The 55,782-nt window shown below is 40.6% G+C and overlaps 2 protein-coding genes across 4 annotated transcripts; one reads left to right on the top strand and one right to left on the bottom strand.

Moving 5' to 3' along the window:
• Positions 1–1,028: 1,028 nt before the first annotated feature.
• On the bottom strand, positions 1,029–10,197 carry LOC134335455 (uncharacterized). 3 transcript variants are annotated; one of them, XM_063017993.1, is made up of 8 exons: positions 10,050–10,197; positions 9,515–9,725; positions 8,914–9,026; positions 8,487–8,644; positions 7,975–8,107; positions 7,745–7,900; positions 1,460–1,617; positions 1,029–1,129 (listed from the first exon to the last, which is right to left on the bottom strand). In XM_063017993.1, the coding sequence occupies exons 1-7, from the start codon at positions 10,074–10,076 to the stop codon at positions 1,522–1,524; spliced, it is 894 nt and encodes a 297-aa protein (XP_062874063.1). In that variant the 5' UTR covers positions 10,077–10,197; the 3' UTR covers positions 1,029–1,129; positions 1,460–1,521. The 3 variants fall into 3 exon arrangements, with proteins under 3 accessions (XP_062874063.1, XP_062874073.1, XP_062874057.1); XM_063018003.1 differs by lacking the exon at positions 1,029–1,129 and having other exon boundaries at positions 1,555–1,617; positions 8,487–8,544; XM_063017987.1 differs by lacking the exons at positions 1,029–1,129; positions 1,460–1,617 and having other exon boundaries at positions 7,424–7,900.
• An 8,423-nt stretch (positions 10,198–18,620) lies between these two features.
• LOC134302186 (interferon-induced very large GTPase 1-like) lies at positions 18,621–51,414 on the top strand. Its single transcript, XM_062987223.1, has 14 exons — positions 18,621–18,666; positions 19,254–19,934; positions 21,397–21,651; positions 21,762–21,879; positions 22,697–22,932; positions 23,043–23,160; positions 24,343–24,566; positions 25,347–25,806; positions 25,889–26,717; positions 26,899–27,032; positions 35,419–35,508; positions 35,578–35,670; positions 37,256–37,379; positions 46,646–51,414. The coding sequence occupies exons 1-14, from the start codon at positions 18,621–18,623 to the stop codon at positions 51,332–51,334; spliced, it is 8,097 nt and encodes a 2,698-aa protein (XP_062843293.1). The 3' UTR covers positions 51,335–51,414.
• Positions 51,415–55,782: the final 4,368 nt, after the last annotated feature.

Raw genomic sequence — 55,782 nt, 5'->3', positions numbered from 1 at the left:
TCGTCATGCTATTCATTGGTTTATGCTCATATACAAAACCCTGCTTGGTTTGTCTCCTCCCTATTTGTGTCATTTATTGCAAACCTCATCTTCAGTTTATTACACTCATGCTGCTCATCGTATTTCACTGAAGGTTCCTAAAACGAACACCATTTTTGGTCAGTCATCATTTCAAGTGGCTGCAGCCATAGACTGGAACAAACTGCAAGAAACTCTAAGGCTGGATAAATTTATTTCTAAGACAACTTTTAAAAAACAAATTACAGATATCTTAAAAGATACATGCAGCTGTATGACAAATTGATTTTCTTTTATACTATTGCTGGATGATTCGACTATGTGTTATTGTATTGTGATCATCGTTGTTTGTTTTCAGTGTCTTATGTAAATTTGTTTGTATGATTGTTCCTCAAGAGGCTTTGCCTTTTGCCAGGCCGCCATTGTAAATAAGAAGCAGTTCTTAATGACTTGCCTGGTTAAATAAAGGTTAAATAAAAATAAATTTCAGATTCATGACTACTTTACCATCATCAAGGTTATATATAAAATTTACTGGTGGTTTTGGGTAGTAAATAAAATGTCTATATTTGTTTTGTGGCCCATGGTTCCTATCATCACCACTGTAAAGAAAGTCAGTAAGTTTCTCTGCAATCAAATATTTCATATCAAACCACTCTGAATGACTGTTTACATGTAAATAACTTAATGCTTCAGAAAATGTAATTAATGAATTAATGTTAAACATTTTGAATTATTCATTGAAATTGGTGGAATTCCCCTTTAGCATGCGCACATGAATAAATCACTTGCATTAAGATCAATCGTTTGCATGCATCCTGACATTATAAAAAAACAAGAACTAGCTTTCCAAATGAGAACTACAATGGTCAGCAAAACATGTCCAACGTCCAAAGGGTTTTGTGGGGAACAACTAAAAATGCCCAAAGCGGTGAACCTCTTTAAATATTTACATGAGATGAGTGCTGGTTTTCTAGCCTGGCTCTTCTCCGCTCTTGTCTTTCTCGCCTTCCTCCCTCACGGTCCATGGACAGGTGTAGCCATCTCTTTATCCACATCTCAATTTCTTGAACTGTGGCTTTTGATGTTCCACTGTTGCGTCTTACAGCACCTAAAAATAACAATCCAACTGTTACATTATCTCAAATATAGTTTAGATAACAACTTTTCACATTTGGAACATTCATGTAGAAACCACTGTAACTGGTATAGCCCAAATAAAACGTACAGTTGTACTATACAATTATCTAATTAACTTATACGAATGTTGGTAAAGCAGAGTAGACATCTGGGATTAACACTGCATAGAATGATAGCAAAGAAGAGGGACAGATACAGGTGCCAGTACAGCCACTGTATCATCATGGGAGGGCTGCATCTCAGCCACCTTTAAACCTCCCCCACCAGAAATAACCCAGAAAATCAGAAGAAAGTAACATACCTATGATTACTTCTTTTAGAAGCAAGTTTTGAAACCCTGCCTTTCCATGTATGCCCCTCCAGTTAAGCTGTTTTGCCAATGAGTTGGTCACTGTGCATCTCATGACTCTCCAAACTGTCTTTCACATCAAAACCACCCTGGAGTCCTAAAGTAGTGATCTGTGAATACAAAGAAAGTAGTTCTCATTAAACCAAATAAAGGAATCAACTTCAAAAACATAGGGATCTTCCTGGTTCTATTACAAACCACATGTATTCACCCCTATGTCTGGAAAACCGGGGTATAACAGGTGTAATGCCCCGTTTCATTCATGAAATAGGCTACATACGTAATATCACTACATGCACACCAACCTCCTGAAGTAAGAAAAAGAACTTCTGAAATAAGAGCAAAATATCATATTTGGATTATAATTTTGTTAGCAGTTCCTCTAGTTTATGTGTAAAAGGCATACACTTTTATGACTGACCAGATGATTACTGGCTTTCTGTTCATTAAACCAGGGAAATGAGAGGACGCTAGAGTCATCGACTCATTGTCCATGGATTTCCAAGAATAAAAACTAAAGCAAAACCCTTTTTTTGCACTCTCAAATAATGCACTTGAAATTGCATCATCAAAGAGAACACCAAGCTAGAAAGAAAGGAACAAGCACCTCTCCTCTTTGCCCTTACATTTTCTCATCTTCTGTGCTCAATTTAAAATATGAAAGATTCTAATGCTTTAGACCAGATTGCATTTTCATAGATTTTCACCTGTCAACCAGGTGAAGAACAATCAGGACAACAAAACACTCAGCATGAAGGGCTTTACCTGAAGCATGGCCAAGAGGTTGCAGCTATTTTTTCATTAGCAGATTAAGCAGAGCAATATATCCACTGGCGTTGCTTACTATATCTTCATACATGACCTGTTAAAAAAAGTGTTTAATGGCCTTTGGTTTATTAGTTTAAATTGTTGCTAATTCATTGACTGAATTGTCAGCTTAAGTTAGCTCATGTCCTCTGTAACTCTATAATCTCCTTATCTGACATAAACAGTTTAAACCCACCACGACATGAATATACCAGGTTTAATTAACACACGCTAAAGAAACCGCAGTTTTGCTTTCGGTCTGTAGCTAAAGTATGTTAGCTAGCCATTGAAGTGATTTAGCTAGCGAGGCTACCCGTTTCACTCTTCCCGCGTGCGGGAGCTAACATTAGCTAGGCTATCAGCTAGCTAACTGTTAGCTCTTGTGCTGGGAAATGTCATGACACTGTTACATTAACAGGGAAATAAGAATTAATTTAATAGTAATTTCTCAAATTGATGTAACATGTACGTGCATTTTTAATTTATCACATCCCTTATTTTGCAAATAATTTTTTCAAACTGCTACTTTACCAACCAAGCTGGTTCTGCCTGCTGTCAGCTGGTTGACTTTGCTAAGCTAAAGTCCTCTAATGTTAAGCGTCGCTTTCCTCACCACAGCTTAAAGAATAAAATCTCCGCTTACTGCGATCGTGTTCTGGAGCTTCTGCCCAGTGTTGCCAACTCCTCAGTAAGGAAAGTAGCTATTGGCTGTCCTAAAAGTCGCTAAATGACGTCATCACCTAATTTGCATAAGGTTCATTTGCATGTAATTGACGCTGTGGAAGAGAGGAATAACATCGTGGGAGAGACAAAAAGTGGGTAAAAACACCCTAAATATGTTTAGAACTACAAATGAACTTTCTTCTGTTGATTCGTGGTTTGTTCTTGTTTTTTAAGACAACACTGAGCTACTCTGGGCAGGGTTGCCTGTTTGCGACAGTAATTTTTAGTCAAAATGCAGGAAAAAAAACGCCCAAAACACAGGATAAGCAGATGATGTTTGGCATTTTACAAATAATAAACCAGTTAAACCATCATGACCTACAAATTAATATCTATATGTACAGGTCAGTAATTATACATTATAAAGGGCAAATTATTTTGCTTGCATGTCTTTAAAACAATTTCCAACAAAATTCGCTATTTCTGGCAATCTAATCTGGCAACCCTGACTGTGAGACTGACCGCCCGTGAGTGCTTTGGGAGGGCGGAGGGGCTCACGGCAGCACCCGCTGCTCATTGAGGACAATAACTGCACACTGTAAAAAATGAATCAGTGGTACAGTAGATTTTATACAAATGTTTTGTGTTACATTTATTTAATGGAATTGAGTTCTTGAGTTTATGGCTATTATTTGAGTTAACTTTACTTATTATAAAATGCTATAAAAACTACATATTTTATTCGTGTGAATATAAAAATAATACATTATATAAATGGGCTTGTTAAGTCGTGACGTATCGACCTTATGAAACGTCACATCCGGGTCCAAGTTGGCTGAGTCGCTCGTATTTTCAATATGCCGCAGTGCTGTGTCCCGTGTTGCTTCAACAGGTCCGAGTCGAAAAAGATTACTCAACTGTCTTTTTACCGTTTTCCTTGCGATGAGGAAGAGAAAAGAAAATGGCTGCAGATGATAAGGTAAGTTCCATTTCTTATGAATAAATAAATAATAAAGCTTTCGTCCGTGGTCTCTAAATACCTAGCACTAGCTAGCTTACCTCGCTAACGTTAGCCCCCACGGCAAAATCCAAACTGCCCCTTTGCGAATACCCTCGACATATTTATATTTTATAGTGTTCTTCTTGCTATATAACACATTTTCGTGTTTCTGTTGTTTACGTTACTGCCCAGTTAAAGCAAATATAGCGTTAGACAGCTTAGGCGCGAATGTTAGCTAGTGTAGCTAGCTAACGTTAGCACCCACCCAGCCTCTGTGCCTCTCATGCAAAGGGCTAGTGACTATGTTAGTGTTTTAACCGTAATTACACGTGTTTCAAGCTTTTTTTAATTTCATATAGTAATGTGAGATTGTGGATTTCTGATTTTCATAAGCTATACTCATTAAAAGTAAAACCAAAGAGTTAGAAATGTCAGCTTTCATGTAATGAATACAAAATATGACCACTTGTCTCTTGGAATGAATTGATTACATGAACTTTTCATGATATTCTGATTACCTGAAGTGCACTAGTGTACTGCACATCTTGTCTTATTTTTATTAACCTATATATATATATATATATATATATATATATATATATATAGATATAGATAGATAGATATAGAGGTTAATTTTATTATTATTTTTTTGACAGGCGTGAACACTTCACCCCAAACTGCAACTCCAGGGTGTGCAGTTGGCATTTCCCCTTTGGCAAAGCTGCAGGACCATCGCGATTTGCATGGAACGAGCAAAAAATTTTCCAACTTCCCGATCACCCCAGCATTCCCCCTAAGCGGAAGAAGCAAGTGGTCCCTACCAGTACTGAGAATGAAGAAAGTACAGATATAGTACCCACAGCTAACATTGCAACTTTACAGGCCCCTAGTACTTCAACAAGTCTTGTGATGCTTGAGGTCGAGAATGATATGCTGAGAGATGAGAATGAGAAATTGAAAAAACAATTGGAGAAACAGAAGCAAACATTTTCTTTCAGTCAGATTTCCTCACATCCTGACAAGGTCCAATATTACACTGGATTGCCCGATGCTGCCACTGTCCTTTTTTTGGAAGCACTCCTTTCTAGATTTGAGCTACAATATCATTCTGATTGGACTGTCCAAATTATGCCCCTAATTGATCAATTACTCCTTACCTTAATGAAGCTTAAATTGAATTGTGGCCATGTAGACCTTGCAACAAGGTTTAATTGTAGCACAGCCACAGTAACTAACATCTTTACCACTATCCTTAGTGCACTGTATGACATTTTGTATGTTGGTCTACTTGAGAACAACATCCCCTCCACAGCCAAAAATCAGACATCACTGCCAGACTGCTTCCGACCTTTTCCAAACTGTAGGATAGTGCTTGACTGCACAGAGGTTGCTGTTTCGAACACAGAGAGGCTGGACACACAAAGTAATTTGTACAGCCATTATAAAGGAAGGACCACGCTAAAGGCTTTAATTGGTGTGTCTCCCAATGGAGTGATTACCTATGCCAGTGACCTGTACGGTGGGAGTGCCTCAGACAAAGCAATAACAGCGGACTGTGGACTTCTCCAACATCTACAACCAGGTGATATGGTTATGGCAGACAAGGGCTTCACAATTCGGGATATTTTGCCAGAGGGAGTCTTTCTTAACATCCCATCTTTCCTTGTCAATGGACAGTTTACGCAGGAGGAAGTCAACAATAACAGACTTATCTCCAGTGCAAGGATACATGTGGAGCGGTCCATTCAGAGGCTGAAGTTGTTTAGCATTTTGGACCATATCCCATATCAGTTTAGAAAAAACATCAACAAGATACTGAAAGTACAGGGGTTGGACAAAATAACTGAAACACCTGTCATTTTAGTGTGGTAGGTTTCATGGCTAAATTGGACCAGTCTGGTGGCCAATCTTCATTAATTGCACATTGCACCAGTAAGAGCAGAGTGTGAAGGTTTAATTAGCAGGGTAAGAGCACAGTTTTGCTCAAAATATTGCAATGCACACAACATTATGGGTGACATACCAGAGTTCATAAGAGGACAAATTGTTGGTGCACGTCTTGCTGGCGCATCTGTGACCAAGACAGCAAGTCTTTGTGATGTATCAAGAGCCACAGTATCCAGGGTAATGTCAGCATACCACCAAGAAGGACAAACCACATCCAACAGGATTAACTGTGGACGCAAGAGGAAGCTGTCTGAAAGGGATGTTCGGGTGCTAACCCAGATTGTATCCAAAAAACATAAAACCACGGCTGCCCAAATCACGGCAGAATTAAATGTGCACCTCAACTCTCCCGTTTCCACCAGAACTGTCCGTCGGGAGCTCCACAGGGTCAATATACACGGCCGGGCTGCTATAGCCAAACCTTTGGTCACTCGTGCCAATGCCAAACGTCGGTTTCAATGGTGCAAGGAGCGCAAATCTTGGGCTGTGGACAATGTGAAACATGTATTGTTCTCTGATGAGTCCACCTTTACTGTTTTCCCCACATCCGGGAGAGTTACGGTGTGGAGAAGCCCCAAAGAAGCGTACCACCCAGACTGTTGCATGCCCAGAGTGAAGCATGGGGGTGGATCAGTGATGGTTTGGGCTGCCATATCATGGCATTCCCTTGGCCCAATACTTGTGCTAGATGGGCGCGTCACTGCCAAGGACTACAGAACCATTCTGGAGGACCATGTGCATCCAATGGTTCAAACATTGTATCCTGAAGGCGGTGCCGTGTATCAGGATGACAATGCACCAATACACACAGCAAGACTGGTGAAAGATTGGTTTGATGAACATGAAAGTGAAGTTGAACATCTCCCATGGCCTGCACAGTCACCAGATCTAAATATTATTGATGCACTTTGGGGTGTTTTGGAGAAGCGAGTCAGGAAACGTTTTCCTCCACCAGCATCACGTAGTGACCTGGCCACTATCTTGCAAGAAGAATGGCTTAAAATCCCTCTGACCACTGTGCAGGACTTGTATATGTCATTTCCAAGACGAATTGACGCTGTATTGGCCGCAAAAGGAGGCCCTACACCATACTAATAAATTATTGTGGTCTAAAACCAGGTGTTTCAGTTTCATTGTCCAACCCCTGTATGTGTGTGTCTTACAAATTTGCAAACACCCATTCTCCGTGAAATTCAATAAATTAAGTAATTGTGTCTTTCTGGTCTTGTTAATGTTAGTTTTGAATAATTCAGGCCAGTTTGTTTTGCAACTTTTATTAAAAAAAGTAAAACCAGATAAAAATGTTTCTCCTCTCTATTTATTAAGTATTATTTATTTGAAGTGCTGAAGTCTATTAAGTATTATATATATATATATATATATATATATATATATATATATATATATATATATATATATATATATATATATATATATAACATGAATTATATAATATATAATTTATTATTAATTATAAATTAATTTAATCAATTCATCCAATAAATTACAAATGCAAATTAATTCTGTGACAGAATGTGTGGTAGGAAACAGTTTTTATAAAATGTTTCCAGGGTATCAATGTTAACAACCCATGTTGGGTCTATGAGCACTGTCAGAATCACAAAGTCAAGAGGAGTCCATACAAGCAGATGACAACAGTTAGCTCTAGTCAGGTGTAGGTTGCCCTGGATCTGAGGCCAATAGTGGTGAGTTGGTTTTAGTGTTAGGGCACCAGTCACCTCCTCCAACTCAAGAAAAAAGTCCTTACTCTCTGCTGCCTGCAGAATAGTCTTGGTTCTGGCTGACCATGGACATTTCACCTCAATAATGCAATCACCAGATACTGTCCCGTCTGGAGATCCACCAAGCAGGCCGCTATCAGACAGGAACATTCCCCTCTCCTGGATATCGACACCAGTGCGCTCTGTGTACTGCTGCTTTGCCCTTGGCTCATGAAGGATTCCCCAATCACACGCCTTTAATAAAGACACAAAAAATGTCACTTAATATTAGATACACTGATAAGTTTAATCACTTATCCACTTCTTACTTTAGAACCGTCTTGGACATTGTAATGGCCAAGCAGGGTTTTGAATAAGGAAGGGGGGTAAGACTTCCGCTTGACTGCTGCCAAGACCACACCAAAGTTGCTTGCCGTGATCCGTTTCTTGCGAAATGCCGACCTGTTATTAAAAAAAAAATAAAAAAGGCAAGTTGCAATTACTAGTTTTGTATTATTTCAGCTTGTATTTTATTTTGTACAGTGATGCTAAGAGCTCAATGCATTATGACTTGAGTAAACATGCAAATACTGTAGACAAAAAATGCAAGCAAATCAAGAAAACATCTACCCGACAGCCCATACAAAGCATTTAGAAAATCTGCAGCAAATTCAGACAACACATCACAACATATGAATTTGCAGCATGTTTTCTAAATGAAGTGCATAGGTGGTCAAATTGATATATTCTTAATTTGTGTTTTGTCTATCTGCATACATTGTATGTTGCAGTGCATTGAGTTCCCAGGGCCACTGCAGTTTTTATTAATGCACTTTCTTACCATAAAGGGTTCTTTGCTTGCCCAACTGTTGCTGCCTCGATCTGCTGCTTCTCATCATCTGTGACAGCAAGCGATGACAGCACATAAAAAGCCTTGTCCTCAGCTTGGGCATAACCTGGGCTGGTCACTAACCCATCAAATGTCTTGATGGGTAGTGTCTAGATTTAAAGTTAAGCACATTGTGTCAGACATTTATATAACAAATGTTAATTTCCTTGCAAGTCAAAAAGGTTTAAGTTCAAATCTATCATGGTTTAAACTGTGTAGCCATTTTTACTACACAGTACAACTACATCTCTAGTTGAAATGATTTCTTTTTGACATTGTACTGTGCATAATGACTGAATTGTTAATGACTTAACATAGCATATGTGATGTTTTTGGAAACATGGTGGGCAAATCAAAGTGCAAGAGACAGAAGTCGTACCTGAGGCGGTTCAGGACTCAAAATCCAGCCCATTCCAGTGAAACGCCCAAGTTTTGACAAAGATGCCAGTGCCCATTTTTTGTCCTCCTGTGTGACAGGTCTTTTGATTCCAGCTGAAATAAAACAAGTAATACTATCAACAGTCTTTTAAACTCACAGCGTACACTACACTCTTCATGCAGTATATCAGATTAACAATATTTTAAGGATTCAGAATAGATCACTGTCTGGCCAACTAAAATTTCAATATGAAGATAAAGCTTAAATTCATTATTCTTCAGTAGTACCACAGAACAATGTGACTATGCTAGCATTGTTTAATAAATACTATTCATTCTCATAGCGGCTTTAACCCAGTGGTCTTGGATGACCCCTGCACATTTTAGTAGTTTCTTGCTCTACCACACCAGCTTCGTCTCCGAAAGGGGTTTGTTAATCAGCTGATTAGTTGGATCAGGCATGTTGGGAGCAGGGTAAAGACTAAAATGTGAAGGGCAAGGGGTCCTCTAGGACCGAGTTAGGGAAAACACTGCTTTAATCCACCTAGCGTTAATCAAATAAACCAGGCAACATCAACATCACTTGCAAATTAATTACTAACCTCGTGTTGTGGATGGTGTCATCTCAGACACCCGCTTGGCTGCAATTTCGTCCGTTTTCGATGTCTTCGCCCTCTTCCACGAGCATTCCACATCAGTGCGGGACACGTTTTTCTCAACCCAAATCAACAAGGCTGCCATATGATGGCACTTGTCTCTGCCAATTGGGCACTCGCAGGTACTGTACCTCACTGACTGACCCTCAACATGCACCTATATTGAACAAAATTTAATCCTCGCTGTCCCTAACACATCTTCAAGACCTTATCAGTGCTGTATTTAAAGTAGTAGCCTAAAGATATTTCTGTAGCGCTAGCACTACCTAGCTACGAAGTGGCAGATCATTAGCTATTTGCAGGCTAGCTAACATAACTTCACTAATCCCACAAAAGCCTTTATATTTAGGTTTTCATTATTTACGTCCAAAGTTATAGCAGTCCTGTGCATTTATTATACAAATACCTCAGTCAGAACATGACATATCATCTTTAAATGCTAATTAGCGAACCTAGCTAAACTTCCTACCTTCTAACTCACCTCAACCTCGTAAATCATCTTTTTCATGGATGCCTGGACTCTACCCTTGAATATACCACCTGGAAGAACACTTACACTTATCACTCTATTTGAGTTAAAAGAGTTTAGACCTTTTTTAACCCTCAATGGTGCCTCACTAAAGAAAGAAGTGATGGTAAAAAGGTTCACAGGTTCAGCCATAGTTGTTTGCGTTTGGGATTAAAATTGAGTTTGGCCCCGGAAATGGTCCTAACGTCACGAGTGACGTCACACTTAACAAGCGGATACGTTGCTTTTAATTTACAAGCACTTCCGGTCTGTGCGCGTTTTTTTTTTTCCAACGGTTGTGAAGAGCCTCCACAACGGAATCCAGATTGTGAGCAAATGAACTAAGGTAAGTAATTCTGTTCTATTATTCTGTATAGTTACCATAGTTTATTACTGTAAACTTAGTATTAGTTTTAAGTTGAACCTGAAACTGTGTGTAGTTACATTTGCTTCAAATAACAACATTACATGTTAGAGATGCTGAAGTATTCTTGTAGTTTTATTAATTACAACATCTGACTTTTCTCATCTGAAAATAGGTTGAACTGTTCTTTAGGCTTGTCATTTTGTTAACCGAGCTAGTTAGGTGGTTCATTTTGGCCTTTTTTTGTAACTTAGCAAATATCTCTGTTGGCTGAGGTAAGTTAGCTAGCTAGTAAAAACTTTTCTCATTTGAATGCTTAGAGGAAACAACTTTAACCCAGCCTTAAGAGCGAAGTTAAAACATGATAACATACAGATGGTATGCTGTATGAAGTTTTATCTGAAATCTGGAAAAAAGTTTAGCATTCATCTGTAAACATGCTAAGCTTTTTAGAGAAAACATAGTTAACTTCATTTAAACCTCATGTCAGGGTAGTTAACTTGGTTAACCACAACATACCGAGTAATTTTTTTGCAAACCTCAATTATCTTAATATTCAAAGTAATTTGTGAGACATATTTAAACTAATCCAATTTGGTACATTTTATCCTAATAAAGTTTAAACTATAAAAATGTAATTAAAATGAAATGTTTTAATGTGACAATTAGTTTGATGTCTGCATGTAAATTGCATTTTCCAAAAATGTAATGTTTATTAACTGCATGTTTTGACAAGACAAATTAAAGTATTAACAAATTACTTTTGACACTTTTCATACTATAATAATTGTTGTTGCAGGACCCTGAAGGTTTAGAAGTGGACCAGCTCTCATTGTTAGTAGTTATGTTCAGGAACATGGGAGCTTCTGCAGGTGACACACCAAAGGACATCATGATTATTATTGAGAAAGTTCATGTCATCACAGGACTAAAAGATAGTTCTATGGCTCATGCTGCCTTCCTTGGCTTGACCCATGTGCTAAACCTCAGTTATCCCAGCCGGCAGACATTACAAAGGCATGGCTGTGGAAGAAAAGGGTCAAGTATTGGACCGGCCTACCAGAGAGAATGTGTGGAGAATTTTGTAAGAAATACATGACTATGACAACTCTGTACTTTTGCACATCTTAAGACAAGTTTTCAGGAAGAATGGTACAAAATACACTGGAACACATCATTCACCGTGCCAAAACATCTTTGTGTTGAGACAGAATGGCAACATTACAAAGTGGTAAATGCTTTACCATCCCAACTTTTTTGGAAGGTGTTGCAGCCCTGAAATGCAGGAATGGATGTTTACTAACATGAAATTAAGCTGACCAGGCAAAAACTGAAAAATGTTGGGTTCATTCTGTCTGCATTTGCATTTTCCGGTCTGTCCCAAATTTTTCTTATTTAGAGTTGTATATTAAATGATCAAAACTGTTTTACTATTTTCTGTTTAAAAATTTAAATAATTAATGTTTAATGTTAATAATAAATAATGTTTAAGCAGTTAAAACTAAGAATTAAAATTTCAGCTGGGACAACTTTATTTTTAAGTCACTGCAAGAGTATTCAAATAAAGTATTAACCTCTGAAGTGGTTCCTTTTTCATGTTTTCCATTTACAGTTATTCATGTCATTAATATTATTATTCTGTTGGCTTAATTTTATTGAGTAAATATCACTAATTATGTTTTCTATAGTCAACTTAATTTTATTAGTACTAATTGTAGTTTGCGCTTTGAATCTACTTAATTCTTTTTTGTAGATTGAAATTAAATATTTAATATATTGTGTTACCTCTACTCAAATTAAATGGATTTTTTAAAGTGTTATAATTGATTACATTTGAATAAAAATATAGCCTAGTAGTTTTTACTTAATAGTATTGCGTGTAATCTGTTGCCTCAATTTTATTGAGTAGATATAGGGTAATATTTTTTACAGTGCAGAACAATGTGTTTTCACGTTCGAGTCTCCAAGTCTCCAATAACACCAGAAAAAGTCGCTAGATTTGTCGCTAGTCGCTTTATTAGTAGTATCTTATTATTCTTAGTTACAGTAGTAGTATTAATTTTCGTTTTTGTTTTATTTATTTGCAAATTAATGCATTTTTGAATGCTTTAGAAAGTGGCACATTACCATTTTTAATATAAGAGCCAGTATTACTGGCTCACTTAGTTTGCCAGTGGTGCCATGTCTTTGCCAGATGTGGCCCAGATCTGTTTTGGGACATGTGGGCCATATAAGCATTTCTTATATGTGGGCCACTTTTGGCTCATATGCTGTTTGCCGATGCCGGCAGTGAGTCGGCAGTGCCGTAACGTTGCCAGAAGTGGCCCACATCCGTATGCTATCTGGGTAAACATTCACGATATAAAACTAAAACACCGCGGTCACCAAATCTGCACTTTAATAAAGCTTGGTCTCGTTATCTGCACTTGAAGTTTTACTGCGCGTATAAACCGTATTTTACGGTAACCGAAGCGTTAATAAAGCTGTTTGTTTACAGTTTAATAAACTTAATCTACCGTGTTCTGATGCACAAAATCCACCACATTCAAGAAGAGCATTAATTCTGTAATGAAATACATTTTAGATGTTTTTACTGTGAGTAAAGTGTCTATTCGGTTGAATACAGACCGCTCTTTGAAGATTAATAAAATTAACAAATCAAATTGTTATCAAGTTCCACCCATACTGTCATAAAAAAAACTTAGTCTAGTACTCATGGTGTGATTTTGGGACAATTTTACTGTAGTAAATTAAAATAATGGGATGGCAAATTTATGTAAAGTGTCTGTTCTGTTGTGAACAGACCACTTTTTGAAGATCAATAAAATTAACAAATCAAATTGTTATTAGGTGCCACTCATACTGTCATGAAGAACACTTACTCTAGTACTCATAGTGTGATTTTGGGACAATTTTACAGTAGGAATTTGAAATAATGGGATGACAAACTTATGTAAAATGTCAATTCGATTGTGTTTACACTACATTTAAAGTAAAAAAATTAACAAATCAAATTGTTATCAAAAGTCACCAATACCATCATGAAGAAAACTTAGTCTAGTACTCATAGTGTGATTTTGGGACAATTTTACTGTACAAATTTCGAGTAATGTGATACCAAACTTGAGTAAAGTGTCTATTTGATTGTGTACAGACCACTTTGAAGATCAATGAAATTAGCAAATTAAATTGTTATCAAGTGCCACCCCTACAATTATAAAGAACATTTACTCTAGAATATATCCTGTGATTTTAAGACAATTTTACTGTTGAAATTTAGAGTAATGAAATGCCAAACTTGTGTGAAGTGTCTATTCGGTTGTGTTAAGACCACTTTTGAAAATCAATAAAATAAGCAAACCAAATTGTTCTTAAATGTCACCACTACAGTCATGAAGAACATTACTTCAGTACTTGTGTTGTGATTTTGGGACAATTCTGCTGTAGAAATTTGGAGTAATGTGATAACAAACTTGTGTAAAATGTTTATTTGGTTGTATTTAGAGCACTTTTTGAAGATCAATAATATAAGCAAATCAATTTGTTATCAAATGCCACCCATACAGTTGTGAGAAACACTTACTGTAGTACACATTTTGTGGATTTGATCATTTAAAATTTGAAATAATGGGATGGCAAATTTGTTTGTGATAAGATGTAACATAAACACCTAATTGACATTTTACATAAGTTTGCCATTTGTTTATTTTAAATGACTAAGGTAAAAGTGTCCCAAAATCACAACATGAGTACTAGACTAAGTGTACTTTATGAATCTAGGGGTGAAATTTAATAACAATTGGTAACAATTGATCTTCAAAAAGTCTTCTAAACACAACCAAATATACACTCCACACAAGTTCATAAATCACATTACTCCAAATTTCTACAGTAAAATGGTTTCACATGATGAGTACTAGGGGTGTGCTATATCGTATCGTTTACGATAATACCGGTATAATTTTTAAAACGATAAAAAAATCCCATATCGTGATAACAACGGTATTCTTACGCTGTTTACGTAATGACGTCATGCAGATACGCATATGGCGTACGTTCGTTACATGGGTCATTTGGGCAACAAGGCGGAAAGCGGTTCTGCGGTGGAGGAGCTCGTTCTAAAAACGCCAAGGCCACCATAAATTAATCTTAATTAAATTAATTAATGACCCGGCCCCCCTATTACCGCTTTGCTGGCAACTTTTTTTGCGGAAGCATTCCTGCACGCAGGTGTTCACACAGCGCACCTCAAACAAGTAGTTCTCCACCAAAACAGTGCAGTAATACAAACAAACAAGTAGTTCTCCACCAAAACAGTGCAGTAATACAAACAAACAAGTAGTTCTCCACCAAAACAGTGCAGTAATACAAACAAACAAGTAGTTCTCCACCAAAACAGTGCAGTAATACAAACAAACAAGTAGTTCTCCACCAAAACAGTGCAGTAATACAAACAAACAAGTAGTTCTCCACCAAAACAGTGCAGTAATACAAACAAACAAGTAGTTCTCCACCAAAACAGTGCAGTAATACAAACAAACAAGTAGTTCTCCACCAAAACAGTGCAGTAATACAAACAAACAAGTAGTTCTCCACCAAAACAGTGCAGTAATACAAACAAACAAGTAGTTCTCCACCAAAACAGTGCAGTAATACAAACAAACAAGTAGTTCTCCACCAAAACAGTGCAGTAATACAAACAAACAAGTAGTTCTCCACCAAAACAGTGCAGTAATACAAACAAACAAGTAGTTCTCCACCAAAACAGTGCAGTAATACAAACAAACAAGTAGTTCTCCACCAAAACAGTGCAGTAATAAACTCAACATAAGTTTCAACCACCAACACAATTACAGAAGAAGTACAGTAATACTACTAATACTACTACTACTAACTACTTACTACTTACTACTTAGTGCTGTAGTTGTGGCGCACTATATGCATTGGGCTCTGCACGTTCCAGTGTTGCCAGATTGGGCGCTTATCCGCAAAATTGTGCGGATTTTGTTGGAAAACAATTTAATATCAGTTAAATATCGCTTATATTTAAAAGAAAATATTCCGTTTTATGAAGCTCCAGCATTGTAGAAGGCTATTGAAAGTAAAGTCAATTTTCATTGCTGATTTGGCTTAATAGTGTTGGTCAGTCTGTATCATATTTTTAAAATAAAAATAAAATTAGTTTTCCATGCATTCACACTGGCATGTTCAGGGGTTCAATTGAGTGTCATTATTACACACAAGTTGGCAGCCATATGATAAAGTATTGTAAAGGAATATCTTTCTTCTTCATTGTGTTATAGTTAATGTATTTTGGTTTTTCACTTGTCAGGGAAAATAAAGAGAAAAAAAAAGCTTACTATTATTATGCGGGTCTTCGTGATGTAATTCTACATGGCACTTACTGCCTGTATAGGTAAATGAGTGCGTGACCACATAAAAAAGGTATCAGTTTCTGTGCCCCTATTAAAATTGTCTGACTCCGCCATTACATTATGTTACATTATTTTATTGGACAGACAAAATACAGAAAAGTGTGCGTAATTCTTACATACTTCTTACATATTTGTAATGAAACTGATGGAAAGTGTTTGAAACCTAAATTAATTCTAAATAAAACCTAAACATTATTTTTTTTGCAATAGTGTTTTTCAACAAATAAAATATTTTTTAGTGTTTTGTTATATCGCCAAAAAATATCGTTATCGCAAAAATACCCTAAAATATTGTGATATTATTTTAGGGCCATATCGCCCACCCCTAATGAGTACTAGAGTAAGTGTTCTTTATGGATGTATCGGTGGCATTTGATAACAATTTGATTTGCTAATATTATTGGACTGGAAGTGGTCTGTACATAAGATTGTACATAAGTTCAACATCAGTACTAGAGTAAGTGTTCTTTGTTATTCTAAGCATGGCATTTAATAATAATTTGATTTGATCCATTTGATTTGATCCATTATTTAAAAATCTTTAAATAATGGCTTTTGCACAACTGAATAGTTACTTTGGATAAGTTTGCCATCCCATTACTCCAAATTCATATTGTAAAATTGTCTCAAAATCACATAATAAGTACTAAAGTAAGTGTTCTTAATGGTGATAGTGGGGCCATTTGATAACAATTTGATTTGCTTATATTATTGGACAAAATGTGGTCTTGACAAAACCAAATAGACACTTTACACAAGTTTGCCATCACATTACTTCAAATTCCTACAGTAGAATTGTCTAAAAATTATAATTCTAGTACTAGAGTAAGTGTTCTTTATGGTCATAGTGGTGGCATCTGATAACAACTTGATTAGATTATTGTATTGCTCTTTAAATAGTGCTCCTAACACAACCAAATAAACTCTTTTCATAAGTTTGCCATCCTATTACTCCAAATTCCTACAGTAAAATTGTCTCAAAATTATTATAGTAGTACTAGAGTAAGTGTTCTTCATGGTCATAGTGGTGGCATTTGATAACAATTTGAATTGGTTATTCTATTGATCTTCAAATTGCAGTCTTTACACAACTGAATACACACTTTACATGTTTTTTTTTTTTTGTTTGTTTGTTTTTTTGTTTGTTTTTTTTAATAACAGAGAAGGTCTGAATTTCTAACTTTTTAGATTGCTCTATCTAGGTTGTAACACACTTTTGTTTCTGGTACACTTTATGTGCATCAGAACTTGGTAGTAACAGTAGTACGTTATATTAAGCTGTAAAAAGATGATTTACCCTCTCCAAGCCTTTGCAGCTGTATTACCGTAAAACACAGTTTAGATGTGCAGTAAAACATTTAGTGTAAATGGCAAGACCGTGATAACAAAAACCATCAGGTACTGACAATATTCAGTCGATCTGATCATAACTTTGATTATTGTAGTTTTTTTTATTTAACCATCGTGATGTTTATTATGAATAAAATCAGGTTAAATAAAGAAGCAAAAATGTCACAGTAAAGTTATTTTACTGCAAAAAAGCTCAGTCGCTCTGTCTACACTAAAGTTTTTAGTGCGCTTATAAACTCTGTTTTACTGTACTGAGGTTGCTGGAAGGAAATGAGTTTAACAGCTTAATAAACGTAACCAAAAAAAAATCTCTGTTACAACTTATAAGTAGAACAGTCTATAATGTTGGAAATTCAGACTTTCTCTGTTATATCAGATGTAGCTTGTGCTTGACTGGTCCCGTTAAGAATATGATTAGAAAGCCAAGGTATAACATATTAAAATAAAAATAAAAACAGTAATTTTTTCTTCTTTTATTTTTTTAATGTTCTACTAACATTTTGGTTTGAGGTTTTACAAAGATTTCCCAGATAAGATTTATTTAGAAGAAGTAATTTTGTAATATACACTGACTTTATGTATTTCAGCCTTTGGTGAAATTATCTCACACTGAAAAATCCAACTTTTAACTGGAGTTCATTTATTCTGAGAAAAAAGTGTGTGTGAAAATTATTGGCACACTGCATTTAGTACTTTGTACAATGTACATTTGCCAACAAAACAGCACTAAGTCTTCTTCTATAACTCCTTAAAAAGCAGGAAATCTGAGTCCATTCCTCTTTACAAAAAATTCTCCAGCTTGCCCATGGTCACAGATCTTCTCTTGTGCACTCTCCTCTTTATTTCACCGCACAGGTTTTCAATGGGGATGACTGAGGTAGCCATGGCACAAGTTTAATTTTGTGTTCAGAAAATCATTGGATCTGATGGAAATTGGCTGTGGCAGACATATTTTGCAACAGATTTAAAATGTCCTGGTATTTTATGTAGTTCACAATACCATGTACTGTACAAGATTTAAAGATTTTAATAAAATTTCCACCATACTTAATAGGCGGCACAGTGGCTAAGTGGGTAGCACTGTCGCCTCACAGCAAGAAGGTCCTGGATTCAATCTCCAGGTGGGGCGGTCTGGGTCTTTTCTGTGTAGAGTTTGCATGTTCTCCCTGTGTGTGCGTGGGTTTACTCCGGGTGCACAGTCCTCCCACAGTCCAAAGACATGCAAGTGATGTGAATTGGAGACACTAAATTGTCCATGGCTGTGTTTGATATAAACTTGTGAACTGATGAATCTTGTGACTAAATTACAGGGAAAGCTTAATGAAGGATTTTTTCCTCTGAATAAATTAACTTGATTGTGTTTTTCAGTGTGATAATAATCTAATTAATTAAAGGATGGATTATTATGGTGTCAGTGATTATGATGGGAACTGTAATCTCTGTAAGTTCTGTATAAGATCATGTTTATCAGCTGGTCCTGCAGCGTGTTGATTAAAACATGGTTTGTGATTCATGCACAGATTATTTACCACTAAGAAAGAGGAGAAGTATGACACCACCTCTCATGAGTAAGTCTTTTTGTTTTATACTTTTATTGCTAATTAAGTGAATAACAAATTATGCACCTAAACATATTTTCACAGTAAAAACACCAGCTCCACTCCACATTCCCTTGACTTTTTGTGCACTTTATTGTGTTGTGGATTTAATTTTGAATGAATGTAATTATCATTTTACCACCAATCTACATATCCATTCAAAATCAAGGCTACCACACATTAGTGTTGACACTTTGTTAATTCACTGTATGTCCTATAAATGTTCACATTAAAACATATACTTTTGTAAAGATAAAACCAATTGAATAGTTAATGTGTATCATGGTCAATCATTCTGTTCCTGTAATTTATATCTCTAAATAATATATAATTCTATGTTTCTTTTCTTTAGATGTTTTATATCTTATATGAAACCTGGCACAGCAATAATTTATGTTTATAGATCATTTATGTTTTCCTTCATTTTCAGTATCTGAACTGAGGATAATTCTGTTAGGAAAGAGTCACTCAGAGACCAGCAGTGTGGGGAACTTCATTCTGGGTAGAGCTGCATTTGAGACTGAAGTTCCTCCACATTCAGTAGATCAGCACAGTGAGAATGCCAGAGGATGGGTGGAGGAAAGACACATCACCATCATCAATGCTTCTCATCTATACAATTTAGAACTCACTCAGACAACTGATGGACTAAAAGAGTGTGTTTCACTTACTGCTCCTGGTCCTCATGCTTTCTTACTCGTGGTGCAACCTCAGAGTTTTACAGAGGAAGACATGAATCAACTGAAACACTTATTGAACTGTTTCAGTGACCGAGCACTAAACTATTCTATATTGATCAGTACTGGCTGGGAGACTGAAGAGGAAAAATCTGCAAGTTTTATCAAGTTTCTGGATGAATGTGATGGGAGGTTTTACCAATTTAAACACCTAGATAAACTTGACAAGACTTTTGTTTGTCGGTTGTTTAAGGATATTGACAAATTGCTGAAAGTAAATGGAAGTCACCTCACATGTGAGATTTTTGAGGATGCAGAGGAAACTTTGCAACATTATGACAAACATAGAAAAGATGAAGAGAGGAAAAGTGCAGGTTGTCCTGAAGAAAAAAGTTACAAGAACCCGTTTAACATAGTAGGGAGTGTTAGAAAAGGTAAGTGTTAAATTGAACATAAATATATCAGCACACTTTACCATGGTTAAATGAATAAGTCACATTTGTACATGGAACTACATCATGTGAATGTTGACATTTTTACTATGGTTGCTCAGCTTCACAAACACTGATCTTTCATCTGGAGTTTTATCTGTATGGTTAGCTTAGCATTGGCTCAAGACAACTGTACAGAATCCCTTAACAAAAAAACACCCTGCAAGTCGAGAGCAACATTAAAATAACAAGGATTAAACCTTGAGAGGAACCAGACTCAGCAGAAACCTCCATCTTTCTTGGGTGACTTAAAGATTAATTTGAATGAATTAGAATTTGATTGAAAACATTAAAATAAAATGATTTCTAACAAAAAAAGTGAAAAGCATAAAGAAATTGAGTTTACACCCACAGGCTTCAGCACCCTCCAACACCCTTAATTACTACACCATAACTGAAAAGGAGAGCTAGGAGTGTGCCTGTAGTTGAAGTGGACAGTCCTGGTCCTACAATGAGTTACCATTCCAAAACCATGGGCATTAATATGATAGCGCCACCACCCTCTTTTAAAAGACAGTGACAGCTTTTACTGTTGAATGATGTATTATGAAAGGAGTCTCGTAAGCAACTATATTTATTAACAAAAATAAAACACAAACAGAATAAACAAAAAAGAAATTGGAAAACACAAAGTGTTAAAGTTAAAAAGTGAACACAGACCTTGGTCACCAGTCGTCGCAGGAACCCTAACAGTACCTCAGTACCCTCTTCTAGGGACAGCTCCCGAGGTCCCAACGATACGTGGGGTGGGAGACTGAGTGGGAGGAGAGATACCGTCACACGCAAATGCCCGCAATTAAGACGTGGAGGGTTGGATGGACTTTCATCCAAGCGGGTAGTTCCGACCTGTACATCACAGGATTTATCTGCCTTACTACCTTAAACGGGTCAATAAACCTAGGTGGCAGTTTATGGGAGGTACCTCGAATGGGGAGATCCCGGGTAGACAAGAGTACACCGTAGGTAGGGGCCGGTTGCCACCTGTGGTCCGCATTGCGCTTAATAGAGCTTGGAGAGCGGCTTGAAGAGCCTCCTTGGCCTTACGCCAGGTGGCATGGCAGCGGCGGACATGCTGCTGAATAGATGGGACCTCCACCTCATGTTCCTGTTCTGGGAATAGCAGAGGTAGGTACCCGAACTGTGCCTCGCAGGGAGACATCCCTAATGCAGAGTGGTGAAGGGTGTTGTGGGCAAATTCAGCCCATAAAAGTTTGTCCACCCAGGTGGTGGGATTACCTGCTGTAAGGCACCTGAGCATCTTCCCCACATCCTGAATAACTGGACTGCCCATTGGACTCAGGGTGATACCCGGAGGACAGACTGGCTGTGGCTCCTATTAACTGACAGAAGGCCCCCCAGCACTGGCTAATAAATTGTGGGCCTCTGTCAGATACGATATCTGCAGGGACACCATGCGCTCTCACCACATGCTGCAAAATCACCTGTGCCGTACTCATGGCAGACGGGAGTCCGGGCAGGGGAACAAAAATACAGGACTTGGTGAACCTGTCCACAATTACCAGCACAACTGTGAATCTCCTGTACCCGTCTCACATGGCCTACGTGTTCGTCGAGGGTCCGGCTAAAAATCAGAATGTCGTCTACATAGACATAGACAAGGGCCTCTTGCAGGGCCTCGTTAATGAACCACTGAAAGACAGTTGGCGCGTTCATTAACCCAAAGGGCATAACAAGATATTCGTAGTGGCCCGTGGGTGTGATGAACGGCGTCTTCCATTCGTCCCCCTTTTGGACCCTGATGAGATTAAGTCAAGTTTGGTGAAAACGGCCGCCCGCTGAAGGGCTTCAAAGGCCGTGTCCATGAGAGGCAGCAGATACTGGTCCTTGATGATGATGGCATTAAGACCGTGATAATCAATGCAAGAGCGTAGGGACCCGCCCTTCTTGGCTACAAAGAAGAACCCTGCACCCATCCTTCTTGGCTTCCTTTCCAAACCAGACAAGGAGAAGAGATGTCCCCTTGTAGGGGAAGTGCCAGGCAGAAGGTCAATGGCGCAATCAAATGGTCTATGGGGTGGTAAGTCCTGGGCTCAGGACTTACTAAAGACCTCCTGGAGGTCATGGTAAACAGACAGGACCTTAGTTAGATCCGCCGGTGCTATGACGAACACCTTAGATTCTGGTCATGGGCTAGCCTGTAACCGGCACGAATCCTGGCAGCGTGTCCCCCACCCAAAACTTTACCTTGTGGCCCAATCAATCCTAGGATTGTGTTTACTGAGCCAAGAAAAACCTAGGACTAACTGAAGATGAGGGACCTAAGTAACCAGAAAAGTTATCTTCTCCCTGTGATTGTCGAGGAGAAGAGTGAGGGGTTGTGTTTGATGGGTAATGGGACCCCCAGGGGAGCCGATAGTAGCTGGGTGGTGATGCCGAGCCTCTGAACCAGGGACTGGTCGATAAAACTTTCAATCGTTCCCGAATCAATGCAAAGTTTTAGCTCGGTGGCTCCAGTTCCCCAGCGCAACCGGGCCTGCAAAAATAAACCCCTATCAGGGATGGTCGCATGGCCTACTCTCGGCTCCCTGCCCCGAGATGGCCTAGTTGTTTTATTGGCAACCCTGATTTAACAACGGGACCCGGTGTCTGTCGGGAAGCTGTCCGAGTCCCTCCCAATTGCATGGGGTCGGCATCGGGTTGCGCCAGGTTGTCTGTCCTTGGTGGATAATTTATTCTATTATAAGATGGATGGGCTCCTTGCTCCCGAGCTCACTGTCTGAGCCGGGTATCTATGCGAGGGGAACAAAAATACAGGACTTGGTGAACCTGTCCACAATTACCAGCACAACTGTGAATCTCCTGTACCCGTCTCACATGGCCTACGTGTTCGTCGAGGGTCCGGCTAAAAATCAGAATGTCGTCTACATAGACATAGACAAGGGCCTCTTGCAGGGCCTCGTTAATGAACCACTGAAAGACAGTTGGCGCGTTCATTAACCCAAAGGGCATAACAAGATATTCGTAGTGGCCCGTGGGTGTGATGAACGGCGTCTTCCATTCGTCCCCCTTTTGGACCCTGATGAGATTAAGTCAAGTTTGGTGAAAACGGCCGCCCGCTGAAGGGCTTCAAAGGCCGTGTCCATGAGAGGCAGCAGATACTGGTCCTTGATGATGATGGCATTAAGACCGTGATAATCAATGCAAGAGCGTAGGGACCCGCCCTTCTTGGCTACAAAGAAGAACCCTGCACCCATCCTTCTTGGCTTCCTTTCCAAACCAGACAAGGAGAAGAGATGTCCCCTTGTAGGGGAAGTGCCAGGCAGAAGGTCAATGGCGCAATCAAATGGTCTATGGGGTGGTAAGTCCTGGGCTCAGGACTTACTAAAGACCTCCTGGAGGTCATGGTAAACAGACAGGACCTTAGTTAGATCCGCCGGTGCTATGACGAACACCTTAGATTCTGGTCATGGGCTAGCCTGTAACCGGCACGAATCCTGGCAGCGTGTCCCCCACCCAAAACTTTACCTTGTGGCCCAATCAATCCTAGGATTGTGTTTACTGAGCCAAGAAAAACCTAGGACTAACTGAAGATGAGGGACCTAAGTAACCAGAAAAGTTATCTTCTCCCTGTGATTGTCGAGGAGAAGAGTGAGGGGTTGTGTTTGATGGGTAATGGGACCCCCAGGGGAGCCGATAGTAGCTGGGTGGTGATGCCGAGCCTCTGAACCAGGGACTGGTCGATAAAACTTTCAATCGTTCCCGAATCAATGCAAAGTTTTAGCTCGGTGGCTCCAGTTCCCCAGCGCAACCGGGCCTGCAAAAATAAACCCCTATCAGGGATGGTCGCATGGCCTACTCTCGGCTCCCTGCCCCGAGATGGCCTAGTTGTTTTATTGGCAACCCTGATTTAACAACGGGACCCGGTGTCTGTCGGGAAGCTGTCCGAGTCCCTCCCAATTGCATGGGGTCGGCATCGGGTTGCGCCAGGTTGTCTGTCCTTGGTGGATAATTTATTCTATTATAAGATGGATGGGCTCCTTGCTCCCGAGCTCACTGTCTGAGCCGGGTATCTATGCGAGTGGCAAGCTGGTAAAATGACCTAAGCGAGGAGGGGAGATCATGAGTGGCCAACTTGTCTTTTAGTTTCTCCCCGAGACCGCGATGGAAAATAGCCATAAGAGCTTCTTCATCCTACCCACACTCGGCAGCCAAAGTTTGAAATTCAATTACATAATCTGCCACGGAACACCCTCCCTGAGTTAGTTCAAGCAGACGGGGCCCTGCCTCTCTCCCTCCCTGTGGGTTAAAAAATGTCTCCTTGAGAGCATTAACAAAGGCATACTCCAAGGAGCATTCACTGGTATTATTCTAATGCGGTGGCCCATTCCAGGGCTTTACTCGTGAGAAGGGAGATGATAAAGGCCACTTTAGAGCCCTCAGTAAAAAATCACCAGGGCTGCTGCTCAAAAACCAGAGAGCACTGCAGGAAAAAGTTTCGACAAGGTTTGGCATCCCCCGCAAAATGTTTGGGGGATGGAATGGGAAGCTCACCCACTGAGGACGCCCCGGGGCGAGCAGGAGACTGGACTGAGTTATCAATGCCGGTATTAGATGGTGATATGGCTTGAGACAAATCGGCCAGGCGCTCAGCCAATTCGTTCAGTGTAAGATCGTGTCTGCATAGAGTTGCCCCCTGGTGGCGTAGCACATTGGTTACCGGTGGGAAATCCGCTGGGTCCATCTTACTGGTCGCACCTTTCTGTTATGATGAAAGGAGTTGGACCCAAGATGCAGATTTTAGTTGCATGAGCAACTATATTTATTAACAAAAATAAAACACAAACACAGAACAAACAAAAATGGAAACGCGAAACAAATATGAGACGTTACAATCACACCGCTGGGTGGCATCGACTCAAATGAAACAGAAATCAAAGACAATAACTTGGGAATGTGAGCCTCGTACTGAGGTAGCTGACTTTGCATACACGCGAGCTTCACCACTGCACCAAACAGCAATTAAACAGGACAACAGAGTGAGCACAGATAGAGCGGAGCCATTGCCACAACGCAGGTTACCGGCGACCGCCAGATGATCAGCAACTCTGTAATAAAGCAACAATAAGAGTTAAAGAGTGAACACAGGTCAGATTGGAACCAGGGTCGTACAGACCCAAGGCAAGCGCTCTAAGCACTACCCTATGTGAGAGTTAGGAAGTAGCCTGACTTAATAGAAGATGAAGCTGCCTAAAGCTATAGCCCCCACTAAAGGTTAGCCTCCTGCTAACAGTGCAGAGAGAAAACCAGCGCTAATGCCAACAACAAGCCCTGGATTACCAGCAATGTCGAACAAATTCAACATTTTCTTTAATCATTTTGACTTCGCTGTTCCAGCACTAACTGTTCCTGACTGCCACAACATCACACCCATACCCTCCCCCCACCAGGATCCTGCTTCTTCTACTGTTCACACCTGTCCAGCTGTTAACTCCTCACCTTCTCAAATGCAAACCCACACTCACCTCCACCAGGATATCAGCAGAGACACCACAGCCTCTTCAATACCCTCTTCACACATTCTATTCACCAGCGCTTCAGACCAAGTCATCAGCAACCCTCCTCCTTTTCACCGGTACATCACTGCGTATCAGGTTAAGGGGCAGCTAAAAAGACTTCACACAAGGAAAGTGGCAGACCCGGACAAAGTGTGTTCTAAAATGCTCAAGTCCTGTGCTGCTGAACTGGGTGAACCTTTACAGTACATCTTCAACCTAAGCCTGCGACTGGGGGGGGGGGGTCCCAACACTGTGGAAGACGTCATGCCTCATTCCTATGCCAAAATCTGGGAATCTCAGTGAGCTAAATGACTTTAGGCCCGTTCCATTAACGTCACACATAATGAAGACCATGGAAAGGCTGCTCCTACATCTCATCAGACCCCAGGTTAAGCATGCTGTAGACCCACTACAGTTTGCCTATCAGGAGAAGGTGGGTGTAGAAGATGCCATCCTCTACTTTCTTCACCGGGCTTACTCCCACCTGGACAAGGGGAACTGCACTGTGAGAATTGATTTCTCCAGTGCCTTCAACACCATCCAGCCCCTACTACTAAGAGATAAACTGACCAGGATGCAAGTGGACCCATACCTGGTAACATGGATCATGGACTACCTAACTGGCCGACCACAGTATGTCAGACTAAGGGATTGTACTTCAGAGACTGGAGCACCACAGGGAACTGTGCTTTCCCCTTTCCTGTTCACACTACACACATCAGACTTTAATTACAACTCAGAGACTTGCCACATGCAAAAGTTTTCTGACGACAGTGTGATTATTGGGTGTGTACGGGATGGACAGGAGGAGGAGTATAGGGACCTGGTTGATGACTTTGTTGCTTGGTGTCGGTTGAACCATCTACAATTAAATTCATCGACAATCAAAGAGATGGTGGTGGACTTTCATAGATCTGGGCATCCCTTGCAGCCGGTCTCTATTGAGGAGTCTAATGTGGAGTTAGTGAGGACCTGCAAGTACCTTGGGCTGCAGCTGGACGATAAATTGGACTGGTCTGAGAGCACGGACAATATGTACAAAAAGACACAAAGACAGCTTTATTTCCTGAGAAGGCTGGGGTCCTTCAGCAAATGTAGGACACTCCTGCAGATGTTTTATCAATCTGTGGTGGCTAGCACTCTCTTTTATAGTGTGGTGTGCTGGGGAGGCAGCATTAAGAAGAGGGATGCAACACGGCTGGATAAACTGGTCAGGAAAAGGAAAGGTGGTCGGAATAGAGCTGAATTCACTTGTAACTGTAACAGAGAAAATGACTCTGAACAAAGTGTAGCATGAAATTGATAGAAAGACTTATTGCTGGATTAAACATCGACACATTTCTTCAGTTTTCTCTGTGTCCGGCAATCTCCATGTCTATTTATCTTCAAAGCCTGTTTATGATGTTCCCCTGTTGGAATGCCTCCAAGTTTACACCCCCACAGAGGGAACCCTAAAACCTTTCGGCATGGACGTGTTACTCCGCAGGGGACTTTTAAGACTGATCGGAGCTCTAAAATTGCCAAGGTAATCTGTGGTCTTAACCAGATCGGGGCATTAAGTTCAGCTTTTGGTGCCAGCAAGTCCGGCCAGATGCCACCATTAAACTCTGATTGTTTACACTTAAGGATGCTAAAGACATAAAGCCACTTTTACGACTCCAGAGGCCAGAGACAATGTGTGTCCCCACACACACACACACACACACACACACACACACACACACACACACTGGAATTAAGGGACTTATTTACTAAAATAAGTTTATTCTAAACGAAGGACCTTTAACTATTCCCTTTACAAATTTGTATGTGTTACAATACAAGTTGACCGTTGATTATTTTGTTTCTATTTTTATCTACCACTCTTGGCTCCCACACAAGAATATCATCATATACAGTATAAGATGAAACAGAACATGTGTACTCCAATATGTATTAAATGTTCGTATGTTAGACTTCTTTTATCGATATATGGTTTTTAGATTTAGTTCTGTTTTTGTGTTAGTGAACAGTTTGAATAAGTTACTAAAAGTTTTAGAGTAACTTTACAAGAACTCTTTATGAACAAAACTATAAAGTTTATTGTATCAAAACTTGTTTTTCCAAAATAGGGTTGTAGCACCACCTGCTGGTTGTCAGCAGTTAAAAGTACATAGTGGGAGGAGACCTATAGCCACGTGATCTTAAAGAGAAGTTTAAACTGATTGGTTTAGACTCAGATAACACCGCCCCTTGTTGCATGGTTTAAAAACCCAAGGCGGGCCTTAAGTTTCAGTAGAGTTAAGGAGAGGAGGAACAGAAAGTTTTGGAACAGATCTGAAGATGGAGTAAATTGAAGTAAGAGGTCGACCAGGCCTCAGAACCAAAGCTGCATGGTAGCATGCCTGCTAACCGTTAGCCTTCGCAAATTTGGGTTAAACAAAAGTTCGCATTTGGACAAAGTCCTTATTTGACCGCGTGTGGGAATCCAACTTTTTAAGGAGATAGCACGTGGTAACCGGAGAATACAGACCTGTTGAGAGACAAAGCGAGGAAAGGTGCGTCAGTTGGCCAGGAAGGACACCCTCTCTACGCGTGTGTGTTTGAGATTCTTCGGTGAAGAGACGGTGGTAACGGCCATCGATCTACGGACCAAAAGCCCGAAACAGAGTCAACAAGGACCACCGCTAGATGATCTAAAACCTGGGCCTCTCTCTCAAGGGAGCTGGGAGCACAGTCACCAAGAAAACCATTAGTAACACACTTCGCCGTAATGGATTAAGATCCTGCAGTGCCCGCAAAGTCCCTTTGCTCAAGAAGGCTCATGTACAGGCCTGTCTGAAGTTTGCCAATGAACACCTGAATGATTCAGAGAAAGCTTGGGAGAATGTGATATGGTCAGATGAGACCAAAACTGAGCTCTTTGGCATCAACTCCACTCGCCGTGTTTGGAGGCAAAGAAATGCCCAGTGGGGATGGTGTTCTTGGGGTCATATCCAGCATTTCTCTGCTCCCAGCTCCCTTGAGATCATTGACAAGCTCCTCCTGTGTAATTCTGGACTGACCTCACCTTTCTCAGAATTATTTTTACCCCACGAGGTGAGATCTTGCATGGAGCTTCAGAGCGAGGGCGATTGACTGTGATATTGTATTTCGTCCATTTTCGAATGATCGCACCAACAGTGGTCTCTTTCTCAACAAGCTTCTTGCTGATGGTCTTGTAGCCCATTCCAGCCTTGTGCAGGTCTACAATCTTGTCCCTGACGTCCTTTGATAGCTCTTTGGTCTTGCCCATGGTGGTTGAGAGATTTGAATGGAAGAAACTGATTCTGTGATAGGAGTCTTTTATACAGGGACAGGACTAATTTGTGTGCCTCATGGGCACATAACCGGTCTGTGGGGGTCATAATTCTTGCTGGTTGTTAGGGGATCAAATACTTATTTCCCTTAATTAAATACAAATTAATTTATAACTTTTATTTAATTTTTCTGAATTTTTTGTTGATATTCTGTCTCCGTCTGTTAAAATAAACCTTCCATAAAAATTATAGACTGTTCAAGTCCTTGTAAGGGGGTAAACTTACAAAATCAGCAGGGGATCAAATACTTATTTCCCCCACTGTATATATATACAGGGGTTGGACAAAATAACTGAAACACCTGTCATTTTAGTGTGGTAGGTTTCATGGCTAAATTGGACCAGTCTGGTGGCCAATCTTCATTAATTGCACATTGCACCAGTAAGAGCAGAGTGTGAAGGTTCAATTAGCAGGGTAAGAGCACAGTTTTGCTCAAAATATTGCAATGCACACAACATTATGGGTGACATACCAGAGTTCAAAAGAGGACAAATTGTTGGTGCACGTCTTGCTGGCGCATCTGTGACCAAGACAGCAAGTCTTTGTGATGTATCAAGAGCCACGGTATCCAGGGTAATGTCAGCATACCACCAAGAAGGACAAACCACATCCAACAGGATTAACTGTGGACGCAAGAGGAAGCTGTCTGAAAGGGATGTTCGGGTGCTAACCCGGATTGTATCCAAAAAAACATAAAACCACGGCTGCCCAAATCACGGCAGAATTAAATGTGCACCTCAACTCTCCTGTTTCCATCTCCTGTCCGTCGGGAGCTCCACAGGGTCAACATACACGGCCGGGCTGCTATAGCCAAACCTTTGGTCACTCGTGCCAATGCCAAACGTCGGTTTCAATGGTGCAAGGAGCACAAATCTTGGGCTGTGGACAATGTGAAACATGTATTGTTCTCTGATGAGTCCAACTTTACTGTTTTCCCCACATCCGGGAGAGTTACGGTGTGGAGAAGCCCCAAAGAAGCGTACCACCCAGACTGTTGCATGCCCAGAGTGAAGCATGGGGGTGGATCAGTGATGGTTTGGGCTGCCATATCATGGCATTCCCTTGGCCCAATACTTGTGCTAGATGGGCGCGTCACTGCCAAGGACTACCGAACCATTCTGGAGGACCATGTGCATCCAATGGCGGTGCCGTGTATCAGGATGACAATGCACCAATACACACAGCAAGACTGGTGAAAGATTGGTTTGATGAACATGAAAGTGAAGTTGAACATCTCCCATGGCCTGCACAGTCACCAGATCTAAATATTACTGAGCCACTTTGGGGTGTTTTGGAGAAGCGAGTCAGGAAACGTTTTCCTCCACCAGCATCACGTAGTGACCTGGCCACTATCCTGCAAGAAGAATGGCTTAAAATCCCTCTGACCACTGTGCAGGACTTGTATATGTAATTTCCAAGACGAATTGACGCTGTATTGGCCGCAAAAGGAGGCCCTACACCATACTAATAAATTATTGTGGTCTAAAACCAGGTGTTTCAGTTATTTTGTCCAACCCCTGTATATATATATATATATATATATATATATATATATATATATATATATATATATATATATATATATACAGTGGGGGAAATAATATGGGGGGTATATATATATATATATATATATATATATATATATATATATATATACAGTGTATCACAAAAGTGAGTACACCCCTCACATTGCTGCAGATATTTAAGTATATCTTTAATTGGGACAACACTGACAAAATGACACTTTGACACAATGAAAAGTAGTCTGTGTGCAGCTTATATAACAGTGTAAATTTATTCTTCCCTCAAAATAACTCAATATACAGCCATTAATGTCTAAACCACCGGCAACAAAAGTGAGTACACCCCTTAGTGAAAGTTCCTGAAGTGTCAATATTTTGTGTGGCCACCATTATTTCCCAGAACTGCCTTAACTCTCCTGGGCATGGAGTTTACCAGAGCTTCACAGGTTGCCACTGGAATGCTTTTCCACTCCTCCATGACGACATCACAGAGCTGGCGGATATTCGAGACTTTGCGCTCCTCCACCTTCCGCTTGAGGATGCCCCAAAGATGTTCTATTGGGTTTAGGTCTGGAGACATGCTTGGCCAGTCCATCACCTTTACCCTCAGCCTCTTCAATAAAGCAGTGGTCGTCTTAGAGGTGTGTTTGGGGTCATTATCATGCTGGAACACTGCCCTGCGACCCAGTTTCCGGAGGGAGGGGATCATGCTCTGCTTCAGTATTTCACAGTACATATTGGAGTTCATGTGTCCCTCAATGAAATGTAACTCCCCAACACCTGCTGCACTCATGCAGCCCCAGACCATGGCATTCCCACCACCATGCTTGACTGTAGGCATGACACACTTATCTTTGTACTCCTCACCTGATTGCCGCCACACATGCTTGAGACCATCTGAACCAAACAAATTAATCTTGGTCTCATCAGACCATAGGACATGGTTCCAGTAATCCATGTCCTTTGTTGACATGTCTTCAGCAAACTGTTTGCGGGCTTTCTTGTGTAGAGACTTCAGAAGAGGCTTCCTTCTGGGGTGACAGCCATGCAGACCAATTTGATGTAGTGTGCGGCGTATGGTCTGAGCACTGACAGGCTGACCCCCCACCTTTTCAATCTCTGCAGCAACGCTGACAGCACTCCTGCGCCTATCTTTCAAAGACAGCAGTTGGATGTGACGCTGAGCACGTGCACTCAGCTTCTTTGGACGACCAACGCGAGGTCTTTTCTGAGTGGACTCTGCTCTTTTAAAACGTTGGATGATCTTGGCCACTGTGCTGCAGCTCAGTTTCAGGGTGTTGGCCATCTTCTTGTAGCCTTGGCCATCTTCATGTAGCGCAACAATTCGTCTTTTAAGATCCTCAGAGAGTTCTTTGCCATGAGGTGCCATGTTGGAACTTTCAGTGACCAGTATGAGAGAGTGTGAGAGCTGTACTACTAAATTGAACACACCTGCTCCCTATGCACACCTGAGACCTAGTAACACTAACAAATCACATGACATTTTGGAGGGAAAATGACAAGCAGTGCTCAATTTGGACATTTAGGGGTGTAGTCTCTTAGGGGTGTACTCACTTTTGTTGCCGGTGGTTTAGACATTAATGGCTGTATATTGAGTTATTTTGAGGGAAGAATAAATTTACACTGTTATATAAGCTGCACACAGACTACTTTTCATTGTGTCAAAGTGTCATTTTGTCAGTGTTGTCCCATGAAAAGATATACTTAAATATCTGCAGAAATGTGAGGGGTGTACTCACTTTTGTGATACACTGTATATACAGTGCTCAGCATAAATGAGTACACCCCAACAGATCTGTCAGAAAACCTTTAGTTTCTTTCCAGAATCAACATTTTCTATGGGATACAATGCTACAAAATACTCCTACAAATGTGGACCATTGATTGCAAACAGTATTTGTTCATTTGTACACACAAAGTAATTTTCTTAACAAATTAATTCAAGACCATGTTGCAAAAATGAGTACACCCCAATGAAAGTCTTAGGAGTTTAGACTACAAAAGTCTAATTAACACTAATTAAACAACATGTGAGTTTAATTATTCATTAAACAGGTGTCCAGCAGACAGTTCACACTTTAAAAAGTGTTACTTAACAAAGAAAACCCCGTCCCATTTCATGCTGTCAGAGGTGACATCACATGAAAGAGAAATGTTACAAGACCTGAGAAAGAATAGCATTTCTTTACACAAAAAAGGTAAAGGCTACAAGAAGATCGGCAAAGCTTTACTGATCAGCATGAATACTGTAGCAAAAGTGATACAAAAGTTTAACAAAGATGGAACTGCAACCATCTCACAGAGACGTCCAGGCCATCCATGGAAGTTAACACCCGAATAGGAGCGTCTTCTGATGAGAAGGGTTGAAGAAAATCACCATGCAAGTTCACTGCAGTTAGCTAAAGAGGTAAAAAGCCAAACTGGCTTGACTTTTTCCCATGACACAGTACGGCATACACTGCAGAAGAATGGCATGCATGTGTATTGTCCACGAAGGAAGCCTCTCCTAAAGCCCATGCACAAAAAATCCCACGTAGAATTTGCCAGGGCCCATGCTGAAAAAGATGAAGACTACTGGGACTCTATACTCTGGAGTGATGAGACCAAAATAAATGTTTTTGGAACTGATGGCTTCCAAACTATGGCGTTGCAAAGGTAAGAAGTACAAAGAAGAATGCCTGGTGCCTACAGTGAAACATGGTGGTGGCAGTGTCCTTAAGTGGGGCTGCATGAGTACTACTGGTGTTGGGGAGCTGCATTTAATCTATAGTATCATGAATTTACAGATGTACAGCTCTATATTGAAGGACAAGATGCTACCATCATTCCGTGCCCTTGGTTGTCATGCACTTTTCCAACATGACAATGATCCAAAACACACATTTAAGGCCACTGTTGCATTTCTAAAGAAGAACAGGGTGAAAGTGATTCAGTATGTCTCCTGATTTGAACCCAGTCGAACACTTATGGGGAATTCTGACGACACAAGTTGAGCATCACTCTTCATCCAGCATCCAGGCTCTAAAAGAGGTTGTTCTTGAAGAATAAAAAAAGATAGACGTTGCAATTTGTCGCCAACTTGTTTATTCCATGCCTAGAAGACTTAATGCTGTTCTTAAAAATTATAGAGGTCATACAAAATAGTAGATGTAGTACTTTTTGATGTAGGGTGTACTCATTTTTGCATCAGCTCATTTAAGTAAAACTGAATATTTTGTAATCTAAGTTGTATTATTAACCTTACTTTTATGCTATGGGTTAAAGTAATGTTCTATGAAGCTCAGTCTTTTCAAAATTTTAAAAATTGTTCCTGTGTTCAGTGAGATATTGATTAAAATCTTACTTTTCAAAGGGGGTGTACTCATTTATGCTGAGCACTGTATATATATATGTAACACCCTCCTGATATGCCTTACCCGCATAGTCAGGGGGTGCACACCGAAATGCAGTAAAGATTATTTAATCAGTGCGGTGCCTCCACTATGTATTTGACCCTTAGCAGATTGTACTACCCTACTGCAGTAATAATCAGATCAAGCACATAGAAAATAAGTCATTAAAGGAAATAACCAGCAATACTCCACTGTTTGTAGAACCAATAACTGAAATATTTATTTATAAACCCTTCCATAGGTAAACATTTAAAAGTATGGCATAGTTAGCCCTCTTTAAAGGAAAGAAGAAGAGAAAGACAAAAAAAAACAAAAACATTAATCCCCTCTTCCCAGACACCAGAACAGTATTTACAAATTTGCTATTCCCCAAATTCCCCATTCGAGACACAATACAAAATACAAAATCTCAATACAAAACAGTACCACGTATACCTTAAATATTATACCCAATGTTCACACTATTGTTGAAAAGCATACTTCGTTGAGACCCTTTGTTTTGATCGTCTTTAGTGCACTTGAACAAAGTTGATTATATCCGAACTGTCCGTATGAATCAGTAGAATGACTGAATCAAAAGAGTCGATTCTTACTGACTCTCCCGCTCCGTATGTGACAACAATGAATCAGATGGCTCAAATGAACCGATACTCACACTTCGACGTCCCGAATTACCACTCACAAGTTTTATCCGTTGTAGATACAAACTGAAGTGAAGAGTCCTTACGGAAACAAGAAAAAAAACAAAAGAGAAACCGCCTCGTTCAGAATACGGTTATGAGATGCTGAAATTGGCGCTCGTCACGGTGTTCAGCGCAGACCAACGAACTTCGGAATCCTTCGTCTCCAAGCGCGCACGGCAACTGCTGCTTCACTGGCTCCTCAACATCTTCTATGTTGATGACCAATAAAACCAGATACCATAACTTCGTGTTTCATAAAGAAAAACCGATAACTTTCCTTTGTTTTTCTTTTCCACGGAAAACAAAAAAACAACCGTTCTCCTAGTGTGCTCCTCTCTACCCGCCTTCCAAAATCCGTCCCCCCACATCCCATTGGTCAATGTCCAAAGTCTCTCAGACTCCAAGCGGGAAACCCAACAGAACTCTGGGTAATGTAGTCAATTTCGCGTTTATCATGTGACAACATATAATAGCGAAAATAAAGAAATAGAGAATCATACATTCAAAAAAACCCAAAAAGGTATTGCTGTTTTCCCTTTAATACCTAAAATTTAGCAAACCCTTACACTCTCCCCCCACTAAAAATCTGCATGTCCCCAGGCAGTGTTCCCCCTTTATAACCCCTTCTGGATTTCCATATGGAAATATATATATATCCCTACTTCAATATCTATCGCCTGGGCATTAAATACGGAAAGTATACAAAAATCGGTCTACAGGTGGCACATAAGGTGGGTGAAGGCCACCACCACATATAATAACTTAGGCCCCCTCCCACAGGGACAGAGTTCTGGTTTACAGTTCTAGTATCAGCTTGAAAAGCTGTTACACTTTCCCTTACTGGGTTTCCCAATTCATTGTATGTCAAACGTGCAGCAGGTCTCCTAGTCCTGGATGGCCCCCCTAAATCCCCTACTCTATCACTTCCTTCCCCATTGGTATTACTCCCATCAGACCTCCCACTACTCTCCCTTGGCCGCTCCTCCACACCACGCGAGAACTCCACCTCATCAGCCACGACATGGGTCTCATCCGCATCCATAGGTAAGGTGCACGCAACATCATCTTCCGATGTTCGGCGTGATTCACGGACCCTGCTTCTGCTCTCTAAAGTCCTATCGGGAATCTGACGGGGTCTCAAAACCCTGCTACTCCCCCCGGGACTAGGCTCAGCCTCCTGGCCCCACCTTACCTCTTGCCCCAGAGGTAGGAGATGATTTCGATGAAGAGTTTTCATGGGGCCTTCCCCGCTCAAGGGTTTTACCCGGTATACTGGGAGATCAGGCAGTGCGGCATCCACCACATAAGGACGGGATCTCCATCGATCCGCTAGTTTTCCTCTACCCTCCAACCCAAAGTTGCGAATGAGGACTCAATCTCCAGGGCGGAGGCAGTGATACCTTACTCTCTGATCATATCTTCGCTTGTTATGTCGATTCATCCTGTTGGATGCATCCTGAGCCAACTGATTAGGCTCTCCCTAACTCTTTCTTCATTCGGGACACATAAGAGGAGTGAGACACTCTTGATGCCTCGTCCCCAGAGATCCCAAAACACAAATCTATAGGTAATCTAGCTTCCCTACCAAAAATCAAATAATAGGGTGAAAACCCGGTTGCCTCATTTGCAGTACAGTTGTAGGCGTGCACCAAATGTGTAACATATTGACTCCACCTAGCTTTCTGCTGCTCGTTCAAGGTGCCCAACATGTCCAGCAGAGTCCGGTTAAACCGTTCTGGCTGTGGGTCTCCTTGAGGGTGATAGGGTGAAGTTCTAGATTTCACCACTCCCAGCGAGTTCAGCATCTCTCGAATCAGCTGACTCTCAAAGTCTCTGCCCTGATCGGAATGAATTCGGTTGGGTAACCCATAGTGAACAAAATAATTGTCCCACAAGGTCTTAGCCACTGTGATAGCCCTCTGATCCCTCGTAGGATACGCTTGTGCGTACCGAGTAAAATGATCAGTGACCACCAGAATACTACTCTTGTTCTGTGAATCCGGCTCTACAGACAAAAAATCTATACACACCAGGTCCATGGGACCCGAACTGTGTAGGTGTGACAAAGGGGCGGCCTGGCGAGGTAAAGTTTTCCTCTTGATACACCTTTCACAGGTGCGGCAATAGGTCTCCACATCTGCCTTCATCTTGGGCCAGAAGAACCTATCCCGTACCAAGGAATAAGTCTTATCAAACCCAAGATGGGCATTATCATCATGCAGTGACCCAAGGACCAGACTCCGGAACCGTTCAGGCAGTACCAGCTGAAACCTAATTCGCTGGTCAGAGAGCTTCAACTCCCTATAAAGTAATCCGTCCCGAAGAGACAGTTTCTCCCACTCCCTTTTCATAACTATAATGTCCGGATGCCTTCCCTGAACACTCTGTGCCGGCTTCTTCTTATCAAGTGCCAACCAAACCTTCCCCAACCCAGGGTCATTTTTCTGAGCTGCTCGAATGTCGTCGTGGCCCAAAGTCGGGAGTGATCTGACCCCCACTCGTGTGCTGTCACAATAGGCCTTGGGTAGAGCCCAAGCATCCCCACCCAGTTGTTCTGCAACACAACTTGTCAGGGGCATTCCCTTATCACCAACAAACAGACCCTGGCACATAGCCCTCACCCCAGGGGCTGGGATTTCCTGCCAGTCATCATCTGGGGAAAGACTCTCATGGGGCCGCCTAGACAATGCATCGGCATCAGTATTATTTCGCCCCGGTCGATATTTCAGCCCAAATGTATACATAGACAAGGCGGACAACCACCTGTGCCCTGTAGCATCCAATTTTGCAGATGTGATCACGTAAGTCAGCGGATTGTTGTCCGTTCGGACTTCGAACGGCACTCCATAAAGATAATCGTGGAGCTTGTCTACCACCGCCCACTTCAGTGCCAGAAATTCCAGCTTATGAGCGGGGTATCTCTTTTCAGAGGGTGACAAACTCCGGCTGATGAAAGCCACAGGACGCAAATCACCCTCGTGCTCCTGGTACAAAACCCCCCCCAAACCTTCCAAGCTAGCATCCACATGCAGCACATATGGCCTCTGGGGATCGGCAAAAGTTAACACAGGGGTCCGAGTTAATTGTCTTTTAAGCTTTTCCAAAGCAATCCCACACTCCTCCGTCCACCTTGGCCCAAATGGCTCTTTGCTTCGGTTATGGCCGGGACTCCGGGCTCCGTTCCCCGATGTCGGGTTAGCAGAGTTCCGTAATAACTCATTCAAGGGCTGACATATCCGGGAGAAATCCTTGACAAACCTACGGTAGTACCCGCAAAAACCCAAGAACGACCGGAGCTCTGACACAGTCTTGGGCTCCGGCCATGCAGACACCGCCTCTATCTTGGACGGATCTGTGGCTATCCCGTCCTGAGAGACTATGTGACCTACATAGGTTACAGACGTCCTTCCAAACTGACACTTGTCCAATGACAGTTTTAAGCCTTCCGCCTTCAGGCGGTCTAGAACTTTGAGAAGCCTCTCCTCATGTTCCTCCAATGTTTTTCCAAACACTATGAGGTCATCTAGGTACACGAGGACTTCTAGAAAATTCATATCTCCTACCGTACGCTCCATAACCCTCTGGAATGTGGCAGGGGCTCCCGAGATCCCTTGAGGCATTCGCTCAAACTGATAAAACCCTAACGGACAGATAAAAGCTGTTTTTTCTTTGTCCGCCTCACTCATGGGGATTTGGTAGTACCCACTTCTCAAGTCCAATACCGAAAACCACTGGCTTCCGGATAGGCTGTGAAGTGCGTCCTCAATCCGCGGGACTGTATATTGATCGGGTACTGTTCTCTGATTTAAGGTTCTATAGTCCGCACACATCCTCACTTTACCTGTCTTCTTACATACGACCACTATCGGGGAGGCATAAGGGCTCTTGGAATCCGAAATTATTCCATTTTCCTTAAGCTCATACAAATGGTTACGCACATCCTCTATGTCAGCTGGAGCAAGGCGACGGGAGCGCTCCCTGAAGGGTCTCGAATCAGATAATCGTATCTCATGCTGAGTGCTTCGGGAACAACCTACATCCCACTCATGACATGAGAACACCTCGGGTCTTTGCAACATAGCCTTAGTGAGATGGTCCTTAGCCTCCCTGGGCATGGGGGACTCCCCAAAATCAAAGGAAGCCTCGGATAGCATACCAGTCGGTCGCGGGGTGGTTGTAAGCGGTGGCGGTACCCTTGTGACAGGGAAAATGTTGGCTAACGGGGTGCCTTTATTCAACACCACAGGCCTACTAGTCACATTACGCACCACCACTGACATACGTTTCTTAGATAATGTGGACATAGGGTGTACCTCTGGCCTAACGTGTACTTTTGCAGCCCTATCCATCTCATCATGCTGCTCTACCAGCAACCAGGGTTGAGTCACTTCACCCATTAACTTAGGCATGCCGACAACCCGTACGGCTTCACCCGGCGGTACAGTGATAGGATTCTTCTGAATGAACCACAGAGTCCCCCTTTGTTCAGGAACCTCCCCATCAGTGTCCGTCATAGTCAAAGTCTCATACACCTCTCGTAGCTTAGGATGTATGTGCATAGTACTCAGGAACCGTTCCCCACTCTGGGTTCGGCATGCCTCAAAAAGTTTCCTGACTATTTGTGTATTTGTCCCCACTAAAAGGGCCACTGAAGACCCCAAACCAGGGTCTGGACACACTAGGGCCAGGGTGTCAAGACCTTCCTGCACCCCTGCAATCTCTCCAGAAAAATCCAGTCTAATGGATAGGTAACCATCGTATGGGTATTTCTGAGAGCTGAGTCCCCAAATTTCCAGGTCATTCAAAGGCGCTAATGGTAAATGTTGCAAATGAGCATCGTAGAAGCTCTTATACAAAATGGTCACTTGGGATCCACTATCCAACAGTGCTCGGCAGGGAATCCCTTCAACTTTAACAGGTATTTCAGATGTGGGTCCCACCAAACCAGTAGGGATTTTCGGTGTGGCTATCTTAGTGGTCGCGCAGGTGTTGGAACGTGCTTCCACAGGGGCTCTGGGCCGTTCCTTCACAGGGCCCCGAGGAAGTTTCCCTGCTGCCGGGCAATCAGTTTCTTGGTTACCTTGCGCAGATCTTCCTCCCCTCGACAATCTCGCCTCAGGTGTCCATCCTCACCACACCTATAGCAAAAAATTTCCATTGGTGTAGTTGAGGATCTAGCCCTGTCTACCGGCACGTCATTTGACCCGGGCTGCCGCCGAGTCTCTGTCCGTCCAAGGGACTCACCAGACGTTGACTTAATGGCCGCCACCTTCAACAGCCCTGACACCTGACCTGACAACCCTTTTACCTCGTTTCTCAACTGGTCTAACTCCACATCTTTCTCCAATGCATGGGCAGAGGCGGTGGAGACACGAGCTTTCACCTTCTCCCAGGCCTGGCCCCATGCCTCCTCTTCCCGAATCTCTCTCAGCAATTCAGAAAAGGAGGGCGGCTCCCTTAGACTTCGAGTAACTCGGAGTCTGAGGGCAACCATGTCATCAATCAGAGCCCCCTTAGTGATTTGTTCCATACGCACTCCGTTCATTTCTTTTTTCGCTATCCCCCCTTTTGCTAAAGCTTGGTGGAGTAGTTTCTCCAAACGGTAAGCAAATTGTGAAAGCTGTTCCCCTTTATTTTGGTATGTGTACCGAAATTTAGCCATTAACTCAGCCCCAGACTCGGTGGAACCATACGTGGTATCGAGGGCAACCAAATAGTCAACCACTGTAGCTGAAGGCTCACTAACCTTCAAAAATCTAATGATGTCGGAGGCGGGTCCCCGCAAACTTTCCGCCACCCTTTGTTTTTTTGCGGCCTCCGAACATCGCCACTCACTAACCATCTGGTTGGCTTGTTCTGCCCAAACCTCATAGTCCTCTTCTCCAGGAGGAACTGGTCTAAGACCTGAAAACAATCTTAGCTTCCTATAGCTAGGTCCATCCGCTGCCCCTTGCTCACAACGATCCATCAATGCCCCTATAGCTTTTACCAACTCCAAGCTAAGGTCCATTTTAGGGCCTACAACCTCCCCAGCTACAGTTTTCTCACTAACTCGGGCCGGAACTTCTGGCTCCCGGGAGGGATCCCTTACTGTGCTGCTGGTACCCCCAAGCTCCCCCCCTTCTAAGCCATTCACTAAAAACACTGGCCAAGGTCCCGCTTCTCCTTCTACACCAATCATAGCAGGGACTAATGATGCTTCTAAAACATTCTTAGTCTCTACTAAGATGACTTCATGGTCGGTATTTGAACACCAACGACCCCGTATCCTAGTACGCCCCCATACTTTAACAGTATCTAGTACATCCAGGATGACATCATCTGACACACCCCTAGGAACCTTTCCCAGCACTAATGCACAGTCCGGGGGAATGTTTAGCTTTCGGCTCTCTACGACAGCCTGAGTTATGTACATGCTTGCTCTATTACCGTTAACTACCAATCTACCAGAAGAAATAATGGGAACAACCTTGTTCCCGATCCCAGCGGTCCCTCCAAATGTAACACCCTCCTGATATGCCTTACCCGTGTAGTCAGGGGGTGCACACCGAAATGCAGTAAAGATTATTTAATCAGTGCGGTGCCTCCACTATGTATTTGACCCTTAGCAGATTGTACTACCCTACTGCAGTAATAATCAGATCAAGCACATAGAAAATAAGTCATTAAAGGAAATAACCAGCAATACTCCACTGTTTGTAGAACCAATAACTGAAATATTTATTTATAAACCCTTCCATAGGTAAACATTTAAAAGTATGGCATAGTTAGCCCTCTTTAAAGGAAAGAAGAAGAGAAAGACAAACAAAAAAAAAAAAACATTAATCCCCTCTTCCCAGACACCAGAACAGTATTTACAAATTTGCTATTCCCCAAATTCCCCATTCGAGACACAATACAAAATACAAAATCTCAATACAAAACAGTACCACGTATACCTTAAATATTATACCCAATGTTCACACTATTGTTGAAAAGCATACTTCGTTGAGGCCCTTTGTTTTGGTCGTCTTTAGTGCACTTGAACAAAGTTGATTATATCCGAACTGTCCGTATGAATCAGTAGAATGACTGAATCAAAAGAGTCGATTCTTACTGACTCTCCCGCTCCGTATGTGACAACAATGAATCAGATGGCTCAAATGAACCGATACTCACACTTCGACGTCCCGAATTACCACTCACAAGTTTTATCCGTTGTAGATACAAACTGAAGTGAAGAGTCCTTACGGAAACAAGAAAAAAAACAAAAGAGAAACCGCCTCGTTCAGAATACGGTTATGAGATGCTGAAATTGGCGCTCGTCACGGTGTTCAGCGCAGACCAACGAACTTCGGAATCCTTCGTCTCCAAGCGCGCACGGCAACTGCTGCTTCACTGGCTCCTCAACATCTTCTATGTTGATGACCAATAAAACCAGATACCATAACTTCGTGTTTCATAAAGAAAAACCGATAACTTTCCTTTGTTTTTCTTTTCCACGGAAAACAAAAAAACAACCGTTCTCCTAGTGTGCTCCTCTCTACCCGCCTTCCAAAATCCGTCCCCCCACATCCCATTGGTCAATGTCCAAAGTCTCTCAGACTCCAAGCGGGAAACCCAACAGAACTCTGGGTAATGTAGTCAATTTCGCGTTTATCATGTGACAACATATAATAGCGAAAATAAAGAAATAGAGAATCATACATTCAAAAAAACCCAAAAAGGTATTGCTGTTTTCCCTTTAATACCTAAAATTTAGCAAACCCTTATATATATATATATATATATATATATATATATATATATGCACTCCCAGAAAGTGATTTGGGAAAATTGATGTTTATAATGATTTGTTAATAGGTGGTTCTTGTTAACACACAATACATTATATTAGCATACATTACATAATGTGATATCATTAACTATTAGAGACAATATACAGTACAGAGATTAAAGAGCTTTTTTTTTGCATAAACTATAATCTCCCTTCACTTTCCTGAGGATTCATAATAATAGTAATAATAATTTAGGTTAAACACTGAGACATGTGGCTGGATTCATAAGGTTTACCTGCACTGAATGAACAGATTCATAAACACACTACTGTACCTTTTACATTATAGTGCAGGTACATGAGATAGCATTAATTCATGTCTTATTTCATGAGTGATTAATAATTGATTCCTACATGTAATACATGAATTAATTCATAATTAATATGCACTAGTTCATTTTGTCTAATGTAAGTGGTGCTGAGCAAATGCTAAACAATAACAGTATTAAGTATATTAATGACATTAAATTCATTATTTTTTAAAAACAAAGCAACAAACAGCTGAAAATGCTGCTCAGTAGTGGAACTGAACAGAGCTCCACCCGGAGCTGCGCAGAGAAATGTCCCGCCGCCCCCGTCCCAGCGGTTCTCTATGGTCGTGTCGCTACTCTGTTCTCTCTACGGCTCTGGAATCGATTGCTCATCCTGCGTGTCCCGGATGTTTAGTCTGAATTTTTTAATCTGAATTTTGTGATCTGAATTTGAGCAACCTGAATATATATTATTTGAATTTTATAAACTTGAATTTTTGATTATGAATTTGTTAACATCGAAAAATGAAAGTGAAAATGAGTTATTGTAAAATATGTGGGTTGAATTCTGAGGCAAAAAAAAGTTCAGTAATCAAAATTCAAAGACTTTTAAATAGTAATCAAAATTCAAAGGCTTTTAAATTTCAAAATCTGATGAGACAGATTTACTTCCATACACGAACATTCTAAATTGCTAAATGACAACTTCTGCTAAATTGATTATAACTTTTGAATAAAAGATTCAAAATTATTGATTCAAAAAATGATAGATTCAAAATTATTGTCTTGACAAATGGCTCACAAAATTGCAAACATTTCATATGCTCTATATTTTTCTCTATATTGCACAGAAATGTGTTCAAAATGTAAGTATTTTTGTATGAAATAAAAATTGAGAGTTTTTTTAGGTTGATTTTGGAGGATTTTTCTATAGATTTGGTTATATTACACTTAAAAAACCATACTAAGTTTTATATCATTTTAAAGAACTAATTCTTCTGGTTATAATGGTGTGTATATATAGTCTATGCTATGTACTGTATTTACACAATAAGGTTTTTTCTATGACTATGTCACATAGTGTCCGAAAATGGAATGTTCCACTCAGGCATGAAAGGGTTAATGGTGCCTTCACAGATGTGCAAGTTACCCATGCCATGGGCACTAACACACCCCCATACCATCAGAGATGCTGGCTTTTAAACTTTGCGCTGATAACAATCCGGACAGTCCTTTTCCTCTTTGGCCCTTAGGACACGACGTCCATGATTTCCAAAAACAATCTGAAATATGGACTCGTCAGACCACAGGACACTTTTCCACTTTGCGTCAGTCCATCTCAGATGAGCTCGGGCCCAGAGAAGCCGGCGGTGTTTCTGGGTGTTGTTGATATATGGCTATCGCTTTGCATGGTAGAGTTTTAACTTGCACTTGTAGATGGAGCGACGATCTGTGTTCACTGACGATGGTTTTCTGAAGTGTTCCTGAGCCCATGTAGTAATATCCGTTACAGAATGATGTCGGTTTTTAATGCAGTGCCGCCTGAGGGGTCGAAGGTCACGGGCATTCAATGTTGGTTTTCGGCCTTGCCGCTTACTTGCACAGATTTCTCCAGATTATCTGAACCTTTTGATGATATTATGGACTGTACATGATACGTTGATGATTGAGAAACGTTGTTCTTAAACTGTTTCCAATTAACCTGTTCACCTGTGAAATGTTCCAAACATCAAATTCAAAATGAGAGTCCTCTAATAGGCATCAAATTCAAAATGAGTGAATATTTGCAAAAAAACAATAAAGTTTATCCGTTTGAACATTAAATATCTTGTCTTTGTAGTGTATTCAATTGAAAAGGATTTGCAAATCATCGTATTCTGTTTTTATTTATGTTTTACACAACATCCCAACTTTATTGGAATTGGGGTTGTATTTGAAATTCTTAATAGAGTTTGAAAAGTGCGAAAACTTTTTGAAGAACCCTTGAATAAACCCAAAAATTAATACTTAAACTAAAATACATTAAATAATCATAAACTGAACAGGGGGTCAATTCAGTGCAGTTTCACTCATTTATTAACATAATTTATTTATTAAACCTTGGATATTTAGAGCAGCTAATTTTGAATGGCCACTCCCTAGAAGTACCTTAATTTTGAATGGTGGAGGCTTTAGCAGACGCATTTATTCAGAGTGATTTACAATTGTGCCCAAAAACAATCCATGCAATTGGGGGTTAAGGGCCTTGCTTAGGGGCCCACAGTGGTAACTCAGGGGTGAGGGGCACGGGTGAGCTAACACTGTATTTCCATCATGATCAGTTAGGCTGAAATAAATAATCATTTGTACTTTAAAGTGTTCATTATCTTCATCACACAATATTTTGTCATTTTTATTTACAGACTCCAGCTCTAACCTTTATCCAGCAGAAACAGAATTGGTAAGCAGTTCTAAGTTTATCTTTGCATTCATGGTTACAAATATTTTTATAATAATTTCTCTTTTTTGAGGTTTTAGGGAATTTGTTTATATTTTAAAATATATACAACCCCAAATAAAAAAGACAATAGGAATAATGCAAACAAAAACAGTCCAAAAAGAGGACAGCAAGAAATGGAGTTTTTCAAGTGTCATTTTGTCCCGATTGTCCTGGCTTTCCATCTTAACGTGTACTCTAATGGGGACGGGTCAGGACAGTGGTGTTTGTGCAGTAATTCTGTATTGTAGAGCTTGATAAAGGTTTGATAAACTAATCCCTCAGACATCAGTTATTGATGAGTGGTGGTTCTTGATCCGGCGCCGTCTGAGGGATGGAAGATCACAAGCATTCAGCTTAAGCTTTCACCTTTGGTCTTTATGCATTGAAATTCATCCTGATTCCTTGAATGGTTTAATGATATTCTGCACTGTAGAGGGAGAACATGCAAATCCCTTCCCTTTCTTTGAGGAATCTTGTTGTTAGACATACACATTTTTTACACATGTTGTTGACAAACTGGAGATCCTCTGATCATCTTTGCTCCTCAAGGACTTGTGGATACTGCTTTTGTACCAAATGTTGTGATCAGAGCTCTGTGGGGGCCATATCATCATTTCCAGAACTCCTTCTTCCTCTTTACACTGAAGATTTGCTGCAATTTGCTAAATCTGCAAGGAACCTCCGCTTGAGTGTTGCCTGCAGACACATTATTGTACCAATTTCCAGTCCTTCAGTGAACAAAATGTTTTCTGTTATGGCCATATATTTCAAATTTTGACTCATCACTTCAGAGCACCAGCTTCCATTTTTCTGCACCACCGTTTTTATCTTTTTGTGCATAGTCACTTGGCCTTGTTTCCACGTCAAAGTTATGGTTGTTTGGGCACAAGTCTTCCATGAAGACCACTTTGACCAGACTTCTTTGAACAGTACAGTGGACTGGTGTAACTGGATTCTGCCAGTTCTGAGCTGATTACACTGCTGCTTAACTTCTGATTTTGAAGAGAACTAAGCATGATGTGTCTTTCATCTGCTGTACTAAGTTTATTTGACTGAGCTCTGAGTCTACGGTTCTCAGAGTTGCTTGTTTCTTTGTGCCCATTCAAAAGAGCTTGAACAGCGAATGTTTAAACCCCAGTTTACTTTGAAACCTTTGCCTTGGAGAGACCCTGTTGATGCAGTAGATCTACTTTGTGTGTTGTTGCTGTGCTCAGTCTTGCCATGGTGTATAACCTGTGATGAAACTGTCCACAACCTCACCATTGTAGCAGAATGGCTGTTCCTCACCCTAGTTTAAACCTCACACACAGCTGTTTCAGTTTCATTTAATGAGAAACCTACATATGAAACCTACAATCTACATATACAATGATTATTATCACCTGTTTGGTATAATTAATTAATCATGAATCTGTAGTACTACAAAATCCCTGAATCACACAAACATATAAGTACTAGTTGTTAATACATTTTCAAACTAAAATGAGAGCAGATTCATAAAGTGGATTCAAACTGGAACAGATTGTGTCATCTTATAAATGACGGGAAGTAAAATGTTACATTTAAGCACAAAAACAAGAACATTTACCAAAATCATTGAAATGATTCAACAAAATGTTTAAATGTATTTTACAGGAAGAAAAGATGAAGCTTGGAGTAGAAGAATCTGAATCAAAATGTCAAGTGAAGATAAAAACAATTACTAGACTTCATCTTTTGGAAAAGCAGAAAGTAAAAATGAAAACTTCAGATGTTATTCAACTAACTTCTCTTTCATTACATTGTCAAGAACCTTGTGAAGAAAAAGATCTGGTTCAAACCTTTCTACAAAGGTTGTTACTGATGGATTACAGAGCAAGATACATCACCACCAAAGAAGAAGCCACTGCTTTAGACCCTCCTTCTGCAGATACAGATGAAGAAGTTGATGCATTTTCTGAGCTTGTTTGCCAAAAAGCTTCATCTTTTGATGATGAGAGTGTATACAATCCTATCCATCCCATGGATCTTCAGATGGCGGTGTTCCACTGCTCAGACAGTTTCCTGAAGCAACTAGTAGTGACTAAACTCTCTCAGTGTCAGTACGCTCTGCCTCTAATGATGAGAAATCTATTTACTGGAAAGATTGAGTTTCCTCTGTGGACATTTCGCCAAATTATTAAAAGTTGCAAAACCACTGACACTTCTGGTACCATAATCAGTAAAACCCAGCATGTTTATGAAGCAGAAACTCCAATGGTGGTGTTCTTCAGGTTAGGGGACGTGTCCTTTTCCAAGTCTCAGCTGATAAACAGCTTGATCAATGAGAAGCATCAGACATTCTTCCACAGACACTGTCCAGGCAGCATTAAAAAACGTCTACTGATGGATGGAGTTGTGGAGATTGCTTGGTACTGTCCATCTGGAAAGGAAACTGATCATTTTACTGACTGTGTTGCCTTCTGTAATCTACATGGTGATGCAGAAACCAGTAAAGAACAACTGGATATTCTGACTGAAATGTCGTCTGTAAATGTTGTTCTTTTATCTGATCCTAACAATGAAATAAATAAGGAGATGCTACAGAAGTTTCTAAAAGACCCCAAACCACTCATCTGTCTCCTTTCTGAGGATAGTTCAGGTGTCAGTAGGATTAAGAATGGAAAATACAGAAATGGTCTAAAGGACAGAAATCTGTCAGACATATCTAAAAACCTCAAAACAACCATCACAGAGTGTCTGTCCAAGTCATCTTCTGTTTTTAAACTTGAGGATTTATACAAAAACAATGAGATCAGCACAGATGAAGATGATCCTGAATGCAGGAAAGGAAAAGAAGCTGCACTAGAGATAATAAAACAGCTGGAGGGGAAGGAAATATCCACATTAAAGGAAACACACCTGCCATGTCAAGGGAAGCTCTGGCATGAGTGGTGTCAGATAAACAAAGACTCACATCGACTTCAAGGAAACAATTTAGAAATGCAAAAGAGTGAAAAACAAACACAAATGAAACAAATCCGTGAACAGCAACAAAAAAATGGACAATCAGGATTTTTAAAAGAATTTATTTCCTCACTGAATTCTCTATCAGGAAATGAAAAATTATTCTTTATTAAATGGCTCGAGATTCTACTGGACAAACAAACCTCAGATGATCTTTCAAATCTTCATCACAAGTACAATGAAACATGGACAAGGGTTTTAGACCTTAAAAATAAACATGACACATCAGAAAGAGAAAAGTTGAAGGCTGAGCAAACAGAACTTGAAGAAATATCTGTAAAACTGAATGCAGCAACATTTGGTCTGGAACACATCTTCAGAGAGATGGGTCAGATATATGAGTCGGGGAAGAAAACATCTGGAGAAAGAAGTATGTCAAATCTCCCCAAACTTGCTGCAGAACTCATAAAATTTGGTCTTCCAATGGAGTTGATGGATGGTGATGCTGCTCATGTTCCTCTGATTTGGGTTTCAGCAGTTCTAGATGAACTCATAAAGAAACTGGGAGATCAGAGAGTCTTTGTGCTGTCAGTTCTAGGGATTCAGAGCACAGGAAAATCCACCATGCTGAATGCCATGTTTGGACTCCAGTTTGCTGTCAGTGCTGGAAGGTGCACCAGAGGAGCTTTCATGCAGCTGGTCAGAGTATCAGAGGAGATGAAGGAGCAGCTGAAGTTTGACTACATTCTTATTGTAGATACTGAAGGTCTAAGAGCACTTGAGCTTACAGGAAAATTCACTTACCATCATGATAATGAACTTGCAACATTTGTTGTAGGTCTTGGAAATCTGACTTTGATCAACATATTTGGTGAGAACCCTGCTGAGATGCAGGAGATTCTTCAGATTGTTGTTCAGGCCTTCCTGAGAATGAAGAAGGTCAAACTAAATCCCAGATGTATGTTTGTCCATCAGAATGTTGGTGACATCACTGCTGGAGAGAAGAACATGGAGGGTAGGAGACATCTACAGGAAAAACTGGATGAAATGACAAAATTAGCTGCTAAAGAAGAAGACAGTGAAGCTGAGTGCTTCAGTGATGTTATTGCTTTCAATGTACAAGATGATGTTCAGTATTTTGCACAGCTCTGGGAGGGCAGCCCACCAATGGCTCCACCAAACCCCTCATACAGTGAAAATGTTCAGAAGCTAAAAAGAGCTATTTTCACAAATGCTACCAAGTCTCATAGTATGGAACTCTCAGAGTTTAAATCACATATCAGTGATCTGTGGAAGGCTCTACTGAACGAGAACTTTGTTTTCAGTTTTAGAAACACACTGGAGATTGCAGTCTACAGGAAACTAGAAACTGAGTTTGGAAAATGGACCTGGTCCCTCAGAAGTGCCATGTTAGAATATGAAGAAAAACTGCACAACACAATTAAAAACAAAAAACTACAAAAGATTGAGGACAAAGATATTTATGATCACATGAAGAAGACCAAAGAAGAAGTGGAGAAATCAATGAAGTGTTACTTTGAAGAGGACAAGGACAAAGACATTTTAATTCAGTGGAAAGTGAGATGTGAACAGAGAATTAAACAACTTCTTGAAGATCTTGTCAAAAAAGCAAAAACAAACCTGAATGATTTTCTTCAACAGCAAAAAGCTCGAGAAACTTATGATCACAAAAAGACAGAGTATGATGAAAAGCTCTTCAATATGAGTAAAGCACTTGCTCTACAACTAAAAAGCACAGAAACTGATGAACGAGTCCTCAGACAGGAATTTAATAAAGTGTGGAACAAATGGGTCTCTGATCTAACACAAGACACACCTGTAGAGAAACCTTTAGATGTTTGGGAGGATGTGATACAGATTCTATCTGAAGGTAATGAACAAGCTGCTGTGTATGAGCGAATATCTCAGGAAGATTACACAAAGATACACAGCCTGGGAGATTATTCATGTTACATTTTGAAGACAATGAAAATGATTCCTTTTGAAGTCCAGGAGTCAGTGAGGAACCTATTCAACAATGTCAACCAAGAATCTGAGGACTTGATCAAGAAGATCTGCAGCAAAATTACAGGACTGGGATACAAAAAAAGCTACATTCAGGAAATATCTGACCAGGTCAAACACAGAGTTGAGAAATATCACAGTGAGAACAAGACAATAAAGCTGAAGAAGGAATTCACTCTGGATCTCTGTCTTCATGTGTGTTATCATGCAAAACCCAAAATCACCAAGATCCAACAACAGTTTATAGATCAAAATGATGTAAGAAAGTATCTGGAAAAGCAGAAACCACAATATTACAGCATCTTCCAAAACTACTGCAGAGGAGCAACAACCACAACAGTATTTGGTGAACTTATCTACAACAATCTTGTACCAGCCATCCTGCAAGCAGCCCACAATAAAACTGCTATTGATCTGTCAACACAGATGAGATCAGACATGCCAGAATTTAATGGTAACAGGTCACAGCTTGAGAAACACATCCTGAAATCTCTAGCAGAGCAGGAGAACTTTGAGAAGTACATGGAGTACATCCACCATCCCAAGAAACACTTTAAACAGTTTATTACAGAAAACGTTGATAAATACATCACTGAAAATAACAGAGAGGTTCTGAATCTTCTCAAAGGAAATCTGAAACACAAAGAGCAGAAAGTGATGAACGCTGTGAACATCACAACTGAAGAAGTGAAGAAGAGCAGTGGTGATGCAAACATGTGGCTGAGAAGTTTGAAGAATTCACTAACAGATGAGCTGAGCTTAAAAGAAATAACCTGCACTGGTCTGGAGGAAATTACAGATTTAGATTTACTTCAGCAGGTTGTGTGTGATGGTCTCACAAAGATGATGTCAAAACAACATAAAAGCTTCAACATTGTAACAGACATCAACATGGAGAAGTTCAGGAAGAAACCAGATGAGATTCTGATTGAACATCTCTGTCAGTGCTGCTGGGCTCAGTGTCCATTCTGTAAAGCCATCTGCACCAACACAATGGAGGATCATGATGGAGATCACAGTGTCCCCTTCCACAGAGTAGATGGAATCATAGGATGGCACAAAAGATACACAACAAATCTCTGTGCTAATATTTGTACAACTTTAGTACAAAGTAATAAACGCTTCTACCCCCGTCATGATACAGATGTGTCAGTACCCTACAAAATCTACAGAACAGCAGGAGGAGAATATGCCAAGTGGAGCATCACCCCTGATAATTCACAGCTCACATACTGGAAGTGGTTTGTGTGCAGCTTCCAAACAGACCTGGAAAAGTATTATGGTAAATCATTCCAGGGACACAGAAAGATTCCCTCTGGATGGAGAAAATACACAAAAACACAAGCTATAGAGAGTTTGGATGAATATATCTGAAGAATTGTACACACACACACACACACACACTACACACACAAACTCTACATACACAGACACACATGATATACTGTAAGTACACACACAACAGATATATAAAGATTACTTATTAACATGATCAAATGAGTAATTATTTATATTCTCAATGCTGTAATGAGTCATTTTAAGTTTTCAGGGTTGTGAGATTAGTAGAATGAGCATAAATTTGATCTTTTCTTTTAAATGACTGTAATAATGATTATGGTTTTAAATGTAAGTGAATGTTACAATATCTCACAGCTCACCAGCAGTTTCATTTCAGTACATTTCTGCAGAATCTCTACTGAATATTTCGATTTATACATCAGGATTAAGATTTATGGATAATTCATTTCTGATTAACTGATTATTAACCAACAGTAAAACATTATTCAAATAACATGATTACTTCATGTATATTAATGTGTATTCTAAATCTGATGCAACAATTTGCAACAAGAATTTGTGCCTGAAGTGATCTGAGATGAACCAAAAGAAAGTGTAAATGTGTTACAAGTTAAATAAAAATAATGAAATAGTGTAAAATGAGTTATGTGCCGTGTTTTTTGTTGTAATATCAAAGTTTTTCTTTATAATCAAAAGTCATTTGATGTGACAAATATACCACTTTATAGTCATAGCATTTGTATATTTATTTTATTTATAAATATATCGTCTCTTTAATATGCTACAGTCACACTAATGATCAATACACTTAGAGTTCTAATATAGAACAACAATTATGTACTTATTTTACTTTAACTGTACAAGAATAATACATAAATGTGTGTTTATTTAATTATTTATTCATTTAAGACTATTTTAAGTACAACCCCTAAGAGAAATTACCCCCCCCCCCTTTTCTTACATTTTGTATATTGAATAAGCCCTCCTGTTTGATCCCCCATCCTGTATCACCCCCACTCCCTGTCACCTACACACCTAATCGTGTCTCCTCACATCTTTTGTTATCCTGTATCCTGACTCCCTCCATTGTAATTACCCACAATAAAACCAACACCCTTTTATTACACTACCCCAACCTTTGGACACCTTTGTAGTCCCCCTCTGCATTGTCATTTCGGTCCCCTTAACCTCCTCCTCTTTTTCCTAATCCTCCCCTCATTTCTAGTGTATATAAAGTCTTTCCAGAATATGCCTAGTTAGATTTCTGTTGGTCTTACAAGCTGTGCCCATATGTCTGCATGTGTCAATAAACTACTCTACTCCTAAAGACCCGGAAGTCTCCTGGCTCCTGAATATGCCGGATTTCTAACACCCCAAATGCAAATAAAATACACTGCTCACAAAAATTAGGGGATATTTCAAAATTAATATGAAGTGATAAGCATTTGATTTTTTTTTTTATTAAACAAGAACATCAGAAAAGCAAACGACAAGTCAAAGAAAGTTGTTCGATTATGCAAATGAGATGCAAAACCAACTTTTATTTCATTGGTGAAAATGCACTATACAAAAGGCTGAAAGTACTGGAGTATCTGCACATTCCCTGATCTTGAAAGTGCACATCCTGCAATTTTCCAGCCCTTGCAATAATGCCCCTGCAACACGATTTGCCCAAATGGAAGCCTGGAAAGCCATAGGACATCTTGAAGCTGGTCAAACACAAACGACAGTGGCAACAGCACTTAGAAGATCCCAACGTGTGATTAGCAGACTGTGGAATCGCTTGCAAGAAACTGGCACAGAATGTAGAAGACGAGGGCAGGGTCGCCCATCTGCCACAACAGCAAGATATGACTGCTACTTGACCTTATTGGCAAGAAGGAACAGGCGCAGCAATGCAACAGAGCTGCGGGGATAGTTTCTTGCTGCCACTAGAACTCCATCGTGTTGGACTGCATGCCCGGCGACCAGTGGTATGCATTCCGTTATCTGCTGAACACCGTAGAACCCGTAGAAGGTGTCCTGATGAGCATCGTCATTAAACCTGTGATGAGTGGTCAACTGTCCTACATTTTTACATTTTCAGCATTTAGCAGACGCCTTTATTCAAAGCGACTTACAGTATACAGTCTAAGCAATTTAGGGGTAAGGGCCTTGCTCAAGGGCCCAACAGTGGCAACCAGGCAGTGGTGGGGTCTGAACCGGCAACCTTCAGCATACTAGTCCAGTAACTTAACCACTAGGCTACAACTTCCTTCTCTGATGAGTCACGGTTCAGTCTGCAGCCTGACAATCATTGTGTCCTGATCTGGCGTGAACGAGGAACACGGGAGAATCCACGTTTCATGCCAGAAGGGAACTCCTTCAGTGGTGGTGGAATCATGGTGTGGGCTGGCATCAGCATTGGTGGTTGTACCAACCTCCACGTCATCAGAAATGGATCGCTGACTGCTGTCAGATATCGAGATGAGGTCCTGCACCCAGTTGGAAACAACTTTCTTTTCATGGATGGGCAAGCCGTAGCCTAGTGGTTAAGGCACAGGACTAGTGATCCAAAGGTTGCTGGTTCAAGCCCCACCACTGCTAGGTTGCTGCGGTTGGGCCCTTGAGCAAGGCCCTTAACCCTTGGTTGCTCAGTCTGTATACTGTAACTGCAATGTAAGTCGTTTTGGATAAAGGCGTCTGCTAAATGCTGAAAATGTAAATGTAAATGGATGATAATGCAAGGCCCCACCGTGTGCATCTCGTCAACAACATGCTTCAGGAGGCAGGAATCGAACGCAGGACTGGCCATCATGTTCTCCAGACCTGAATCCCATTGAACATGCTTGGGATGCACTGGGAAGACGTCTGGCAACCGTCCAATGCCTCTCACAACACTTCTTGAGCTGGAAGCTGCCCTGGAGCAAGAGTGGCAGAGGATCCCACAAGAACTGCTGGACAATTTGATCCTGTCTATGCCCCATCGCTGTCAGTGGGTGTGTCGAAAACCTAGTGAGCTGCCTTGCTGTCTTACTGCCTACATAGGCAGCTTAGTAGATAGGATTCTAATAAGTCAATGACTTATAAGTCAGGTTATTCGAATGCGCTACTCAGACAGTGATTCCATCGGGTTTCGCATTTAGCATCTTGCCATTCAAACCAATGGAATGAGGTGGCACATCACGCTAACATGTCAATATCTTGATTCATGTACCGAGAACGGTTACATTCGCTGACAAGCCCGAACTTGCAAATAAAAACACTCGGTACAAGTTTATACAAGTAAAAAAAATCATAATAATTTATTTCCATTTGAAAATAACTTCGTTTGTCCACACTGTCAGCCATGTTTATTTTTCTGTGAGAGAAGAGATGCTGCAATGAATTCTGGGATTGCCTTCATCACTAAGGACGATTCCGATGCTCGCTCGTTCTTGAGTCAAAATAACATTGAAATATTAAGATACCTCAGTAGGATATTAAGGCATCTAAGATTTCGAACAGCCTCCTTCTCGGGAGTGCTCACATGATAACATAAAATGCTATGTAGAGTATAGCTATGTAGAGCTATGTAAAATATGTAGAGAGCGCACTAGCTTTTCGAACACACCCAATGTGTTTTGGCAGTCTTGGGTGACCATACATCCTAATGAACAATCAATGTGTGGCACTCTCGTCCAGTTTGACATGCTTCTGTTCACCCCCACCAATATGACACTTACATTTACATTTTCAGCATTTAGCAGACGCTTTTATCCAAAGCAACTTACACGATGAGCAATTGAGGGTTAAGGGCCTTGCTCAGGGACCCAACAGTGGCAACTTGGTGGTGGCGGGGCTTGAACCGGCAACCTTCTGTTTACTAGTCCAGTACCTTAACCACTGAGCTATCACTGGCCCACTCAATCTGACACTTGCTACTCAATCACGATAATTGAGTTTGCATCTCATTTGCATAATCGACAACTTTATTTGACTTGTCGTTTGCTTTTCTGATGTTCTTGTTTAATAAGAAAAAATCAAATGCTTCTTTTTATTAATCGCTTCATATTAATTTTGAAATATCCCCTAATTTTTGTGAGCAGTGTTAAAACACAGAGTTTCTTACATTAACTTTGTCTTTTATTTGATGTCAGACAGGATGAACCTGAGATATTTCATGTTTTATCTGCTCAACTTAATTTAATTTATTAATAAACATCCATTCCTGCATTTCAGATCTGCAACACATTACAGAAAAGTTGAGACAGTAAAGCATTTACCACTTTGTAATGTTGCCGTTCCTTTTCACCACTTAAAAGAGGTTTCAGCACTGAGAAGACCAAGTGATTTAGTGTTTCAGCTTTTATTTTGTCTCGTTCTTCCTGCAAACACGCCTTAAGATGTGCAGCAGTACGGGCTCGTCATTGTTTCAAAATTCTCCACACATTCTCAATTGGGGACAGATCAGGTTGATAAAGGTTTATTAAACTAATCGCTCACCCATATGCTTATATCATCTATTGTTGAGTGGAGGTTCTTGATGCCGTCTGAGGGATGGA

Source organism: Trichomycterus rosablanca, chromosome 2 (assembly GCF_030014385.1).
Source record: "Trichomycterus rosablanca isolate fTriRos1 chromosome 2, fTriRos1.hap1, whole genome shotgun sequence".
NCBI classification, from domain to species: domain Eukaryota; kingdom Metazoa; phylum Chordata; class Actinopteri; order Siluriformes; family Trichomycteridae; genus Trichomycterus; species Trichomycterus rosablanca.
The sequence above is the reverse complement of the archived record's forward strand: the minus strand, read 5'-3'. Positions and strand labels throughout refer to the sequence as shown.

Bases quoted from the DNA above. Each gene is read 5' to 3' on its own strand.
- LOC134335455 (XM_063017987.1), bottom strand. From the start codon at position 10,076: ATGAAAAAGATGATTTACGAGGTTGAG. The intron at 9,726-10,049 runs GTGAGTTAGAAG...TGTTCAATATAG, and splicing joins AGATGATTTACGAGGTTGAG to GTGCATGTTGAGGGTCAGTC. The intron at 9,027-9,514 runs GTTAGTAATTAA...GTTTTATTTCAG, and splicing joins GACACCATCCACAACACGAG to CTGGAATCAAAAGACCTGTC.
- LOC134302186 (XM_062987223.1), top strand. From the start codon at position 18,621: ATGGATTATTATGGTGTCAGTGATTATGATGGGAACTGTAATCTCT. The intron at 19,935-21,396 runs GTAAGTGTTAAA...CGATATCTGCAG, and splicing joins AGTAGGGAGTGTTAGAAAAG to GGACACCATGCGCTCTCACC. The intron at 21,880-22,696 runs GTAGGGACCCGC...TTCTATTATAAG, and splicing joins GTGATAATCAATGCAAGAGC to ATGGATGGGCTCCTTGCTCC.